At 41.7% G+C, this 72,089-nt stretch overlaps 1 protein-coding gene across 2 annotated transcripts; it reads right to left on the bottom strand.

The window, feature by feature from the left end:
• Window positions 1–31,378: 31,378 nt before the first annotated feature.
• DIO2 (iodothyronine deiodinase 2) lies at window positions 31,379–55,120 on the bottom strand. 2 transcript variants are annotated; one of them, XM_054972038.1, is made up of 2 exons: window positions 54,350–55,120; window positions 31,379–38,570 (listed from the first exon to the last, which is right to left on the bottom strand). In XM_054972038.1, the coding sequence occupies exons 1-2, from the start codon at window positions 54,569–54,571 to the stop codon at window positions 37,953–37,955; spliced, it is 840 nt and encodes a 279-aa protein (XP_054828013.1). In that variant the 5' UTR covers window positions 54,572–55,120; the 3' UTR covers window positions 31,379–37,952. The 2 variants fall into 2 exon arrangements, with proteins under 2 accessions (XP_054828013.1, XP_054828014.1); XM_054972039.1 differs by having other exon boundaries at window positions 38,001–38,570.
• Between the last annotated feature and the right edge of the window lie 16,969 nt (window positions 55,121–72,089).

Below are 72,089 nucleotides of genomic sequence, written 5' to 3'. Positions count from 1 at the left end.
AAAAAAAAGCGTGAGAGTAGTTACAAAACTTAGAAAATTCCCCCCAATTAACAAATATATAAATCTGATGCCCCCTTTGAGCTTGAGGCTCATGCAAAATGCCAACCCCCACCCCCAATTCAGACCGGAGGGGAGTGCAAAGTGCCGTTGTGAGCAAGACTTAGTGTCTCTGCATCCTGTGTCTCCGGGGATTTCATAATATTCATGCTTCCCATCATAATGATGGGCATTTTACTAGTTTAAATAATAAGCCTCAAGGGAAGACTCAGATTAGGAATGTTTACGAGCTCTCCAAAGCTATGAATTGCAGCCCATGCAAAAATTAAGTGGAGATGATAATTACATCAGGGTGGGGGGAAAGAGGGGAAACACCTGACCCAGTCATTAATGAACTCCAGTGCAAGCGACTGTTTGATCTCTGACAGCCCTGGAGCAGGCTTGGACTGCCACACAAATGCTTGACTGTATCTGTCAACAGAAAGCCTTTTGGCACTAGGCTACAGATGTGAAGGCTGATCCAAATGGCCACCCTGTTTTCATATGAGCTACCCATAGTTTATTTTCACTGTGACTAGTTTTGTTTTTTTATCAAAACGTCTAGAAAGAGTTTCTCTCCTTCACCGAGCTACCTACATAAGGAAGCCAGAAGTTGAAACTGAAAATACAGAAGTTTTGCAAGCAGTCAATTGCAACTCGGTTCAGATGACTCGCAAGCAGAACGCAGCAATCCGGCTGTGCAAAGTGTGCTCTTAGCAACCCCTGCAAATTTAGAGGGTTCTGGGGTGTAATTCTCAGTAACAGCAATCAGGGCAGCAGTGGAGAAAGCAACTGCTTCTAGAATTGCCACAGCTACATAAGAGCTCAGAAGTTCATTATCATGATCTTGCCGATTTGCTGCTGGCAAATCTCCAGGATTTTTCCTCTTCCAGGATGACAATCACAAACTAGAAAGCACAACTGATCCCAATATTAGAAGAAATCTGATACATCATCATATATCAAATGCAATGTACATACCAAAAATACACAGCTCATACTACTACAAGTTTTTTGTTTTAAAAAATCCCTCATGTTTTTATATGAAGTATTATTTATAGGATTTCTCAAAATGTCCATGTTTCAAAAAGATGCATACACCATAGAAGTAAGTTAGCAGTATTCTAGTACAATTTATAAAAAAAGTTTCAAAAGACAAATGATGAAATTTGCCAAGAAGAAATTATGCCACAATACTCCACGAACAATTCTACAAGACACTTTAACAATCCATACACTTCCTACAGCTAATAACAGCTCAGCAACGGCATTCAGATTCTCTCTCCCCCCCCCCCCCCGCCCTTCATTTTTGCTGCTCCATTCACCACTTCCTCCTGCAAGCCACAGGAGAGAGAAATATGCTGAGGAAGGTGTTGCAGTTGGCTGAAGAAACACTTCCAAAATTCTTCTTTTCTGAATTTCTCCATGGTTCCTGGAATTCTGAACTACCTGGTCTTGTTTCCAGAGAGGAATTGGTACATATGCCAGTGCTAGTTTTTTATTTCCCCAAACTGAAGACAGTGCTGTGTGTCTGCATCTTGTAGCTTTCTGTTCTATCAGTTCATATGTATGTTTCTCCCTGCTACATGCAAGCATGCACATTCAAAAGGTGCTACAAATATGCCCTTTTCATTTTGTTTGTCATCATTTAACTTTTCATTTGATGTCCCCAGTTCATGCAATTTCTTAACACCTTTTTGATGCAAAAGTGGGCAGCAATTTTGACTCTAATGTTCAACTTTGACAGTAATATTTCTATTGAATTTCATTAATATGTTTAGTAGAGATGGGCACGATCCCAAAAAAATTAACGATCCAGCAGATCGTGGATCGGCGCCGGCGACGATCCCAAATTAACGATCCACACCAATCATCTCCTGTTCCCGAACCGTAGATCATGGATTGTGGATCGTGGATCGTGGATGCCAAAGCGGCGCACGCTGGTATTCCTAGCTATGTGGGAAGGTGGGTTGTGGCAGCCGACTCTCTCAGTCTCTCTCTCTCTCTCCAAAGGCTAGCAAGTAGCAAGCAAGAGCTCTGTCCCACTCCACTGCTCGCAGAAAGTGAAACCCAGCCTGGGAGCCCATGGCATGGGTCCCATTCAGTAACACAGGAGGTCTGTGTTTGGCCATCAGAGCTGCCTATCAGGGTTTACAGGGATGAGATTGGAGTGCTCGTGGCTACAGGACACCCCCTTCCCCCTCCCTCCCCTGGGTGTCTTCTCCCAACTTGTGACTGCTTTGCTGCTCCGTGGTTGGAAGGAAGCCCTGCTGATCAAGGAAAGCTGGGCTTCCATTCGGGTTTCCAGGGCGACAGAAGGAGGGCAAACACAGCTCAGGCATTCCCCTGGCTCCGTTGCCAGGGGAATAGATTGCTGGTGCCTGAGTGTCTGGATCCCCGATCCGAGCCTGATCGCCTCGATCCAGGCCCCTCCCGATCGCTGGATCGTTGGTCGTGGCCAATAATGATCCGCCGGGTCACGATTGTGCGATCGCCCTTATCATGGGTTTTTTCAATCATAATGAAGATCATGCCCATCTCTAATGTTTAGCAACCCCCCTCAAAACCCCAGTCACTGCAGTATCTTCCAAGGGTGCCTGAAACCAGGATTTTTCTACTAAAACAGTATTGTCTGGAAGAGAGATATCATTATTAATTGTACCTTTCTCCCAAGGATCTCATGCATGGGGTTCTCCCATTTTATCCCTGCAATAAACTTATGGACTAGATTAAGCAGAGAGATTAACCCTTTTCATTCATTAGTGTTGGCATTCCCACCTCATGTACTAGGAGGGCACACGACTCATGATCACCTTGATGCACACTGCTGCTATTTTTTGTAAATAAGACAATGTGTGTAATTTTTAGCTTTGGTTCACATGATTAGACTAGAAAGTGAGTTTTTGGACAGTTTCTGCTCGCATGTACTTAAGCTGGAAATACACACAGAATGGTGACCACTAAAGATGGGCATGAACCGGGAAAATGACGGTTTGTGGCGGTTCATAGTTCGTTATGTTTCATGACCCACAGACTTTCACAAACTTGCCCCAGCTCACGAACCAGTTTGTTCAGTTCATGAAAACATCACTTTGGGGTCAGCAGAAGGTCTGCAGAGAGCCCATCCCCCCTGTTGCCTAGGAAACTGATTGATCAGTGCCAGGTTGTCTTCAATGACAAACCAAAATATGAACCAAACAAACCGGGTTAAAATTCATCAGTTTGTGAGAAATGAACTCCCCCAAACCGCTGGTGCACAAACCACGAACCACTGGTTCGCCTACCATGAACCACCAGTTCGCCAACCACAAACCGGCCTGATTCGTGATGAACTTTGGTTTGTAATTTGGTTCGTGACCATCTCTAGTGACCACACATATTGAGAGGGCATGCTACCCCAGTATGTGAGGGGGCAGTTCATAAACAACTGAAAAGGGCTCATCTCTCCATTTAATCTAGCTCATAAGGTTGTTGCAGGGATATAAAGAGAAAGACCTATATATATTGCCCTGAGGTCCTTCAAGGAAAGACAAAATCAATAATGATCAGGGAACTGGCCCATATACCAATTTCTAACAGTTATCAAAGTGATTAGAAGAATCAACCCATGTAGGGAAAAAAGGTGCATACAAAGAATTGTTTCATTTTAATACTCACTGTTTCCTTGAGTGGTGACGAGAAGATCCTGGGGCAATGTTCTAAGTTTAATATCCTTTAGATAAATCAAGATGGTAGCCAAGTTAGTCTGTTTATAGCAGTAGAAAAGAATAGTACACAGATAAGACTAACAAAATTTGTGGTAGAGTATGAGCTTTTGTTAGTCTTATGTATGCTACTGGACTCTTGCTCTTTCCTTCCGTTAGAGAAGAGAGCACTGAAGACTTTGGTGTTACAATATTTGCAAATATACATGCATAGTGTATTGGAAGAATGTAAACACACCTTCAGTAGACAGCAGATCCTGAGTAAGCAACTGGAACAGCCCCCATTTCCCAAACTGGACAACCAGTTCCAATGAACTCCTGCTATAATTCTCCAGTGTTCTTGCCACTAATGGGGCTTTTTCACACAGTCTGCTAACTATGTGCAATTAAGGGGTTGGCTCCTGCAGATCATTTCTATGAATGGAAGGGAGGCAGATTTTACAATTTCTCCCTCCTGCTGCAGGTCTCCAGCTTCACCCTCATGCTATTTTAGGGAGGGTTCCTCTTCCCACAGAATCAACATTTCAATGGATGTTTGGAGCTGCAGGGTGATGGGGAAGGCAAGGGAGTTTCCCTCTGTTGACAGAAATATCTTCTGTCAGTGGAAATTTTCCAAGGATCCAAGCCATAGTGTGGAGGGAAGGAGTCCCCTCCATGAGTTGACCACCTCTATGAACAGACCTTAACTCTCCACACAAGACATCTTACACAGGAATGCTCAAGAGACTTACTTTCTGTGTGGTCATATACTCAAGTGTACTCTGTCTCCCTAACCATGCATGTATATCCACAATGTGAGAACAAGTATAAGATCTTTCACTTGAGCATCCCTGTGTAAGATATCTTGTGTAGAGAGTCTTCTTATGTGCACACAAGTTGTCCACACATCATCTCTCTCGATATGATTAGCCATTTTTATGCAGTGTCCTGTATCACACATATACAGCCTATACAATTACAAATTCTAAAGAATATTTATTTATTTATTTTGCATATATGGAAAGTATATGCACACTAAGCTAAGCTAAACTAAACTAAACTAAACTAAACTAAACTAAACTAAACTAAACTAAACTAAACTAAAAAGAGCATAGTCATGCATGCCTGATCCACAGTCATTAAGATATACATCATTTTGTGATGGCCCTGCATGAGCACTCCTTATTTATTGTTTTATTTATTTAGAGAATATATATGCTGCCTCTCCAGAGACCTGCTCAAGGAGGCTCATTCACCGAGATGAAGTCAGTCAAAGTCAGCATACAATTTTAATCTTTTCTGAACATGTGAGAAAGATAACATATGTATCAAACTGAAGTCCTGTCTAAATTATAGATCTATTTTCCTTACTTAGGTTTGGGCCAGGATTTGCCAGAAAACTTGCTTTGACATCTCCTCTAAATAGACTTGACAATAACTGTCAACACCTTGACAACAATTGCAACATAGGCATTGCGGTTAAAGTTGCACTGGTTCCACAAGATGAGCAGGTGCCCTGTGACCTGCTGGAACTGATCCTTTTTTCGGCAGGAACTGGTTTTTGCTTTTCCCCAAAGAGTTTAGGAAACAAAACAACGGCTCGCTGATGAATTATCAAATTTTGACTTTAAGAAAAAGTAGTTTGAATGTCTTTTGTGACCTTTGAACCCCCCCCCCTTATGTAACATGACCTCATTGTCCCAAGTGGTAAAAGGCATGGATTACTACGGAAACAGTTGTTTTTCTGCACAAATAATACAAGACTTAGTGGTGATGTTTTTAAATCGAGATCACTGGCCACAATGTAAATGTTAAGTATTTGGTTGCAGTGTCCTCTCCACCCTCCCCATTCCCCATCACAGACAGACAAGTGACAAAATGCCACAAGATATAACTCATGAAGCTGGACCAAATTCACACTTGGTTACTGAAGTTGAACAAATTCATTTTAAGCCTTTTAGTCTTTTTAACTCTTGCTCATATGGTTCACAGTAAGGACCATACTGCATATGCAAAGTAACCTTATCTTTTTTTCCAAATTCCACTTTATCCAGGCAGCTGCTTTGATTAACTGGCCTGATGCTTCCTGTACACAGAAAGTAAGACATAGTCAGGGTGGAGGGTACACAGTCTCAATTGTAGCACACTAATATGCTTGACCTAAGAAAAATTTTTTGAAAAGCAAATTTTTAAATTTATAACTTGATTGCTTTCATTTAACAAGATGGGTAGCCATCTTAGTCTGTCTGTAGCAGTGGAAAAGAGCAAGAGTCCAGTACCACTTATAAGACTAAACATTTGTGGAAGGGTAGCTTTCGTGGGCCACAGCTAGCTTTTGACATTAATTTAACAACGTCTTGGTTTTTAGAAAGGGAAATTTTCAAGTTTTAGATAAACCAGTGCCTCCCCCAAAGTGGTACTTTTGCATACTCCATCGGGGATGGTCTATCACCCCTAGGTTCAGGTCAGGTCTATACACAAGTAGAGGTGTGCATCTAGAAAGATTCCATTTCAGTTTTGGCTCCAGAGATTCCAGAACAATCCTGTTTCATTTCCAGTTTTTTTCCAGCTGGGCCAGTCCTGGCTTGGAACTGATCTGTTGTTGTTGTTGCACATGCACAAACCCAAGCTGCTCTTTTCAGGGATGGGTGGGTAAACAAAGCTCTAAGGCAGCTGTTTTCACACTTAACCAAAAACAACATTAAGCATTAGTTCCCCTTCTAGTCTAAATGACTGATCCACTAAGTTTTTTCTCAAGAACAATAACACACTCACAACAACGGACCAGTAGAAAGCGAGTGTCAGCAGGTAGAGCAGCGGTAGCGGGCCATTCCCAAGTAGGAGAGTGCTGCAAAAAGAGCAAAAAACGATCCTGCTTCATGTTCACTTTTTTCTTTTTTATAGTCCCAATAACTTATTACCTTTGCATTCTGTTGGTTTCATGTTTCCTTGTTCTTTGTTCCCATAGTGAGAGGCGAATCCAAATCCTTCCTTTTGATGCTCAGTGTTCCTTTGCAAAACAGAGCATTCTCGCTGCCCAGTGCAGGTTAGTGGGAGGGACTTGTTTCAATTTAGTTTCCAAGTTTTGGTTCAATATTCTGGAAGCTGCTTTAATGAGCTGAACCAGAAAGTTCTGTGTGTAATTTTGACTCGTTTTTTCCATTATGCACACCCCTATCCACAAGTCACACTCAAACAGTCAAACATTTGACAAAATGCTTTCCTCCAGCTCTCCGCCATCACCACCACCACCGCACTTGCTGCTGCCACATCCCTTCCCTATCTGTTATTAGCCACTGTCTTTAGTAACTACAAATTTTACTTCTCACATCTAGTGATCTACATATGTGATGTGCCTCCTCTGCCCTTAATTAATGGCACAGGCAAGCAGAATGTTCAGATCTGGAACAATTTGATGATGCATATTCTCTGATCACCTTAAAGAAATTATAGAGGGTTGGGTTTTTTTACTGCTTTTCTTCTCTTCTCCTCCTCATTGTAAGTCTTTTAAATGATGCATCCGGAGCACCGGAGGGATATAATCTTCTCCAGTGATCCAAAAACGTTCTGTCCTCTGCCTATGCAGGAACAAAAAGCTACCGCAAGCCGCAATACATGCATTACAAATAAAGCTCAAGCCCATGATCTTGTAATATATGTAGCCAATGATACAGGAAAGCCCACAAAAGTAGCTACCACATAAATGCAAATTAGCTCAATATGATATCTGCTTTGAACAAGACATTGAACAAACTAGTGAGGGGCTCAACTCATGGGTAAGTGTGGTGTAGCGGTTTGAATGTCAAAATACAATCTGGGAAACCCAGGTTTATATCTCCACTCTGCCACGGAAGTTTGCTGGGTGACTTTGACCCAGTCACACATACTCAGCCTAACTTACCTCACAGGGTTACCGCGAGGATAAACTGGATGAGAAGAGAATGATGTAAGCAATTTTGGGTTCCCACTGGAAAGAAAGGCAGGATATAAATGAAGTAAATATTCTTTTTTTTAAAGTAAGTGATTCAGCCATGGTCAATTCAAAAGATTATCATGTTTTTGTGAAGTTTACATAATCCATGTACTCTACCCATCTGACATGTTCAACTACAGTTTCTGCTGCCTTGGGGTGCATTTTTCAATAAGGCATCAACCTTATTCTAAAACAAATCTCCCTTAAGCTCCTATGACTGTGAAGGGTGCTTAAAGGGCAAAGAGTAACTTACAGGGCAAATAAGCTTATTACATACGTTTCTGAATTTTAAAAACAATGGTCTTGTTCACCTTGTATCTTTCCGACACTAACTAAGCATTTGATTATAGCTGTTTATAAGAAAACCACTCATTTCCCATTAATTTCACTGATGACACCCCCATGTACCCCCGATTTGGCATCCCTACCTAGCAAGGAAAGCTGGTGACAATCCTGACGGTAGTGAGTGCATAGAGAATAAAAATATGTTTGCTCTGAAAGAGCTATTAAAACGAGACTGGAACAGGAATGCAGACACCATTTTGGCAATAAATATGGTAGAATGCTGTATCATTCAGCTACCTTGTCTAAGCTAAGGACGTCTGAGGTGGTCGATGAATTCTATGATATAAGTAGGATATAAATATCATACATAACTTATAATTGCATAAAATGTGCATTGGGTATTTATGTGAACATTATGAGAGTGGACTCTTTTTGCTCTATATCTAGAGTACCTAGGGTATCTACTGCTTATTTACTTCATTTGTTGTCTGCCTTTCTTGTTGAGATTTAAGGCTGACTACTGACTTATAAAAACAAAGCAGTGAAGATACAATGCAATAAAACTGGGTCAGGTTGCCAGCTTACAGGTGGGGGCCTGGAGATCTCCTGGAATTACAATTGATCTCCAGGCTACAGAGATCAATTCCTCTGGAGAAAAATGACTGCTTTGGAAGGTGGACTCTATGGCATTGTACACAGCTGAGGTCCCTGCACTCTCAAAATCTTGCCCTGTCCAGGCTCCACCCCCAAAATCTTCAGGAGTTTCCCAACCTGGAACTGGCAACCCTAGAGTACAATTAAATAAAACAGTATATACTTGGATCTCACAATTAAAGAACAATGATCCAGTAAACTGGACTTCTCAAATTAGAAATCAATGAAATAAAGATAGTTTAATATATCCTATAAACAATACAGTATAAAGGAGGAGGAAAAGAAAACTAGTACCCAATATTTCTACAGACAATTATAATAAAAACACTATTAGTTTTCTAGAAAGCTAATCTTCCTGCAGAATTTTGTTTTTTCTTCTTCACTATGGTAATTTGCATCATAAGGAACAAACCAATAGTATGGTTTCTGATGAAAAAAACAGTGCAATGTAACTTTGTTATTAAAGTATATGAGAAGTAAGCAAATGGTAAGCTGCAGCCCAGGTTCTGCTCAGGACCTGAGATCGATCCTGGTGGAAGCTGGGTTCAGGTAGCCAACTCAAGGTTGACTCAGCCTTCCATCCTTCCAAGGTCGATAAAATTAGAACCCAGGTTCCTGAGGATAAAGTGTAGACGACTGGGGAAGGCAATGGCAAATAGACATGGGCACGAACTGCATTACAAACTTCAAAAACCCACGAAATTGGCGATCGCGCGATCGTGATCCAGCAGTTCGTGATTGTCCACGGCAAATGAACCAGTGTTCAGAAGAAGCCTGGTTTGGTGCGTTTTGTCACGGTTCAGGAAGCCAGACTGTCAGGCGTCATCAATCAATTCCCCTGGAAATGGAGCCGGGGGAATGCCTGAACTTTGTCTGTGCTCCTTCTGTCGCCCTGGAAACCTGAATCGAAGCCCAGCTTACCTTGATCGGCAGGTCTTCCTTCCAACCATGGAGCTGCAAAGTGGTTACAAGTTGGGAGAAGACACCTGGGTGAGGGAGGGGGGAGGGGCATGGGCACTCCAATCTCATCCCTGCAAACCCTGATAGGCAGCTCTGATGGCCAAACACAGACCTCCTGCATTGCTCTATGGGACCTCAGTTTATAAAAAGCACTGTGCTCCTAGGCTGGCTTTCACTTTCAGTGAGCAGTGGAGTGTGAGAGCTGTTGCTTGCTACTTGCTAGCCTTTGGGGAGAGACAGAGAGAGTATAATTGAGCTTGGATTTTTGTGGGAGTTTCCTGGGGCCTCGGATTGGAGAGGGTATAACTCCAAGATCCCTATTGTAATCTTGACCAACCTTGGTTGCTGGCTGGAGGAGGGCCTGCTACACACTCCCTGTGACTATGGGCTCTCTAAGTGCAACAGGGGCTGTTCTGAGCACCACAAACCGCAAACCAGTTCAGCAATGGGAAATGTCTGTTGTGGTTTGCAACTTCGGGATCGTCATCTGCACCGAACCACGAACCACGGATTTATTAAAAAAAATTGTTTTGTGCCCATGTCTAATGGCAAACCACCCTGTAAAAAGTCTGCCAAGAAAACGTCATGATGTGACATCCTTCCATGGGTCAGTAATGACTCTGTGCTTGCACAGAGGACTACCTTTACCTTTACTTATATAGGAAGTAAGGCACTATGCCACTGCTGATAGAACACTTGTGTGTATGTGTCATAACTTGTAAAGAATTTAAATGAGTTTTTTTTCCAGTTAGGGGCAGTTAGGCTACACTTTTTTCTTACCCATTGTATGGCTAAGACATCGTATGGATATGTTATGTGTAAATGGGTCTAAGATGGCTAGCCAAATTATCTAGCCATGTCTATTTGTGATGAATTAGAGGTAGTAGAGCAGAAATACAATTTGAGTTTGAAAAACAGATATTTCCCAAGCAAAGCATCCAAGCATATCTTGGAAATAAATAGGCTGCCTAAAATCAAGGCTCAGGTTGTATTTCAGCAATATAGTCTGGACCAAGGCAGTTTTGTTTTGTTGGAAATTATGCTTCCTCCTCTCTTTGTCTTTCTTGACCAATCTAATGCGGCCAATTACAAGTGTTCTCAGGCTCAAAGAAAGTCATGCTGCAGGTCAAGATTCAAATCTATATAGTACTCCCATTAAGAAACCTGTTTTTGATATCCTAGGTGTCTATAAATTAAAAAATGGACTGAGATTTGGATGAGAGCAAGTTGATGCGTCACCTCTCAGCAAATAGTCAATGTATCCCAGCAGGCTGTCTCACACTCTTTTCAAACACAGCACACCCATGTGATAAATGTCCTGGCAACTGATATCGATTAAGGAGCATTACAATACAATCCTAAACACAGTTACACCCTTATATATCCATTGACTTCAATGGCCATAAAAGGGTGTAACTCTTTTCTGCTTAGCACTACACTGCCAGGGCCAAACTAGGCATTTCATTATTTAAACAGTCAGGTCCGAGTTCCCTGGACTCAACTCTCTCTTCCCTCAGCTGCATGGACTGTGTTTAAAAAATAAAGGAGAGCCTGTTTGAGCTGGAACCTGCAACTTGGGGGGGAGGGGTTCTTGCCTTCCCCTCCATACCATTTTTCCCAACCTGAAATGGTGCTGTAGGTGGAGTTATTTTCCCATTTTAGGCTGTTCTTTGTGCACATGGAACCCAAACTTGATGCTTTAATGTCTCTGGAACAACCCTGTCACATGTAGTTTGTTCCTTAGTGTTAACAAATACTGGTTTTGGTCCATGGTGCCTTTCCTGTCCCCAAACCTATTATTACACTCCTTTGATGGCTCGGGTATCTTTTCTGTTGACTAGTCCAAAAATTATGTGGTACTAACTCCACAGTCTGACTGGCCAAGAAGCCAAAGAAAAATTCCATCCCTAAAGGGTCCCTTTCCATTAAGGAAAAGGCTGTCCATTGTATTTGATATTGAGAGGCAAGTATGCTAGATTTTATCCTTGTGATGAATAAACATGCTGTTAAGCAGGAAAACATACAGGTTTTGGCAGCTAACATCAATGATAAGCCAAGCCTCGGATTGGTTCATCTTGCCTTCAGTGTTTGTTGTTTCCCAACTTGGACACCATGTCATGCAGCTTTGTGGATGTGCAGTAGCTGTGGTGGTGGAGTTTCAGTTCCTTCTGGCTCAAAGCCACTTTTATACCTAGCGATTAGCTGAAATCCATTTTACCTCAGGGTCATACTGGATTAGGTAATTAAATGATGCTACAAAAGGCCAAAAACTCTGCTGTGTGACAAAACTACATGCACAAACTACCACACATCCAGGCAGACTGGCAGCAATTAATGTTGATGTATATCTGACAGACTCAAAACTCCTCCAAAATCAAGACTTTTAAAAAAATTACATTTTTTTTGGTATATGACTGTTTTCATTCTTCAACTGAGGTAGTGTTGCAGCAGAACAAATATTAGAATTATAGGAAGGCATATATATATACAAACCATATATATATGTATGCAAGTTAGATATAACTTTGCAGCCTCAAGAAACCTCAAGAAACAGAACTCTTTTGAAGAGGAGTGGCTACTAGGGAGACTGTTTACAGTTTAGCATCCTTCTAGTATATTCTCCTAAGCAATCATTCTGATGCTATCCCAGCTGGTGAAAGCTACCTTTCTCTAGGAATAAGCTCAGAGGGAAAAAAGTCAGCACCTGCAAATATCAGTGTAAACAGAAATTGCTGGTAACCTGTCATGGTGAACAAGTTCAGGTCATTTTGCTTATGAAATTATCTAGCCAGTATCAGCTCATACTGATGAAATGTACCCCATCTGGTTGCAGATGCATGCTCAGCTCTCAATAAACTTGTGCTTGATTATTTGGTGTGGCTTGATTCACAGCTGAATCTGTGGACTGACTCCCTGTTTACAGGTGGCTCAGTGGTAAAGCACCTGCAGTTCAGTCCCTGGCATCTCCATTTAAAAGGATCAGGTAGTAGGTAATCGGAACCTTGCAGGCTGTTACCAGTCATCATGGTCTTTAGTGCTGACTTTGATAGATTAATAGTCCAATTTAGTAGAAGCAGCTTCATGTGTTGATGTAAAAAAGCATTATATTTGAGATGAAGTGATATGAAAGTGCTATTTGAACTATGGTGGCACGCGAGTTGTTTATTAAATCTAGATATAGGCCATGGTCATGGTCTCAGCCATGGTCTCAGCCAGAAGGTTCTCCAGTCTCCAGAGAGATGTGATTCTCACCAGTCCCTCCCTGCTTGATGTGGTCTTCAACAAAGGCTGGGTATGCCTGTGTAAGCCACCTTTCATACCTTGCTGCCTTTCCACTTTGTAGACTTCCATGTCTTCTCTGCTTCCAGGATCCTGGATTTCATGTCACGCGCAGTGGGTACCACTGTTGCTGAAGTCAGATCATAAGGCTAAAAATGTAAGAAGAGTGTTAATAAATGATGGAGAACTTTTCAGAGCTTTTTTTAAAACTGCAGCACACCTAGAGGATTTCTTTTCATTATAATGCAAATCTCAATAGGAATAGTGTAAATCCTATCACTTAAAAGTAGACTGTAAAAAAACTCCCAAAGACAGCCTTGCAAGGAGCAATCTTGAACACGCCTTCAGGGGCATGGATTAGGTGAATAAGCAAAGCATTTCCAACTCACACCTCGCTGTTTTTGTTATCTCTGAAATCAAGGACTTGCCATAGACAAGAAATAACCAATGGTCGAATTACTGCGGTTACCTGTTGGGATACATTCCATTTCTTCAGAGGAAGCTGAAACACTCCTAAAAATTGCCAGGTCAAATGTTTGGTTCTAATTATCAGGGCAATACAATGGGCCGCAAGCAAGAGGGCTGCCTAGTCTTTGTGACTGTTACAGTGGCTGATCTACTTGCTGTTGTTGCTCACATGAAAAGAGGGGGCTAAGAACAGCCTCAAGCAGCTGCCCAAGAGGTTAATTAAAAGCAATGGGGAGAAAAAGAACAGAGAGAGAGCAAGCAAAGATTCTCTCAAAATCCAGGGCAGGAATCACATACCATAAATAAGGCCAAAGGAAAGGGGCAGCCAATTATTTGTGGGCTGTTTTGGTACATATTTTGTGGCTCAACACCTCACCAGCTCAGTTCCATCACTGAAAGAATTTTTTACATAAACTCTTCCAAATAGCAACATTCAAGAAGAAGACGATAACTGTTTTGACCTTGCTATGGACTTCAGAGATGAATGTGAAAGATTGATTCTCTCCTCAGATGGTTGCACAGCTGTTTTCATATATAACTCATTTTTCTTTTTTAAAACTCTAGCTGTTTGTATTTGTATTTCATTTGCCACTGTGTGCAATAAAGAGAGGGAACAATCCTGAAAAGCTCTACTCAGAAGGAAGTGCCATTTTTTTCAGTGGAGCTTACTCCCAAGGAAGTATTCTTATGATTGCATCCTACATATACTAGCCACAGATTAATCTCTCATAGAGCCGGTTTGGTGTAGTGGTTAAGAGCAGCAGGACTCTAATCTGGAGAACTGGGGTTGATTCCTCACTCCTCTGCTTGAAGCTGCTGTGTAACCTTGGTTCAGTTGCAGCTCTCTCAGAGCTCTCTCAGCACCACCCACCTCACAGGGTGATTGTTGTGAGGATAATAATAATAATAACAACATTCAATTTATATAGTGCCCTTCAGGATAACTTAAGAGAGACAGTTGTGATAGGCAGCTGACGTAAAGGGCTTCCTTTATCCCTTGTCACTTTCTTTCATGATGCAGAATAGCTGACTGCTTTGGGAGTCTGTAACAGCATGCTTACAATTCCCATTGTTACTGACGGGATTCTTCAGGAAAAGTTCTCTGTAGATCATGCCTGTAATAATTAATTGCAACAGCAAAGTCTATAAATTTATTTCACTGAGGAACTCTGGACCTGAGCCTTTAGAATAATAATAATAACAGCATTTGATTTATATACTACCCTTAACGCCCACTCAGAGCCGTTTCCAAAGTGCGTTATTATTCCCGCCATTGGCCACCCAGAAAAAGAGGGAGAAAGATACAGAGGGCTGCCTTCCATGAGCCTGCTTCCACTAAGATGGGTTTAATAGTTTTTTGTTATCCACCTTTGGTTATTCTTTTGAACAAGGAAGGTGGGATGGCAAATAAATAACACTTCCTGGTTGATTTTCTAGTTCTGGCGGGGCCTGAGCAATATACCCTATACGAGAGACGGGTTCCCCCTGAACCCTCAGGCAAGCAGATGGTGGAGTCTGCCACTGCTGACTGCCACTGTCACTTGTCCAAGACAATGAGCAGCCAAGGCTGCTTAGTGTAGCATCATAAACAGCGTAGGATAGCTGGCCCCCATCCTGCTGCCAGTTCAGCTTGATTCTCCTCCTCCTCCTCCTTCTGTGTTACTGTATTATCATCACTAGCCTCATTGCCACAGGTTTTGGTGTAGCACTGGTAAACAGAGCAGAATGCTAACTTACAACAGTGTCAATGAAGTACACGACTCTGGCACTGCCCTGCATGCAGCTTTGCTAGCAGATGAGATTTGCCCAAATGCTATGGTTAAGTTGCCATTTTAGATGCAGGGATGCAATTGGCTTTTTGTTTTCTGCCACAGTTAATGGAAGACGTATGTTTCCAGACATCTGCAAATAACTTGTTAGTGCTATGGCTCCTTGGCAACTCCCAAGTTTTCTGTCTCTTTTGTTTTTTGTTTTCTAAGAGATTTGTATTTTGAGAATTAAGAGAAAAGTCCTCATTCTCTCTGTCCTCCTCCACACCCTTTGTTGTTTTGAGAACTGCTAATAAATTCAAGCTGTAATAAACAGGAAAGAAGAAAGATTTACAATGTGATCAAGTAGTTCTCAGGATCATGTACTTTGCCTTCAACACACAACATCTATCACAATATTATTCCCCTTGTGACATTGCCTTGTAAAACAAGTTTTTGTGAGCCAGACTACTAGAACAAGCACCTTTCCAAATCAACTACTGGGATTTTGGCTGATTTAGTACTACTGAGATGGGTGAGACTAAATCAGTTGGCAAACCAGTTCTGGAGTGGGCATTTAACACTCGGAGAAAGGGCAAGTGGCTCTTTAAAAACAGGAAGAAGTTCTCTAATAAAACATGACTGCTCTAACCTAATTCTGACACTTTATGAGGTTATTGATTTGAATCCAGGTCACAGGGCCAAATGGGGCGTCTTCTCTTTTTTTGGCAGCTTTATGCTTTTCTTTTTTGATAGTATTTTTACACATTATCGTAACGGGGAATTATCCTGTTTAAATTGCAAATCCCAGCAAGGTGGCGTTGGTTTTGTATCAACTTGTCATGTATGGTTTGGTAAAAAGAAAAAGCCAGTAAAAAACAAAAAGAGCAAAGGAACATCTTCAGAAGACACCCTTTGTCTGCTCCTTTGCAGATAGTACTTTGATTTTTAATTATTTATCATAGTACATATATAAGATAAAAGTAGCTGTTTTCTCATTTTCTTTCTGCAGTTTTTGTAATGCAATCTGCCTGACAACGCTTTGCAATTTAATCTTCTCTGAGTAGGGAGAAACTTGTCTTTTGCATTCAAATTATGAGATGTTTGGATAGTGGAGTTTGAATTAAAAGAGATGCAGCAGTTGAAGACATTTTACAGAAATATGAGCACACATCCTCCATTTCCTTTTTCCATTACCGAAACAGATTGTGTACAAGAAACACACCAGAGAAAAAACAAAGGAATGAAGACAGCAAGCTAATAAAAAGAAAAAGAGGGATAAACAACATCAGAACCCCTGCATGAGGCCCAATAGCAATTTAACTACTTAAACTGTTTGCTCATTTTCATTGGTTAAATCAATAAGTTTCTGTAACGTCTATAAATCAGTAATCTATCCATGGCACAAGAAGAAGGTGGTAACAAATGGATACAACCTATCTGCAAGATCTTCTGCACAAGTCTCATTGGAACAATGTTTTAATGGATTTTCTTTATTTGATTTTCACAAATAAGGCATTGAAAACTTACCTGGCTAGCAGTGATGGTTTCTCATGAACTGAGTACGATATGAGATTGCAAAGATGACCCGGCAATTTAAAGCAAGCCATATTTTGAGAGATATTACATTTGCAGAGAGAGCGCTATTGAGCATGGCTCACTATGCTGGCTATTTTCGGGCTTGCACAGATTCCTTATGGTTCAGGATCATCATAGGCAGAAGATGCAACATATAAATGAACTCCATTTCAAGTGTGCATGGTGCTTTTGCACCTGTGCAGTCAACGGCTTCCATCAGTCAGCAGAAGGGCTTATCTCCCTGGCATTTTATCCTTGATCCTACTCAAGCCAGGTTTGTTGACTGCTCTAAATAGGATCCCAAATACTTCGCACTGCCACTCAAGAAGAATCGTAGTTCTAAATTCTCCCATTTATCTATGTAAATTGTGCTTTTACTTTTCAGAATTGTTGACTGGCTAGTTGATCGCGGATATGTTCAAATTTAATGAGGAGCCGAAAATTATTCACCTGAGAGCATTTCGCTTGTAAGAAATTCCTGATCTGAAGACACTGAAAGAAAGGGAGGACAACATCACCACTTTCCGACTGGAGGTCTGACAAGGACCTGAGTTATGGTCTCCAGTAAATTCTGATCCTGCGCCAACATGATAAAAGTATAATATCTTTGTGATATAGTTTAGAACAATTTTTGAGTGGTTGATGAAAAGTGACATTTTTATCTGGGCGTTTGAAAGGAGCTGCTAACAATTTGCACTCAAACCACAATTTGAGCACAGGAATGTTTACCAATCACTGTCTTTTAACTTATATGAATTTCTATTCTGCCTTATTCTAACAGCTTGAATGCATGTAAAATTATCCTGTATAATTCAGAAAGTGAGCCAAACCCTTCAGAGCTTATCCTTGACTTCCAGAAGCAACCCATTGAAAATGACTCTGTAAATCGAGTTTATGGATACACTGGCAACTCCTCTAAACACCCTCCTCTGCCTGCAGCCTTCTCTGCCCCCAGTTGTGCTCCTGCATGCCTCTGGGCCCAAATGAACAATGTGGGGAGCAAACGGGGAGCCTGCAGCCAGAGAAGGAAATGGCAAAACTCTCCCTTCCCTCCTCCTCAGGCAGAAAAGCCATGGAGTTAGAGAGGCTGCTGCTGCTGCTGCGCCAATGAAATAGCACTTTGGGATCCAAGCCTGACTTTGGTAGGGTCCATATTCTATCTTTTTTAAAAAGAATAATGTTTACTATTAAATGATATACTAAAAAAAGGCTATAGACAGATAGAAGAAAAAAGAGATACACAGCTAAATAAGATCCAGAGGAGTTAGCCGTGTTAGTCTGTAGTAGCAAAATCAAAAAGAGTCCAGTAGCACCTTTAAGACTAACCAATTTTATTATAGCATAAGCTTTCGAGAATCAAGTTCTCTTCATCAGATGCCTGATCAAAACATCAGGCATCTGATGAAGAGAACTTGATTCTCGAAAGCTTATGCTATAATAAAATTGGTTAGTCTTAAAGGTGCTACTGGACAGCTAAATAACAATAGAATAAGAAAAAAGGGAAATAAAAAGCAATATTATTCCACAGATTCTATCTTCATCAGCTCACCAGCATGTAGTTCCTGAACACAGGACCTCGAACAAGTACTGTGATTGCAAAGTGTAGGTGGGATAGAGAAATAGCGTGGGTCTCATTCATCAGAATAATGGGAGTTATTCATCAGAATAATGGTGGCTTGAAATTACCTTTACCAGATTTCATTTTCATGTTGGATAGAAAAAGAAACAGAATCTCATGGATGATGAGGAGCTATCCTCAGGTATGAGACACAAATATGCAGAAGGCTTTTAGAGTAGTACTAGGAGTCTCTGTCACAAATAAGGTACAAGACGTACTGCAGGTTCTCTAGCAGAGATCATGAATCAAAACACGTAGCACATGCAAACTTCTCAGGTCAAATGCTAAAATGGTAGAGGACAAAGCAACCAATAGAGCACTCAACTTTCCCCCTAGGCTATGTATCAGTCACAAGCTCAGATATGGATGGTACAGTGATTGGAGAATCAATGAGAGTATTTGATTTTTTTAAAGGTTGCTTCAAAAACTGCCACGCCTAAGAGAAGCATTGCTTAAACCGCTCAGTCAACAAAGCATCCAGGTTCTGATAGTTTTCATCATCTGTGTTGGGCAAGCAAATGATGAAATTAATTTGGAAAATGGATTCCACTTTGCTGCTGAAATTCCCAAGTATCCAAGAGATCATTATTTTCCGGAATGTGACCATGTTACATGTTTTGCCAGTTTTTTTAACAATCTTTTTTTTATTTCTCACTATTAAAACTAATACCCATTCCTGGTCCTTTCTTTTCTAGGCAAAGTTAAAATATGTTAATAGTGCCTTAAGTCCCCCCCCCCCAGTCTGCAGAGCTATCCAAGATGGCAACATGGAATTTTTTATTAAATGTAATTTTTGAACAGTATGTCTTGCTGGGTATGTATAAGACAATAGAATCAAAAAGAGAGTTGTACAGTCTGGCAGTATTGTGCCCAATATGTTCCCTGTAAATAAATTTTAAAAAATGGTCCACTAATCCTTCTGCAACATTAATCACACAGAAGACTTTTTTTTTTGTTGCAAGTTTATAAGATGCCCTACAGGAGACATTGATAACTACATTCTAAGGTGACTTATGAACAACTCTGGTTCTGATTACAGGAAATAATAAACTGAATAGGGAAATCTTGCATAATTTGAGGAATCAAAAATGATGCCTTGAAGGTACTCAATAGATTTTTAAAAAACCTTTAAATCGGTAAAATGTTTAATTTAAACAACTTTTAATGGTAACGGTTTCACGTCACTAAAATAATTACATCCCTATTCATCAATAATGGTACTGGTGTGTCTACCTGGGATGCTGTCAGGATAGCCCTTTTGCAAACTGAAGCTGTAGAGAAGGAGGAAGTGTGCTCCATGGAAGAGATTAACATGTGTGCACAGAACTCATACATAGTTTCCAAGCCTGCAGATACCTTTAATCGGAGCTGAACGTAACTTGAAGCAGAGGGAGAAAAACCTTTGCATTCCCTTATGCTTGGTTATAGCTAACTCCTTAGGTCTTGTGTGTTAAAAAGCCCTCAGAGTAGTGCACAAGTGCATGGGTAAAGCACTTGACATTTCAGGGGGCAATGCACTGCAATGACTCTTCTGTAGCAGAATGGTGCCAGACATCAGCAGACAGAGGCAGAAGTAACTTCCAAGATTGGACATTCATTCTAGTGCATGTCCACATGAGGGCTGGTGTTTGCACACACAGGATCTTAACTGGCAATGTTCCAGGAGCAGCCCCCAAAACAGTGCTGTGGATTCTAGTCTGTTCTAGGGAATCCTGGAGTTTAGTAAGGGGTTCCTCAATCTGAAGAATAGTAAAGGGAGGGGACAGCCACTGAAAAAGCGTGTCCAACATTATTTGCTGTTGCCTCATTTTCCACTGCAATGAGCAGCCCCAGGAGCACGTTCAAAGGGACCCTATGAGTTCCTGTGGGGCAATAGCAAGGCACAATGTAAGTCACTGAGTGAACATTCTAGGAAATTCCCCAGCGTCCTCTCCTATGCACTGGAGTTTCACAGCAGATGTCTGTTCTCTTTGGTGTAGGCGTCCTTGCAGAAATCTTTCCCTGAAAGTAAATGTTTTGTAAATTGGAACAAAGCATTACATGAGTAGAAGCCCAACATCAAACAGGTCTTCAGACTGAGTCGGTCATAATCTTAACTTTACCACCCTGACTTGGTAGTGATTGCAAGAAGCTAGTTTCCTTCCTGTGACAGTGTATATGAACACATAACTGTCTGACAGTAAAAAAAGAAACCAGCCAGAGGAGAACCTAGACTCCTTGATTGTCACCAAGGCTTCCTCCCTTTCTGGCTGTTGACAAGACAATCTGATTTAGAATTTGTTTAATTAAATTCCTATCGCTGATTAAATAGATCATGACTGACACCTCATGGTAGCAGGAACAATTAAAAAATAGTTACCCAACTTCCTACATATTCATCAAGTGGACTGATTTATCCACTGCCCATAAGTGAGAGAGTCAGAAGCCATTTAACAGCAGTTTAATAGAAGGAGGCTTGATAAACTACCAGCAGATGGTATTCCGGGTAACGATCCAGCCCATAATGATTGTGGTAATGGCTTGTCCTATCTGTTTACCTGGCCCAGAACAAAGCACATTAACAAAGGAAATCTCAAAGAGTTCACTTGGATTAGGTTATCCCAGAGATATAAGTGTTTAAGTCACTGAAGCACCCCATCCACTTCTGCTTTGGAGAAAACAGGAAGTGGATTAAAACAGCCGAAAAAGTCTTTAGACTAACGAGGGACTGAAACTTTCTTTTCTTCCACTGGGGACTCTGGGTTGGATCATACCAACCACGAGCACAAGAAACTTGCCAAAGAGGATCTTTGCTGTCTTCCCCCAACAGCCCTCCCCAAATGCCAAGTGGCATTGGGGGGGGGGCTGCCATGTAGGAATTGCCACCCTTCCTCTTCCACTAGCCAAAGGTTTGTTTCATTTTGTTTTGTTGCTGGTAAGTGAATTCTTCATTGAATAGACACTCACTTTGCTGATAGCATTACTTAAATACTTTCTTACATATATCAGTGGCAGCATCTATCCCATGCAGATACTTATACCCAAGGACTGAGGGCACTAGGGAACAAAACAGAGGCTTCTGCAGCTTGGGAAGACTCCCCAGGGCTGCAGAAAAATGGTAAAAGTGAAAAAAATGCAGGGGGGGGGTCTTAAAACCACCCAAACAGCAGTGCACTCTGGGCACAGGCACCACATCTGGCTGCCCTTAAAGAATGCATGCTGGAGTGACCCAGGCAGCATTGACACACTCTTGCAGCCCAGCTGGAAGAGAACACAGCAGGGCTGGGGGAGCACTCAGATGCTGCTGGAATGGCAGGGACTGCTCCACCACCCCTACCATCCCTGCATAGGGGTATATTGAGGAGGCTGGCCTGCAGGCAGAGAAGGGCTAGGTCGTGCAAAGCCGTGGTTTGCCAGACAGTGGGCGAGGATTTTAAGGATCCCAGGCCTGGTTTCTTCCCATTTAACAGGTTTCCAAGGTAATGAGAAGGTAGCTTGTGGCCAGTATGAGTGTTGCCCAGCCCAGAGACAGTAGCTTGCAGCCAGTGCAAGTATTTCCTGGCCTGGAGAATCTGGCTTCTGGCAAGCGCAAGTCTTGCCTGGCACAGGGACAATGGCTTACGGATGGTGCAAGTCTCTCCCAGCCCAGGGATGGTGGCTCACAGGCAGCATGAGTTTTCCCCAGTCCAGCAGAATCTTCCTATGTCGGGATAAGGCAGAAAGTGAGAGCTGAAAGATATCAGTGTGCATCCTCATCCTACTGCTGTCAATTATCCAGCTCAGGCAGGCTCCATTGCTTGCTCTGGCCATTAACTTGAAAAGGAAGGATGAAGGCAAGAGGGAAGGGGATTGAGTAAATTTGAGTAAGTTCACTGCCACTTTGGGACAGAGAATGTGACTCTAGCTGGGATGACTGGGCAGTCAACTGGCCGCCGGGTGAAAGTGGAGGGTGGATAGAGGCAGGGAAGTGGAGCTTGAGCTCTGCTCTCCTTGGCCAGGGCCTGCACTTTTGTGCCCTCTAGCAGCAGATAGGCTGCTGGGTGGAAGCACAGGGGGAGAAGGAAGGAGGCAGGGAGGCAAAGCCCAAGCCCCACTCTCTTTGGTGAGACCCTGTGCTTGCCCTCTCCTCCTACCAGATGCTGAGACACCAGCCAGACATGTGGCATATCAGCAGTTGTAGCAACCTGTTGGCCCTGCTGGGTGCCCAGCAAAATTCTTGCACACCCAGGCACAGCTGCAGCTGGAGCCACTGCTCATCTTGCTTGCCTTAGCCAATCCTCCTCCCACTGTGTGAAAATCCCAGACATTTAAATATCTGATATTTTCTTTGATGTTTTCGTAGATAGTCCAAGGAAATAGCAGACTGTCCGTGCGAAACCTGGCAACTACAAGGCAAATGTATTTGGTGGCACAAGGAGTGTAAGGCATCTAGGCAGGCAGGCAATGGCAGGAGGACCTTGAGATAGATTTGCTTAGATGGTGGATTAGGTTTAAAGAGCAGCAGAGAAAAAAGGAGCGCAAACTACAAGGAGAAATTTGGCACAGCGGGACAAGTACTGGGAGGAGAGATGAAGACATTGAGTTACTTCAAACATGTATTTAATATTAGGCAATCATGAAAGCCTAGAGTCTCCTAAGGAACACTGGGCTCTCTCTATGCCTTTACTAGGAAAGTGCTGACTGCTTTGTAAAAGTGAAACCAATAGAGGTAGAGAGAGACTGCAATAACAAAAAAAACCCCTAGAACAAAATGAAAGGAAACCATGTAGGATTTTTCATTATAAACTGTTTAGATTGGGAATTTATTTTTGTTTTCATATTAATTATGATCATTACAAAACACCCAATTTTCCTAATTACTGCAAGTAATATCAAAGGAAACATACCAGTCTACAACATACGTACATAATACAAATGAATCTACAAAACTAAAAGTGAAAAGCAGAGATTTGAAACTGTTGACTAAGTCTCCAGTGTAGTGCCCATGGGTGCCATGGTGTCTGCCTACGAGTTTTCTGTAACTTCTTTATTTTCGCCCAAGCATCTCTTTCCCAAAACAATAGAATTGCCAACTCCAAGTTGAGATATTCCTGGAGATTTAGGAGTTGGAGCCTGGAGTGTGAGGTTTGAAGAAATGAGAGGCTTCAGCAGGGTATAATTCCATAGAGTCCACCCTCCAAAGCAGCCATTTTCTCCAGGAGGACTGATCTCTATGGCCTGGAGATCAGCTGTAATTCCAGGCATTTTGTGGTTCCACCCACTCCAGGCACCACTTGGAGGCTGGTAAACCTACCAAACAAACAGGAATTTTGTTTGTCTCCACCCTATTGGAATGGGTGGATGTTCATAAGAGCACAGGAAGTGGTACTTTTGTGTCTTTTGGGAACACCCTTTCAGAAATAGCTTCCTTCATTAGAGGAGGACAACTGGCTTGGAACTAGAGATGGGCGCGAACCGCATTACGAATGTCAAAAACCCACGGAAATGGCAATCGCGCGATTGTGACCCGGCGGATCATGATCATCCATGGCCAATGACCCAGTGGTCGGGAGAGGCCTGGCGTTTGGGCTTGGTTCGGGAATCCAGACACTCAGGCACCAGCAATCTATTCCCCTGGCAACAGAGCCAGGGGAATGCCTGAGCTCTGTTTGCCCTCCTTCTGTCACCCTGGAAACCCCAATGGAAGCCCACCAGGCTGGGCTGCTGCCAGCCTCAACCACGTTCCTGCCCTCGGTGGGAATACCAAGATGCTCCACTTTGGCCTGGCGGGCGGGCACATGCGGGGTGCCGCCAGTGAGTGGTGAGACCCCCCGCCTCCTCCCTGTGCCCACCAGGCCCGGCAGCCGCCGGCATCACCCACCATTCCTGTATCGCTGGGAAGGGAACAGCGGGGAACCCCTCCGCTTTTGCCTCCACGATCCACAATCCACGATCCACGATCCATGGTTCGGTTCAGGTACGGGAGATGTTCGTTGCTGTTCGGGAATTCGGGATCGTGGTCTGCACTGAACCACAATCCTCTGGATCGTTATTTTTTTTTGGTTCATGCCCATGTCTACTTGGAACTTCCCATTGTTTTCATATTGGTTGCAACTCCCATGGCTGTGGCCCCATGGCAGGCATTTTGAGGTTCCGCCCACTAACAGGCTCAAGGCTGGGAAGGGAACCACTGATATAAATGCATATGATGGCCATAGGCAGATGTATGACTAGAAATACATCTGCCACTAGACTAATTTTGGGGGAAGCCCAAAACAGTGGAACGACACGATAGGATTAAAGAGGGGAGGGGAGAGAAAGCAGATTTCTTTAAAGCCTACTCAGCAAGAGCTTCTTTAAATGAAATCAAGTCCTCGGGACTGGATGAATTACATCCTAGGGGACTAAAGGAACTTGCTGATATAATTGCACAGCCTCTGTCTATCATCTTTGAGAACTCTCAGAGAACAGGTAGGTGCCAGAACACTGGAGGCAGGCCAATGTTGTCCCCATCTTTAAGAAAGAGAAAAAGGAAGATCCAGGTAACTACCAACCTGTCCGCTTGATGTTCATACCTGGAAGGGTTTTAGAACAAATCATCAAACAGTCCCTGAGTATTTAGAAAAAGCAGCTATGATTATTAAGAATCAGCATGGGTTCCTCAAGAACAAGTCATGTCAGACTAATTGTATCTCCTTTATTTGGATCAGAGGAATGCTGTAGACATAGTTTATCCTGATTTCAGTAAAGATTTTGATAAGGTTCCACATAATATTCTTGTAGACAAGTAGGTAAAATATGGTTTGGATCCTACTACTGTTAGGTGGATTTGTAACCGGTTGACAGATCACACCCAAATTGTGCTTGTAAATATTTCCTCATCCTCTTGGAAAGGAGAAACAAGTGGAGTGCCTCAGGGATTTGTCCTGAGCCCTGTGCTGTTCCACATCTTTATAAATGACTTGGAAAAAGGAATAGAGGGGATGCTCATTAAATTTGCAGATGATACTAAATTAAGAGGAGTAGCATAGGCAATAGAAAACAATCAAGATTCAGGATGATCTTGACAGGCTGGAAAACTGGACTAAAACTAATAAAATGAATTTCAACAGAGATAAATGTAAATTTCTGCCTTTAGGTAGGAAAAATCAAAGGCATAATTATAGAAAGGCAGAGATTTGTCTTGGCAGTAGTACATGTGAAAAGGATCTAGGAATCTTAGTAGACGATATACTGATTCAGCAGTGTGAGGCAGTAGCTAAAAAGTCAAATGCTCTTATGGCCTGTATAAACAGAAGTATAGTGTCCAGTTCTCATGAAGTGGTGGTATCAATTTATTCTGTTCTGGTTAGACTTCATTTGGAGTACTGTGTACAATTTTGGACTTCACAATTTAAGAAGGATGTTGACAAGCAAGAACATGTCTAAAGGATGGCAACAAAGCTGGTGAGTGGTCTGGAGACCAAGTCCTGTGAGGAAAGGTTGAAAGAACTTGGTAGGTTTAGCTTGGAGATGTAGCGACTAAGAGGTGATGATGTGATAACCCTCTTCAAGTGTTTGAAGGGCTGTCACGTAGGGGATGGGACCAGAGTTGTTTTCTGTTGTCCCAGAGGATTTGATCAGAGTCAAAGGGTTAAAATGAAATCAAAAAAGTTTTTGGGGGATAAGGTAGCTGTGAATTTCCTGCATTGTGCAGGAGGTTGGACTAGATGACCCTTGGGATCCCTTCCAGCTCCATGTTTTTATGTTTCTGTGTTTCTATTTTGCTGAATCCATTGCTTTTTCTTCTTTTGATGAAAACGTTTTTTCCAAGTCCTCCAGTATATAAAAACAATAACTCAGAACATTATAAAATCCTTAGATTTGTACATTATCTGCGCCTATGTTGCAACACATTGATACACAAAGATGGATTATGCAAAAGATTGTTTTTATGGGTCTTAAGATCATTGTAATTAAAGGGTCAAGTTGACACTTGTGGCTCGCATAAGTATCCACCACCATTAACAATATTCCACTAAACTGAAATTGGCTTGGGTTCATTTATATTCCCTGTAAATATTTGAACTATTCTTGAAGAAGCATTTCAAACCACATCTGGCCTGGACACAGCTAGGGAGGACTCCTACAAGTCAGTCTGCAGTGTGCCTTTGTTCAGGACCAGGAGCAGATTCAGGCTTTTATTAATGATGTTAAGAAACGATCTCTTTCCTCTGATGTGGGTTTTGTTTTTCAACGTGTGTATAGTTAATGAGGCATGCAATCCAGAAAACAGCTATTTCTAATCCAAGTGATGGCCTTGCGGAAAGTAACTTTTCAATTAGGACAATCTGGTGGGTGCAGTTACTATTGTTCCTGGCTGTAAGGACGTGCTCTTAGCTTTGTACCTTCTTGGTTCATTGTCTTCACTGTATACAGACATACTTCATGTGGTCCTTGGATGACGAGTTGATACCTCTGTTCTTTTTTTCTTCTTTTTTTTTTGAAATTTTTATTTTAAAAAAAGATAGGAATAACAATTGAAATTGCATATTAAAGCTTATACAGGCAGTAATTGAAATTAGTTTAAGACTTATACTAACTTATACAAATAAGACGTTTGAAATTAATTTATAACTTAAACAAGCACAACATTTAAAATTCAGTTAAACTGAAAAAACTTAGTTGTATAATAAATCTCCTTCCCTCCTTCCTTGTTACTTATACAAAATTTAATATCAACTATTTTACTAACCATTCCCTGTTTTTCATCCTTTTATCTTTATACTGTTATCTTAATTAATATTAGTTCTGGCCTAAATAATCAAAGAAATGTCTCAATTTCCCCCCATATTCAACTATTGGTCTATTATGTACGTAGGTAGTTAATTTGGCTATTAAGGCTTATTCATGAACCTTGTCTGTCCACTCTGACACTTCAGGAGAAGCATCAGCTTTTTTCCCTTCAGGATGTGCTTTGCTGTCCATGATGACCAAAGGGACCCTCCATATCCAGAGACAGCAACTTCTGAACACCAATGCTGGGGACAATACCAAGGGAAGGACTTGGCTTCTCTGCCCAGTTTGTTGGTTCTCCAGGGCAACTGGTTGGTCACTGTGTGAAACAAGACTAGATGGACCACTGGACTGATTCAGCAAGGCTCTTCTTTGACAGAAAATCCATCAGAGTTGTTGCTTTTGAGCCAGTTGAAGTATGTTTTGTTGTAAGGAGGGCTTGATGAATCAGACCAGTGGTCCATTGAGCTTGGTAATGCTAAGACCACATTGTGGTATTGTTTTGGTGCTTCATAAATGCTCCTGCATAAGGTGCTGAAACCTAATTCAGACAGGAAAGTGATCATGGGAGTGAACCTTGGTTCAAGATGCTGTTTGGATGCTAACAAAAACTGTAAGAAAATTATTATAATGTGTCTTTTACTCTCATTCACTCGGTTGCAGGTGAGTGCTAAGTGGGGGAGGTGAGTGGGGAGGGGCATGGCAACAAAAACACATGGACACAGTGCTGGAGGTAAAGAGGCCACAACTTTATTGAGATTACAGCTCAGGGAGCAAAGGCATGCATAGGGCACTGTTACAAGCAGTGGCTGGCCCGCCTGCCAAGCCAATGACCCACATGCCCCCTCAGACCCCTAGTGAGGAGGGTAACCATGGGATGACAGTCAGTGGGATGCCACGTGGGTATACACGCCTGTGTGAATCATCCCCTGCCACCTGGGAGTGAGGCCGACTGACAGCCCCTGACTGGGCATGTACTGGCCATTCCTCACTCCCCAGACCCTTTATGGGGACCCCCATAATAGGGAAACTGAGCCTGAGGACCCTGTTTCCTCCAAAAATGGATCAGTGTCCAATGCCCAATCCGCAGTCTACTCACTCCAAAGTTGTGACGAAAGGGAGGGCTGGGCGGGATGCCGCCATGGGCCAAGTGCTGAGGGGTGGGGCCAGCTTCCCAGACCAGGGGCCTGCACCAGATGTGCCTGGGTGTGCTCCCCTGTCCCCTGGTCATTCCTCATCACTCCACATCATGGCAGTAGCCATGCTACCGCATTGCCCGCAACCCGGGCTTCCAGTTAAGTCTGGGAGCCGTTGTTTATCAGGTTCCAGCCTATGGTTAATTACACAGATGGCAATTGAGTGTCTCTTTGTGTTTATATGTGTGTGTGAGGAATTTCATTACTCAGAGTAAATAATCTATTACAGCCTCAGTGGTGTCTGAGGACCAAGTATTTTAGAAGAACACTAAATAGAATGCCTCCTATTGCATCATTAAAAGGTATGTACACCAGTGGGTTCATTAATGTGACTGGCAATTTAGAGGCAGACAAAATGTAGTGAGTCAATTAATGCGGTGAACCATACAGGAGATACTGACTTTAGCACAAATTGATCACTTGTCTGTAATCAAGGTCTTTAGCCAGCAATTAGGCCTTTTTTTGTTGAAATTTTATACTTGGGAAAGGTTTTATTATGCTTTAAGAATGTTTCTCTTCTTTGTTAAGAGAGACAGTCTGTACATATATATTCACTCCACTGAGCATTGTAAATGTTACCAAGACCTGTTGAATAAAGAATTATTTTCTTTTATCTAATATGATAATGACTGCAGTGCTTTTAAAAAGTCTTCATCTGGGTATCAATTGTAAGCAATAATGTTGCAAACATTATGACAGTAGCAAGAGGTAAACTGCTAACCATTGCCTGCACAGCAAGAACAATTGGTATTTCAGCAGTGGCAAGGATACCCTGAGATGCAGTGCCCTGCTAGAACGAGGAAGGGAGCTGTTCATGCCCGAAACAAAGCACATTGCTAGATTCCTACCACCATATGGATAGATCCGTGCACAGGCCAGTCATATATGAACACAGGAAGCTTCCATCTAGCTCAGTGTTGTGATACTCTGCTTGGCAGTGGCTCTCCAGGGCCAGGAGCAGAAAAAGGTCTTTCCTAACACCTCCTATATGAGATCCTTTAATTGCAGGAGTCAGAGTTTGAACCTGTGACGTTCTGGATGCAAAGCCTGTATTTTACTCCTTGCCCTGTAGGTCACTGGAAACTACATCTTGATTGGAGCAGCTTGCACTGAGAGGTGGGAGAGAAATGCATGTTGTGCATAGGATACAGGTGCAGAAGACCTTCATGTCACACTTCTGGCTGGCCACTGCTAGAACCAGAGTACTGAAGTAGATAGTTTCAACAAGCTGCTCTTTTCTACAATATTCCAAGTTGTAATTGTGAAAGGAGCACTGCGAGATGAAAGATCCACAAGATTCTTCTTTACCCTTCCGCCCTTTCTATCCACTTTGGTTGGCCAAAGAAGTAACAGTGCTCACCCATCTTTTCCTCCTTTAAATGAATGAAACTGAAGAAGCTGTTTGAATTGACTGATAGTGCCAGACTACTGTAACACTGTGTGGGGCTGTAACTCTGTGTAGAACACAATTTGGAAACTTCAGTTGATGCAAAATACAATGGCCCATCTGCTGACTGGGACTAGCTGCTGTATCAATGTGAAACCAATAATAAAACAATTGCATTGGGTAGCAACATGCTTTCATATTCAAGCTGCTGGTCCATAATTTTAAAGCTCTTCACTGCCTGCAACCCACATATCTGAAGGACAGCCTTTTCCTGTACAATCCCACATGCCAGTGGCTCTTCTGCAGTGGGCATGCTCCACTTCGTGCTCTCAAGTTTTCTCCATTGTGGCTCCCATGTTTTGGAATGGGCTTCTGGGAATCATTTGTCCCAGCTTTTCAAAAGACTGGTAAATCCATGATGACAAGACAGCCTTTTCACTGAAGGCTTGGGCTTTTGAAGTGTAATTGATAGATGTATTTTTGCAAATTCAGTGCTGGCTTATATGCTAGATTGTTAGCTCACTATGCAAGCTTTTTCTATCTTTTTTGGTGTGTCAGTTAACTATTTGGAAGAGTGGAATACAAATATTTTAATTAAAAAATTATTACCAGGTCAATCTCTTATTGTCTTATAGAGCTTAGGCAACCTGGGTTGTCCTTCCCATATGGACTTTAAAGGATACTTTGGGTCCCACACATTCCTGGTCAGTCCTTTTCTATGTCTTCTTTTCGACCTCCCACTGTTCAGTGAATAAATGAACAGATGAATGCTGATGCCTAACATCAGCACATTTAAGTATGCTTAGAGGAGCACAAATAGATTTAATTAAGATTTAAGGAAATGTTTTGCAATTCAGTCTTATTGTATGTGCACCTGCTTGGCTGCAAAAAAAGAGAAGCATTTACAATTCTACGATTTCAGAATGTTATGATCCTTTAGTGAGATTTTCTTCCTTATGCTGTGTGAATGTTATGTTGCACTTGAAAAATTGCCCAATTCACTCTTGTCATTTATCCTTTCTGCAATTGGTTCAAACTGTGATACAGTAGAACATGTACAGAAGATGCCAGGTTCAATCCCTATAGAATCAGATGGCAGATGATGTACAAGGTAACAGATGATCTCTACCTAAGATTGTGAAGAGCTGCTGCCAGTTAGAGTAGATAATAATGAGCTTGTTAAACCAATAGTCTCACACAATAGAAGGTAGCTTAATGAATTCACCATAGCCATCGGACACTCTGGGTACATTCAGCCCGGATAAAACAGTTTTACCTCAGAACTGATTCTAATAGGAATGTTGAGCTTGTGCTTGAGGAATATCTCCCAGGCTTTAAAAGTGCCTAACTATGGCAGGACTGAGAGCCAGTTTGGTGTAGTGGTTAAGAGCGTGGGACTCTAACCTGGAGAGCCAGGTTTGATTCCCCACTCCTCCACTTGAAGCCAGCTGGGTGACCTTGGGCTAGTCACAGCTCTCTGGAGCTCTCTCAGGCCCACCCACCTCACACGGTGTTTGTTGTGGAGATAATAATACTTTGTAAACCAGTCTGAGTGGGCATTAAGTTGTGCTGAAGGGCAGTATATAAATCGAATGTTATTGTTGCTGTTATTATTATTACCAATCCAATGACTTTGTTTTTTCTTTCATTTACAGATGAGTACAGTGATCCTCCCAAACCACTGGGGATTAAACTATTCCAAGGAACTGCTCTTCACCATTTCAATGATCTTAAGGTCTATAATGTCCTCTCTCACCCATGGAAGTAAACACAAGGAATGCCAGTTATTTTTCTTCCATTTTTATTAAAATACAAGAAAAAAAAACAGTTCTAAAAAGTACATGGTCCACGCAGCACCAATAGTGTAACTTTTTTGCTGGTCGTTCTACAGAGTGTATTCTGTGACATCTAAACAAAGATACATGCATACACACAAACAAGTGAATCCCCACCATATTTACTCGGGGCTCATATTAATGGATTTCCAATGCATTCCCATTTCTGAAGGCAGAGATAGAAAAGCAAAAAAGAGACATGCCAGTGTAGAAGCATCTGAACACCAACGGAGTGAGTCACTCTTTTGTTAGTGATCTTCATGAAGACACCGGCACCTCTGCTTTGCCCTCTTATCCTTGCAAACCAAGTCTTAGGTCCAGCCAAAGTTTGGTCAATATGAATCCTGAGTTCACAAAGTGGGGAGTCAAATAAAACTGGCCAGTATTCCCTACCTGGTATTGCTTTTATTGCTTTGGTTACATTATCAAATGCAGGTTTTAAATAGCTAACTCCAATATCCAGCAACACAAAAGGCCATGCACAAAATACTGGTTAAGTTTATGAGAAGCTTTAAAGATTACTCAGACGGGATCCCCTCCAAACAAGTGATCTCACCAGAAGCTTTCATACACATCTACAGCATACTTGAAAAAAAAAATATTAAAAGTAGCACTGAGCCCAATTCACTGCCTTGTGCTTTAAATTTGTACTGAGACAAGTTCAAAACAGAAACAAGATACTTTGATTACACAGTAGTGTGTGAAACCTACTTTGCACAGGTCAACAAATCATTCAAGCTGTAAAGCAAAAAAAAAAAAAGTTAAGTCTCCTGTGCTGTAGCTAACTTAGCTCTGATGCTATGTTATCTATAATGAATATTTACTTTTTAGAATACCTAACAATGGTGGCTTGATTAAGTTGCTATAACCCAGTGAATTTTGCAGCTGATTTTGAACACGTACCTTTCCCTATAATGTGTCAGTTCAGTTTCTCATCCTTTCTGTAACATTTAAGTTCAAATTATAGTCAAGACAGTCAAGACAGCTGGTCCTTCTCAAAGGTAGTTTGGGCATTACTTCCTGTTAGTAGAACAAAAATGTAGATGGCATAGAGACCTTTTGGTAGTACTTTTTAACCAAGAAATATAGCAACCAGATCCTAATATGGCAGATCTATCCCATATCCTTCCAACCAAAGCCAGTTCCGTAATACACCTGAGCAATTATAACACTGGAGCATGTACTAGTCTCAGGAACGTTTTCTAGTCTATACTCTAAAGCTGGCAGTCTAATTATTAAGCTCTACTACTCTAACTGTTTTCAAGATATGATCTGACAATATGTCTCTCATCAACCCAAGAAATGTAAAGTATTTTCTTGAAACAAAGAATTACATGCTTTTGCAATAAACAATCCTGAAGGAATTGTAGTCCATCAGTAAGATACAAGAAGTTAAAATTTATCATTCCTACCTAATCCTTTTTTAAAGGAAAAATATAACTTCCTTTGGCTTTTGGTCTGCTGCTTTCTTATAATTTTTCTTTAAAAAATGTATTCCTGTCATGTTTATTCTGCAGATTGATGAACATAATTCAGTTGATGGAAAGGGTCAGAGATCTGTTTTGTTGGGACAGAAAAAAAAAAACGTTGAATTTTCTGTTGACAGAGGCTGGTTTTCTAATCCTCCCACTGTGTGAGGAGCACACAGCTATGAATAACAAGCATTTTGCACATAAAAAGGACAGCATAATAGAAGTCCAAAAATAAGAAAACAGCCATGCAAAATTGCTGTGACTTTAGATATGCAAATTGGTATTAGAGTTTAGTCACTCACAAGCCCTCTTGTGAGTTTACGGTATGTTCCAACAATCATATGAAATGCTTTAGTGGGTTTTCTTTCCAAGACATACAAATGAGAAGGAAAAGGAAAGTTTTGACAAAATTATTTTTGAACAGTCTGAGAAACACACAGAGAAGGAATATAAAGAACAGCATAAAAATGTAAACCAATTTGTGGCTCCATCCACAATAGTCATTCTCTTTGTCTTCTACATTTCCATCCCCACCATGAAAAGAAAGCATTTACGAAAGAAGCAGGTATGGGATGAAAGTGATCAGAAATGTGAAGGGGCTTGCGGGGGGGGGGGGCGGGGGGGGTAGTAAAATGTGATTGCATAAAGTGAGGAAACTAAGAATTGCACTAAACCCATTTTTTCTTAATAAGGCAAGGAAAGGGAACATTCAATCAGCTGATATGACAACAAATTTTAAAGTGATTATTGGCGGTTTGAATGAACCCAGTGAATAAATCACTGATCATATTCAGAGGAATCGGTTGTAGCAAAAGCAACCAACATAGCAATCCTATATGTGTTTACTATATTCAAATGGGTGTATTCCTTGGTAAATGCAAAAAGGATTGTAGCCCAAAAATCTGATGGCCACTATCAGATAAAGACAACATTTCTGTTAAGTCTTTTCATTCATATACAAGAGTTGTGGTTGCTTTTGATCACATCCAGCATCATGTGTGGATTTTTTAAAAAGTATAAAAGCACTCTAGTTACCCCAGACAAGACAAACACAAGAAGCTGTCTTATATGGAGTTACACATTAGTCCATCTAGCTCAATATTGTCTACTCGGACTTTTCTTTCATTTCACCTGCTCTGTGATTCTTTAACTGGGATGTTCTGCATGTAAAACAAATGCTCTACCTCTGAGTTTTTGCTCAGATAAAAAGGTAAAAAAATAAGGGTATGATCCCACCAAGATTAGTGCTATTAAGTTCAGCACCAGAATAAAACACATGGAAATGAATGGGATTTATGACTTTAGTATTATTCCATCATACCTTTAGTTTTTAAGAACTATTGTGGATTGTTTGGGTTAAAAATCCTTCAATTACTAACAAATTGTTTTGGAACTAACCGTCATAGGATTTTCTTTAAAAGAAATCAAAATCAGCTTCCTAAATCCTGAAAGCTATCTGGAATAGGATACTGGGTTCAGTAGAACAGGTTTATCCCAAACACTCTTCACCTAGAAGTAAGCCCCTCTAAAATCAATGGAGCATCTGAGTAGCCATGGTTAGGAGCTTGCTGTTATTTTAATAATCCCTTTGTTTCTGGGTCTTACAAGAATGAAATCAGCATTCAAGAACAAATATGTATGATAATATAGAAAAAAGAAACTGTGCAGACTCCACACATAGGGAGATTAAATTTAAAGAATACATCTGGAGGTATCTGTCAAGCAAAAGGTCTCATGCCAGCTGGATATTTTGGGAGAAAACCTGCATGCCCATATATTTCTTGTAGCAATACCTTCCTCACCCCACGTGAAACGGTTCATGTCCCCTGCCACCGTCCCTCTCTCCTCTCTTCACCCATTCCTTACATCTGTACAATCGCCTAGGCTTTAAGAAAATATGCCTTCTCTTTACCCTCTGGCTACCTGCTTTCTAAACTTCGTTTGCTTCCAGCTTCTCTAGCATCCTTTATCAGTATTTGTGCACCCATGTGCTCTGTGTACATACAAGGAAGGGAAGGAATGCAGGTGAACATCAGCAAAATAGCATTCATACCTTTCTGTCAACTTTGCATACACGCCGTGCAGAGAAGCACGTTCTAAAGCATGCCTTTGTGCCTTAGCTGAAACTATGAGTAAAGCAACAGTGTCAGTTTGTGGGGAGGGGCTTTAAGCATCACTGAATGCTCAGCACTGATGATGTCATTTGCTGTTTTGCATTGGGGATGGGGCAGGAGGGGGGAATCAAGGAAAATAGGCTTGTAGGCCATCTGCCTTCCTTTCTAATCTTCACATTACAGAAAAAGAAAGAATACTTCAAAACCCTAATAGCAATGGCACAATCTATCAGGATGTTTTCTTACTTAGTCTCTTGAGCTCATTTTAATGGAGCTTGTGCAAGAGACCTTCCTGGTGGGATTGGGCTTCAAATGTCATCATATTTTAAAAGAACTTCACATCATCCAACGCTTGTAAAAATCCAGCCCATTAATGGAACTAGTTCTCCTCAACAGCCTCTTAATAGGGAACAAGGGTAGTGGTTCTGAGAGCAATAGGAATGTTTCATAGACAATGGAAGATGGCAAAGGCACTGGTCTGTCACAGCACTGCAGCTTAGTAGCCCTGTGGCTGAAATCTTTTTATGCTGAACTAACTTCAATAAACTAATACGATTAAAAACTAATTGCAGGCTTCTTGGAGCAAAGGCGGGAAACATCAACGCGAACCAAATTTAACTAATGGACAATGTTTCAATACCAATGAGGTAAAGTGGTGTGTAACCCCTCTCCCTTCTTTCCCCCTTACACACAAATACAACTTCTGCATCATTTCCAAATGCAATAAATTATTATTTAAAAAAAAAAAACTAAACACACAGTAACTCCTAATTCTAACTGTACTGGTTTGGTGCTGTTTTCTTTAGAAAAGGAATCAAGCACACTGATAAATAAATTGTTTCAGTTCCATGCATTAACCGAGTTCAACCTCTTAAGTGTTGAAATAGGATCTTCCACAACCGACTCTTTCTTGTGTGCTCCCCTCCCCCCTTTAATTCTGCTCTACCTTTCTTCCTATTGCTTCCTCTAAGGACTGTGACACACACCATGGAGACAATCTTGCAGTACATGCAGTGGCTTCCCATTTAGTTTATACTGGTTATTCCATACGTGAAATGATCTTCCATGTAGAAAAAAATGTTGTGTGGCTTTAAAGGTATGTTCATGCAGGTCTTATTTATCGGTTCAGAAGCACTATTTTAGTGCCTCTCACTCTTGAGCCAACAGCCACATGACTATTTGGCTAGTGTAGGGCCTAGGATTGCCAACCTCCAGGTGGTGGCTGGAGAGCTCCTGGAATTCCAACTGATCTCCAGGCCTCAAAGATCAGTTCCCCTGGAGAAAATGGAAGCTTTGTAGGATGGACTCAAAACCTCTGAGATCCCTCCCCTCTCCAAACCCTCTTCAGGCCCCACCTCTGGAAACTCCAGGAATTTCCCAGACTAGAGCTGGCAATCCAAGGCCCCAGGGAGTGCTGAAGTGGGTGCTGCACTTGAGAGTACAGGAAGTTGTGATTCTAGGGTGTGGAAAGCCAGCTGTGAACATTCTGCAGCCTCTGTTGAGCCCAGCGACTCCTACTGAACTGTGTTAAAGAGGCTGCAATGCAACGTGTCTTAAGGCCTCGTTTAGATCGTACTGGGTATCAAGTCATAAATTCCTCCCTTATGAGCTTGTTTTCAAGTACAAGATCTCTGCAGCCATGATAAAAAGCTCTGTCTTTGGCTAAGGATCTGAGACAAATGCAAGGTATTATTAAAATTTCACATAACTAGGAGTACCATGTGATAGTCTGGTTATGTGAAATGGATAGCACAAATCAGTTAGGGTTGCCAGCTTCCAGGTGGTAGCGGGAGATCTCCTGAAATTACAACTAATCTCCAGGCAACAGAGTTCCCCTGTAGAAAATGGCTGATAGGAAGGGTGAACTCTATGGCATTATACCCACTGAGACCCCTCCCTTTCCCAAACCTCTCCTCTCCAGGCTCCTCCCCCCAAATCTCCAGGAATTTCCCAGCTTGGACCTGGCAACCCTAATTGTCACAGATGTACTCAAGCTCAGACATAGTAAGATTATCACTTGGTCTTTCACACACATACCCAAAATCATTACATGAATGGACTTTGATGAAGCAAAAGTTTCAATTTTGATTCAGACAAATGCACTTTTGAGAGCTGGGAATGCAGTGGAACTGGGTTGTCTGAATCAGTCTAATGCATAATGGACTCCTCTGCCGCAATATCAAAGTATTTTTCAGGGTGTGACTTGAGATCCTAAAATAGCTTCTGTCATTTCCACACTGGGGACTGCTGTAAAATCTTTAGAGCCTGAAACTACACTTAAATGGCTCAAACACAACCATTTAACCTGAAGTCTCAGAACCCTTTATTTCATTATCTGGCATCAATTAGTCTGTTCTAGATTTAAACGGTTTCAGGATTATAGCTAGACTATACTGCAAAAAAAAAATCCAGTTGTGAAAGCAAGTTTCTAGTTGGAACGAGTAAGAGGACAAACAACCGACTAGCCAGTTTGTAGAGGATGCTGGAACTTGAAAAATCTATAATACCGTACCTTTCTATCACACAAAGTTCAATTTTATGACAATTGCATATCTCAAATTCCTTACTTTTTCCTGTTTTGGAATTCAGCAGGATAAACACCAGTGGATAAAGAGATACCCCTTGGTCTTGAGTGATGGTTGGACTTCCAAAATGAACCGGAGAGCTGGTTTTTTGGAAGCAACACTTTCCTGCATCAAACACAATAGTCATCTACTCAAAGCACAGAAATATTTCAACCATCTAGCAGCCTTAATAGTAGAAATGTTCTCAATTCCCATTTGGGCAGGCAAGGGGAATTTGATTCTCTGGTACACATGGAATATTTTTTTGTGTCTGTTGTGTTCATTTGACCTGGTCATTAGACCTCCTCTGCTGTAGGCCGAAAGGAGCCTATTCAAAACAGGGTGCAAATTCTTTCCCTCTGCATTACTCTAGAGGGGTAGTATTATCAACCTATCTTCTTCCGGTAAGTCTGAATTTCATCTTTTCCTAAAGTTCTGCTCCAACCAAAATCGAACTTCTTGGAGATTGTAGAAAAAGGGGCCCTTGCCCCCCAGGTAGGCAATTTTTTGTCTTTGTACAATACACACACGCTCAAAGGAGACTCCATAGGCCACATTGGCATTATTATCCATGCAGTCTGCCACAATCTGACACTGAGGTGGCAAAGAAAAACGCTTCAGGAGCTGGTGAGCAGCTGCACATCGGTCTTCTTGGTTCTTGTGTTTCTTTACGTCGAAGGAGGATGAGATACCAGGAGCAGCCCAGCCATCTGACGGGTGAGCCTCATCAATGTAGACTAACAGAAAGTCAGCCACACTGGAGAACTCTTCCACCAGCTTGCCGAAGGCTGACAGCTGGTTTGTGAAGGGGGGTCAGGTGGCTGAGCCAAAGTTGACCACCAATGGACGCTCTGAAGTGGCAAAATCTAGAAGGTGACACTCGGTTCCATACTTCCCACTAGAGTTTTTCCATCTGCTGCTGCTGTCCTCTGTGCCATTAGCGATGTGAATCACATTGGAGTTGGGAGCTTCTCCACCCAGTTTAACCTAACATTTAAAATGAACAAAGACATGATAAGTTACAGTGATACACTGCCACTTTTCTTTTAGGTACTCTCTTACAAAGCAACTGCTCAAGCAACAACTCTTTGCTTTCTTCATTCTGTGTGAAGATGGTAAAATCTGGCTACGTTCAAATGTAATGCAAAATTATACTTTGTGATTATATGATCTGGGGGGGGGGGCATGTCTCAGGTTCACATGCCTTTTCCTCTAATTGCATGTGACCATATACTCAGACATTCTTGGCTTGCAGCAAATCATAGCTTACTGTTGCATCCAAAATGACAAAAAAACAGCTAGCTTGGAACCCCAGTTTGATGGGAAACCACAGTTTGCCAACTCAAACATAATGTCATACTAATGCCATACTATGCCCATGAACACAGAATATGTTCCTGCTGTGTAAGAGGAAAGGAAGGAGGGAGCATATAAACTGGGCGATCCCTCAGGCTCATTTATATAGCCACAAGCTGTGGTTTGCTGTTACAATTGAACCAAGCTTCTCAGCCTTTTTTATAATTCTCCTTTTGACACACTTGGTGATCTTGGCTAAGCTGTATAATTTATCATTGCCTTAAATTACCTAACTATAAAAGGAAAATATTTAGATAACCTATAATTGTGAGGATTAACTGATTTCTGAAGTCTAATCTGTATGGTGCTATGCAATTTCTAATTTTCAGTTATTCCATAAACTAGTTTTCAGTTATTCCAGTTATATTCACCAGTATGTAGTTTCTCATAACATTAACTTGGCTTGTTTTTATTTCCATCTCATTCTCCTTCTTTTCTTATTGTGAATCATTATATAAACATTTACCTTATAGCTCTGGTGATAATTTAACCATTTCATGGCATGAGAGGCACAAACAATTTTTCCAAACAATATCAGGAGGGGAGCAATGTTAGTCCATTGCAATCAAAACAATGAAGAATTTTATAGTACCAAAAAGACTAATACATTTACTGTGGTGTATGTTTTCATAAGCCACATCTGCAGATGCATAAAGTATTATACTCAGTAAGCAGATGCAGATAGACCCAAGGATTCAAGCAGAAGACGGGGAATGGGGAGAAGATCCAGTATCTTAATTCACATAGCTGTTTTATCATATATTGCAGAGCTCATATGAAAACACTGTCTAGTAAAAAGAGTAAATGATCCCAATGTTTGAGAAGAGTATAAAAATGTGATGAATAATGTATAATGAAAATATTGAAATATATGTACGTTTTTGTAGTTAGCATATCTCAAAAAATTGCTAACAAATGTACGTAGGTTTCTATATTTTCAAGAATTCTAAGATCCAGATCCTCAAAGGTATGGATACTTTCAATAAACCTTTAGGAGAACTCATTCATAGCTATGGAATTGGATGCTACCAATATGCAGATGATAACCATTTCAATTATCCAAATCCCCTGGTGATGCAGTAGAGGTACTGAGTCGCTGCTTAACAGCTGTTGTCAACTGGCGAAAAGCAAACAAATTGAAACTGAACCCAGAGGTGATGCTGGTTGGAAAAACAGAAATCTTGAAGGACATTGTGCTTCTGACCTTTGATGGGGCCCAGTTGACCCTGGCTGACTCAGTTAAGAGCCTAAGGGTTATATTAGACCCAGCACTACTGCAAGAGAAGCAAGTAAATACAGCTGCGAACAAGGCCTTCTCAAAACTCAGACTAGCATGGAAGATGGCCCCTTACCTTGACATGGCCAATCTGGCCACATGGATTCATGGCACAGCTCATGCAGCTCATTTACTCTCAGAAGCTAGACAGAGCATGCATATCACTCCCATTTTGTGCAGTCACTCCATTAGCTACCCATCAGTTACCGGGCACACATTCAAAGCCCTCATATCTGTGTGACCATCTCTCCCCCTATGTTCTGCCACTTCAGCTTTGCTCATCCAAACAAGGCCTTCTGAAGATACCACTCTACATTTAGACAAAATCAACAGCTGTCCACATATATGCTTTCTCTGGAAGCCCCCACCGCATGGAATAGCCTGCCTGAAATCCAAGGTGAATTACCTTGGAAAACCAGGATAGGAAAGCCTCCACTATCCTGGCTTTCTACAAACTATGCAAAACTGAATTATTCTGGAGGGCTTTCTACTCAGATTACAGGACTATGTCATAAGAAATAGCTTAGAGAGCTGCCTGGAGACTAAACTCTATGTTATTGGGTACTGTCTGCTGATGTAGGTACGTGCCTACTAGCAAGTTTCCATGCTGCTAAACATGCCATGGGAATTAGTTATGCTTTGTTTTGGATTTCATCTCTGTGATTGGCTTTATGCTTGTTTAAAAAAAAAATTCTGCTACCATTCCCTAAGGTATCTTTTCCCCTGAATGTCCTAACTGTTCTTCACTGTTATACTTTGCTCAGTGAATGTCCTAGCTGTTGATTATATTGTATTTTCACTTGCACTGTTGTAATTCACCTTGGATCTCAGTGAGAAAGGCAGACTATAAATAAATAAAAATAAAAACATCGGGAGAATATACACAGGTTTTAGAAGTGAAGAGACCGGCAAGTTTAGAAAAGAATGAAAAAGAGTGCTATCTTATTACAGATCGAAATGAGGATATTATTCATTTGGCCCAGATACTGCTGTTGATAACTAAGGGTGTGCTTGCATAAATACCCAACAGAATTCCCGTGCAGGAAGGTCATGCTATTTATCTACAATTCCTGACAACATGAAATGGAGATATTCCCAAACAGTATTTCTGAAGACGGGAAAAAATACATGCATACCACCATCTCCTGGTGTGTAACGGATATGTGTAGGGATGAATTGGTTCAGAAGATGACTGCAACTGGCCAGAAGATATTTGCCTGTCAATGCTTACCATTTTCTCTCTTCAGGGCCTTATCATGAAACCAACCATTGAAGTCAGCTGTGGAGGACTGAAAAACCTAAACAGCTTATCCCCCAGCGCATCCAGGATGTACTTTCTTACAGGCTACAAAATGGCCATGTGGCTAACACCATTATTTGCTTTATCCAGCAGATTAAAAAAGAAAGCAGAATCCATGTAATAGTGCCATCAGTTTGAACCTTCCGCTGCATATTACATAATACTATTTCGAAACTGAATAGAACCTTAAAATCTAGAGGGCAGGGGGAGAAGCTGGTTCTATTGGACATTGTCATCATTTGGCCTTTCAAGTACCAAACTCCTTTTCAGCCCAAAGGCATTTGTTTAATTGTGCTCCAACAACAGAAGGGTGTTCTCTGTGCCTTCCATCCAAATGCAGTATCTTTATCAGCCAGGAGAAGACAATTGACTTTGGGGGGAAAATAATAGCTGGTTTCACGTCATTTCGCCTCTGGAAATTAACCAAACCATCCTCTAGTCTGACTAGCGTCACTGCATTTCCCACAGCAACAAAGGAAATCTCATGGCCACAGGTTACCTATCGTGTTAATTTTTCGCTACAAGCAGTCCAAACAAACACAAGGAGATTTCGTTCTTAATGAGAAAGGCTTGCCAAGCAGACATTCACAAGGCCTCCTCTGCTTTTGCAGTTGGAGTAATTAGGTCGGTGCTTCGTTCAACGCTAGCATTAGCCACTCCAAAAAAACCAACCCTGCCCAGTAGTTAATGCTCCGACACAACCACCAGCATCTCCTGCTAATTGGTCTTGATGAAGCTCTAACATTCCCAAAGAGGCTCTTTATTCCAGCGGGCTCCGGAATAGGCCTGACAGCCTCACTTGATCATCCGCTTTGTGGGGCTTTTTTGTTTCTTTGCTGTTACTCTTAATTATTGAAAGGGGAGTGGAATTAGCTCTTGGAAAGATACCCACAACACACCACAATGAAATGTCATCCAAAAAAATAAAAATTATTGCTCTGCCAAACCTCTTTTGAAATTACAGACAAAGGCAGGCAAGAGAGCTGTTCTGAGAAACAAACCCAGAGAATTTCCCTCACACGCAATAACTCTGGCTCCAGCATAATCATGGACTTCTGTGCTGCTAACCAGGCAGCGACACAGAAACAGGGACAGGATTTTATATTCCTTCTACAAATTCTGGGAGGCGGGGGTCAGGGGGTTGTTAGTTTGTTGCATAAAAAGCAAACAGGAGTCTTGTGGCACTGTAAGACTCCAGTGTGAAACTGCCGGATTAAAACATGTCAGTAAGTTTAATGGTATGACCCGACATTTAAACACAGACATCTCATGTCTCACCCACTATAGGTGTTACATTAGCTTAAGTAACTGGGAAGAATGTATTATTGCTAATGGTTGTGAATGGTCACTGCCCTTACCTTGTATACTTGAGTTCGGCATTAAAATGACACAGACTGACATCTTGTATTTTAGAGCCTTTCAATTTATCTATCAAGTATGTTTTTTATTCTGTCCTTCTTCTAAGGAGCTCAGGAAGGCTACATTATTCTCCTTTCCTTGTTTTATCCTTAAAGCAATCCTTTAATTTCTGTTTTGGCTTAGAGGAGAGTGACTGACCCAAGGACACCCAACAACTGCCATGGTAAAGCAGGGTTTGAACTCGGGTCTCCTAGATGTTATTCCACCACATGGCTCTTTTAAAACTTTAGGACTGGTTACTCCGATATGAACCTACCCATCAACTATGGTCATCTTTGGAGGCCCTGTTTCAGCTGTCTCCACCATGTGAGGAGAGATGGGTGGCAACTAGTGAATGGGTCTTCTTGGCCATGGCACTGAAACTGCAGAATTGGGGATTAGGGAGTTGGAGTACATTTCTTATGAAGAAAGGCTGGAAAGTCCATGACTTTTCAGTCTTAAAAAATGGTTAAGGGAAGACACGATTGAAGTCTATAAAATTATGCATGGGGTGGAAAAAGTGGATAGAGGAAACTTTTTTCCCTTCTCCCATAATACTAGAAATCAGGGCACCCAATGAAATTGTTGGGAAATAGGTTCAGAACCGACAAAAAGAAATACTTCTTTACTTAACAAGTAATTGAACTGTGGAATACACTAACAGGAAAGGTAGTAGAAAAGACCAAGAGTCCAGTAGTACCTATAAGACTAACAAAGTTTGTGGTAGGATATGAGTCTTTGTGAGTCACAGTTCACTTTTTCAGATACAGAGGCTCTTCAGATCTGAAGAAGTGAGTTGTGACTCACTAAAGCTCATACCCTACCACAAATTTTGTTAGTCTTATAGGTGCTACTGGACTCTTGCTCTTTTCTACTGTTACAGACAAACATGGCTATCCATCTTGATCTATCTCCAGGAAAGGTAGTGATTGCCGCAAGCACCAATAGCTTTAAAAAGGTATTAGATTCATGGAGGAGAGGTCCATCAATGGCTACTAGCCATGGTGATGGAAGGGAGCTTCCATATCCAGAGTAGAGATGGGCACGAACAGAAATACGAATCAAAGTTCGTGATGACCAGACAGGTTTGTGGTTCGCGAACTGGCACTTTGTCAGAGCCCAGTTCTGATGAACCGCCACGAACTTTAGGCTGGTTCATTTGGTTCATTTTTTTTTTTTTTTGGTTCATCACTGCAGACAGCCTGGCGCCGATCAATCAGTTTCCTAGGCAACATTTTTATGCTGCCTTTCCACCCAAGATCCCCAAGGTGGCAAAACATCTAAACATTTTAAAATGCTATATGTGAAACAATAAAAAACAATCAACAAAACAGAAACACATAAAGACACACAAAGAGGAAGAAAGTTCAATAAGAGTCACTGAGGGAACACCAAGCAAAAAAGAAGTCTTCACCCACAGGCAGAAGACAGTGATAGAAGGGGATAGTTGAATATCCCTGTGGAATGAATAAGAACATAAGAATGTATGAAGAGTCCTGCTGGATCAGACCAGTGGTCCATCTAGTCTAGCATCAGTGGCCAATCAGCTGACCTGGAAGGCAAAGAGGGAGAATGAGGTTCTCCTTTGCAGCTTCCTCCCAGCAATGGTATTCAGAGGTTTGCTGCCTCTGGATTAGAGATCCTTGGGGATCCTGGGTGGAAAGGCAGCATAAAAATATTTTAAAATAAAATAAAACTTGTTTCCTCTGTTTGTATGTGTATATGCTTACTGAGCATTCGCTTCATGTATCTGATGAAGTGGACTATGGCCCACCAGAGTTTATACTACAGTAAACCTGTTCTTTAAAGTTCCACAAACCTCTTTTTTTGTTTGTATTCCTTCTAGATCTGCACAGAGAAGCTTAGGGCATCTCCATTCTCAGCATCTTTAAGTAATCTAATCTACTGAATTTAAATTGAAATCTCTCTCTGCAATAACACAAGAAATCAGAATTGATCAGTGACACTGACTAACAGTAGATTCAAGATAAACAAAAGGAAGCATCCTTCATGCACTGTATAATTAATTTATGAATTCATTGCTGCTGCATTAGATAATTCTTAGATGGCATAGAACAGATATAGGCCTATAAGGACATATAAGTTAAAATGAAGCCTCCATGTTCAGAGACAATATATCAACAATTCTCTGGTGCTAGGGATACTGGATAGCTTTCAACGCCTTATTCCACTTGTGAGCATCTCAAGTTTTGAGCATCAGGCATTCTGCTATGAAAGGGAGGATAGAGAAAAGGTGAGCAGTAGAGACATTTGCTCTGACCCAGCCTTCCAGTCTCATATTCTTGCATTCTTTTTTGTGTTTTGTGTTTGCATTTAGTTAACTTCCCAAATTCTCCCTTTAAAGAAATGTCCCTTTAAAGCTGCATTCAGTGACAACAACACGATTAGTTTTGTTTTTGCGTGCAGACTGAAAAATGAGGTGGTTGAAGGAGGGAAAAAAGAGACCCATTCATAAGCCACTAACTAGAAATAGAACTTACCACTGTGCTAACATTGCCCATCAAACACCCATGAACAAAGCCTCACAGCATCTACACTTTTTCTTCCTTATTTTCAGGGATAAAATCATAACTCTTTTCAGATCCTGATGTTTTTTAAGCCCCGTCATTAGAGATTTTTGAGCTCTGTGGCAGGTTGTGTCAACTCCCTTCAGAAAACAGACGTTGCCAGATAATTAGCAGGCTGTGGCACTGGTCATTTAAAACACAGGCATGTTGTGTTAGAGCTATGTAAAGAATCCCCTTGAGCTCTTAAATACCTTTGCTTTGATTGTGTGCCACTGACATACAACCCCTCAGAAGCCTTTCTCAGCGCTTCCTCTCAGTTTTCATCAGCCATTGGAAGAAAGATAATTCATCGCTACTATTGCCCCCTCCTGGGGAATCCAGCATTGTGTAAAGCTGCTCAGAGGCTGCATACATTTCATACAGTTCTTGAAAAATCACACCCATTAGGTGCAACTGTCTGGAGACCTTCAGGTCATACCTCCCATTCTTCCTCCACACACTGGGGTGCTACTTGCTTGCCAACCACCACCCTTCCTCCTCACCCTTCTCTTCTTCAGCTGCTGCACTCCACCCTCTGTCCACCTCCTAGAGGCTTGAATCATCTGCTTTTGATAAGAGAAGAGGGAAAACTGTACATGTGTGGTGCAGTGAATCCCTCAGCTCAGTTCATCATTGTCTCAGAATCTTCAAGTTTTCTTAGAGAATCAGGAAAAAAGATAAAGCTTACCATCTAAGAGTTCACTCTTAGCTCACAATGTTGGTTGTCATTATGTCCTTATGAACTGCCCCCTCAAAATTTAATATTTTTCTCCACACCCTATACATTTGACACACTGTTTGCTACCCATAAAGGCAACAAAACTTCTGTATTCTCTCTTAACTGCATTCTGGCTATAAATATATGAAGCTGCCTTGCTTCTTCCAATCACTATTCCATATAGTTTAATGCTTTACTTTGCCTGGCAGCAACTCTCCATAGCCTCAGCTAGGGAAAGGCCTTTTCCTAACACCTGTAACTTGATGCTCTTTAGCTAAAGACTGAGCCTTCCACACAAAAAGCAAATTTGAGCCATGACCTCTTCCTCACCCAACTGCCTATAGTTTCTCCTTCTGTGACAGAAAATGATTAATGTTGGTATTTTGCAGGTATCAGGAGTGGGAAAACATCTCAGAAAGGAAACACAGAGTGGGATCAGGAGATTTTGGAGCAGAAGGAGGAAGATGAGGAAGTAGCTGCATGCACATTAGCAGTGGTGGATGAAATGAGACACTTGCATGAAGGCTGCTCCTGAGGGTGAAAGAAAGGCCAGGTTTAAAATTAGCCAGGTGGTACGACCTATTCCTGTAAGCTATGACTGGCCTTATAATGATATGATTTTGCAGCCACTCTGTTATTTGACCATCCATTATACACTAACCACATGTAGTTTGCCTTCTAAATCTTGTTAGTTTCAGCTGGAAGAACTAAATTTGAGAGGAATGGATTTCAACCAATCCCAGAACACTATTGACTAAGGGCCAAGCTACAAGTGACGAATGACACTTGAATGGCAAGTGGATTGAGTGGAGAGCAAGTGGAGGGCAAGTGAACAGGGAGGAATACACTTGCCATTCAAGTGTCATTCGTCACTTGTAGTTTGGCCCTTAGATATGACAGCTTCTTAACAGAAGTAGGCCTTTTTGACTAGTCCTAGATCAGAAGAAAATAAGATTGGGCATTGCAAGGATCTATTCAGGAACGACTGTGTCAGAGACAACATCAAAGATGTGCAGGAGATTAATGTGGAAGTTCTGGAGTTACTTTCATGCCTTTTCCACAGTAAAGGGATCTCCTTTCACCACATCCAGGATGATATCCTTTCCTTTCAAGCACAGGAACAAGAACATTCCCAGCACAGATTATCAAGTCCAGCCTCCAGAAGCTTCATAGGAAACAATTTGTGGTATGTGTTATAAAAATGGCTTGTAGATGTTTCTGCCTGAACGTTCTACTGAGATTAATTCTCTTTGCTGTAGATTGTACCTAAGTGCAACCCTAGGAACAACTTACTTACTGTTTCTTAATAAAGGAATCAGAAAGGGTTATTTTGGATCTAGAACTATTGGACAATGTGTTTTTTAATGGAGAGTTTTCTTTCAAAAAATACACTCGCTGCTGTGAAATACAAAGAAAGGCACTTCCTTGAACTCCAGGCCAAAACAAACAAAGATGATGAAAGCAGAAGAGCTCAGGCTAAGAGGGCTTGTTCCACTGCCCTAAAAGCCTGCCAAAATAGCGTACTCTCCCACTGGTGTGTCAAACAGACAAAAAGTCAGAAAGAAGCCCATCTATTATTCGCTACTCTGCTCTGCCTGACTTTGTAAATATTGCCTCTGCAGTGACACTATGCAACACTATCTGATATGAGCAGCAGTAGTCATATTGGGATGTCATTCTGGGAAACGGTTAGCGTAAGCAATTCCCTCTAAGACCAAGAGAACCTAAGTAGTTAGGAGAAATAGCTAAGTGTTGTTCTTATGCTCTGCTTACATGATTTTTTAAAAAACAGATCACAGACACAACCTTCCTAGCACCCCTACCTCCAAACCACTTGAGGCTTACTCAAACTAATTTATGTAGTCATTTATATCCCTCTGAAGCACCAGCAGGTTCTGTCTTGGATCCTGAGATGTTGTTCTGTCAATGTAACTCAGAATGGCATCTCTGTATGCAGTGAAGTAGAGGGTAGTTTTTGCCAGTTCCCCCTCCTGTTGCAGATTCCCATTTTCCTGGATGGGAGTCTACGGACCCACAGAAGCACAATTTGGGGTGGCACAGAAGATTGCTGTGGGAAGTGGCACAGGGAAGATGCCTTCTTTGAGTGTGACTGATAGCTCTGCTTACAAATCAAGGTCTTCTGTGCTATTTGCACACACGTACCCTAGTGCACTGATCTCCAAGGTTATATGGACACTGAGAAGAGGAATTGTACATCCAAGGCTAGGGGCAGCTCTGACAGCTGAGAATAGGGTTAGTAACTCCAGGAAAGGGAAATGCTTGGAGATTTGGGGGTGGAGCTTGGGGAGGGGAGGAAGCTCAGTAGGGATGAGATGCCATAAAGTCCACCCTCTGAAGGTTCGCAACCCTGGAACAGACTCTTAAGACTTGCAAAAAATTGACTTGTAAAATGGGTCCCCATCAATAGTCTCACACTAAATTACTGTTATTTGTAGCCTCAATAACAGGTCTCTTTATTGTTTTCAACTGGAAGAGAATACTTAAAAATGAAGGGTTGCCAGATCTAGGGTCTCCCACTATGACAGATCTCCCAATATAGCAGGAGATCTCCTGGCAAATCCTTTCATTGCCTACCAGCGACAGAAGCACTGGCAGGAGGAAACTGAAGAAAAATGGGGATGTGCGATGGCAGCATGGCCACTTCCATCAAAAACCAGAATTGACATCAGAACATGGGGGGGGGGGTGGCATTCTAGGATTTGCAAAAACTCTACGGTTTTGGAGTGCTCCCATGATGTCACTTCTGGTTTTTGACTGAAATAACATCAGTGCACTAACACAATGCTGGTACATCAGTCCTTGCTCCCAAAAGGCTCCTAGGGTTCATGGAAAAGCTGCCAGAGCTGAGATTAACTTGAGAATATATGCCCTAAACTGGTACAGTGAAACAGCCCCCACTGGCTTTCTCTGTAAGGTTGTCAACTCTGGATTGAGAAATTCCTGGAGATTTGGGAGTAGAGCTTGGAGAGAGTGGGTTGTAGGTAAGTGAGGAAGTCCAGCAGGCTATAATTCCAATGAGTCCACCCTCCAAAGCAGCCTTTTTCTCGAAGGGAACTGATCTTTTTCATCTGGAGTTCAGTTGTAATTCCTGGAGATCTCCAGGCCTCACCTGGAGGCTGGCATCCCTATTTCTCAGGCACCTAACTCTATGGGGAAATTGTTTCCCCTCCTGCCAAATATACCTTCAAATATTAAGCTTTTGTCTCAGGATAAACTGCATATGAACTTAAGCTCACGTTTTCATTGGCTTACAGTGCAATTCTAAACTGAGTTATGCCCTTCTGTTGAAGCCAATGGGCATAGATGGGCGTAACTCTGCTTAGGATTGCCCTGTTATGTCCTTTTAAGCTAAGGAGATCAAACTATCATAAATAAAAGCTTTGAGTGACTAAGGAAAAAGAGGAATTTTAAGAACTGTACCTATAAAGATCAGGAATTCATCCACTTGAACTTCCATTAATGACATCCAACAGAGAATCTGAGGTAATATTTCTTGCTCTGAATTGAGGAGACTGTTTTCGTCCCTCACCCAATATTCTGAGTTTAAAGCGAATTAAAAAATCTGTGAGAGATCTTTAAGAACGGAGACAGTAATGCAGAGATAAAGCATCCTCCAAAGTCCCTGCAACCTTTTATATGTGTATGGAAAAGATCACATCTGTCCTCTCCTGGCTCAGTCCCATGAGTTCTTCTGACATTCATCTCATCCTGACTCAAGGGAAAACTCCCAAGGAGCAAGGAGCAACTCCCAAGGAGTTTTCCCTCAAGTTGGGTGCTTATTGATTCAGAGACCTCCACCCCCCACCCCCCCCACCCCCCACCCCTGCCTTTTTGGCTTTATTCATCTCATCCTGGCCTTATGCTAGAAAATCCAGGCAACAGTGATGATACCAATATCTGGGGCTTCAAGCAACTCCCATACTGATATGAAGATCACCATACCCCGGTGGAGAGAAAGGATGTGTACTGTACTCTGCACAAGACTTTAGGGTCCTTATACTAAAGACGCCCATTTCTGAAGGATCTGCATATGAGGAAATTATAGCCAAAAGGCCAGGGAGAACAGGTTTCTGGCATTCCAACAAACAAGCAGCACTTGCTTTGGAAGCGTCACAAACCTAAGATGTTTATAACATTCCACTTCTATTGGAGTGCATCATTTGGCTGCTTGGAAGTGATTTTGTTGTCTGTTATTACCTTTCTGTATTTTATAAAATCAGGTTCAGCATACTGCTGAAGCACAAGCTAAACACTGGAAAATGATTTTTCAAAGAGCCCCAGTAGTTTCCAGCGGGAGACTGTCTGCCTGACTATGAAAATACCGTAAGTGTTTAAAAATGTGTGTACATGTCACTGTATATAGATCATACCTGGGACGACGGCCTACCACAAAGTCTATATTGACACTCATCTGGATGACCTATATAATTTAGAAATATGGTAGACATCCGGCACACATACAATCAGGGGTTTTCATAGTCCTGTTTTTCCAACAGTCACATCACTCTCTAAATATGTGATGGAATACAGCGGCCTTTTTCATCCTAACAGCACCAGCAACACTACAGAACTTTTTTGGAGCAAGAGCACAACGTACCTTCAAAACAGGCCCTCTCTTTGAACTGTTCCCCTACAATATAAAGATGCCTAGTCTTAAATGCTAACACCATTAACCCTCATTATGATAATTAGCCTTCTTATAAAGAACCTCTCTTTGTAACAGAGGGTACTTGCCTCCTGGGCAGGGGAGGGGAGGGTTGTGATAAGGAGGGAACAGCACAGCAAGAATCCACACAGAGAATCTGGCAAGTGTTCAGATCAGAAAGCAAAGTTCAGCATGAATGCAGAAATGTACCAAAGCTGGTTAAAAATATACATAGAGAGAAAAATTAAACAAACACAATGGAGAATCACCAAAAGCCCTCTCTAATGAATCAACATATGCCAGCATTAGCAACATATTAGTCATGAGTTGAATAAGCCCATTAAATAATGCTCTTTTCTCCACCGCAGCTTCAAATTTAGCACTGTTGCTAATGGCCTCTGCCATCAATGCAGGCTGAAGGTGTCTGCAGACAGCTTATACTGAGAGTAAAAAAGACAAATTAAGTTCTACCTCATTTCTGGAAGTGATGCTAGCATGTCATGTGACACTAATTCAAAGCAAGCCTAGTAAAGAAAACGACTCTCCCCACATCCACAGCATTGCCTGGCCTTCCACTGACTCAGTCCCCTCTGCCTGCTCAGCCACGTTATTTCATATGGCCACATTCTGGCTTTGCATAACTACCATCATAAAAGGAGATGTCGTTATCACTGACTTCATTTCACCATGGAGTAGGGCAGTTGGGCATTACTCAAACAAATTAGAAATGTGGTATGTAGAAGCCAGAGACAGTATTCATAGAATTATCTCCTTTTTGGTCAAGGCTACAGAGATGAGATTTTGTCTAATGTGCTATTTGTACAAACCTCCTTTCTGTGAAATTATAACATTGCACATACACTCTCATTCTCTGTGTTAAGAGACTTCTATGTGCAACCCTCCCATAGAAACTTTCATGGCAACATTCATCACCACGTATTTCCAGTTCTTTGGAGATTTGTGCCATTTATCTCTGCTCTAGAACTGCTTGCCCTTTGAAATGATACCCCCAAAAAAAGAAGAAAGAAAGAAACAATGTCGTCCCCACTTTTCATTGGCTTATCAGTGTGCAAACTATCAAGAAACCTCATCAATAACATTTTAGTTTGTGAACTTTTTTGTCAATGCTAGATGCACATGAAAACAAGTATGTTGATAGCTTTTTAAAACTGCTTTTGGACATTCTGGATTAAAAGAAGATGTTCAGAAAATATTTAGCACTTCCATCACCATGATCAACAGCAATTATTATTATAGTATTATTATGGTTGCCAATAAGCTGGAGTTAAAAATGCCCTGCCCCTTTGGTAGAGGCACAATGGGATATATTTACCAGGTGATGCTCCATGCCATGAAAAGCTTCACGTGCCCATTTCTTCACATTAAATCTTGGTTAAAGGAGCAGGGCATTTTTCTTATTATGGTTATTATGCTCCACAAACTCCAAATTACTCACAATTTCAATGTGGAACAAAAAGAATACCCCCTCATTGGGACAGGGAATGGAGAATTCCTGGACCTGTTTCAGTGGCTATCCTACAAATCCACTCTATTGCTTTGATCCACTTGCATTCTGCATAGACATTCACCTTTATGGGATCACTGGCAAACTAGCACTTAAAGCTGTGTTCAGGTGCAACAGTGCATACCTCAGAGCAACATGAAAGAATCTAAATGACCGCAAAACAGTTTTGTGATACATAGTATAAGGTCCAAGATTTTAGTCCAGGGTTTGCAGAATTCAGGGTATCATTGAGCACTGGACCATTTTCAACGCATGAGCTCAACACTAAGCAGATGCTATAGGGTCCAGTGAGACTCCTTCCTGAAGAAACGTGGAATGATATAGCGCATTCGTGAACTTCTATTTTTTTTGTCCAAAGACAGCTCTACATACCAAGTGGGAAACATTTTATATCATTATCCCTGGGTACCAAACCCCTCATCTTACTCCTGATTTAGTCGTGGGAGCTCTCCATGGTGCAAGGAATTCCTAAGAAGTATCCATACGTCCTGAGGATTAACTGGGCAAGATCGAGGAATTAGGCTAACTTCAGAACAGTTTGAAAATTTGTGGCAGTTGTCACAGTGAAAGACTTTCATAGGGAAGACTCTATCATTGCCTTTGAAATGAATGGGAGTCAGACATGGTTTTTCGCACAGTGTCATAAAAAGTAGTTGGCCTGAACTACAGGGAGGCTAGCAGCTTCAGCACCTTTTTTATTAAGCATAGCAGCTATTTCAGTTTTCCACCCAAAATTGTGCACTAGCATTTTTCCATATGAGAAACTTTGCAATTAAAAAAAATACAATGCAAACTGGGCAATTATAACTGTTTTCCAACAGCTTAGCTTAAGGCTTCTGCTTTGTTACTTATACCAATAAAACCACTTAACTTCTCATTTAAAAGGGTGTAGGTGATCCTATCAACATTAGCTAAGGAAACACCTCATAGCTTGGGAGATTAAAAAGAAGCATAATTTCTGTTTCTGCTGTGTCCTGCTCCTAAATTTATTAGTCCAATCCTCATATGCTCTAGAAGAAGATCACTGAAGACAACAGGGGCTCCTGCCTACTGGTGAAACTCATCGGAGACCACCAAATCCATTTCAAACCACAGATAGTGAAGGCCTCCTAATCATATCCCCTCCTTCAACAAGCAATGCAACTCCCAGCCTTCTTATGCAATCTTGTGGACCTCGTGCTTCTAATAACAGCTCTACTGCTAACCTCTGCAATAGCTCAACACAATTTTTTGACATTAACTTGGTTCACCTCACTCTCCTGATCTGCAAAATGGAGACAATAGCAGCCTCTTTAGTGTTGACATCCTGTAGATTGTTCAGTCTAAACATCTGAAATCTACAGGAACTGCCAAGCACTATCTACATGGTATTCCTTTTTCAGGACTGCTAGAATGAGTGATTTTGTTATTTGCGATAGTGGGATATCTTAACAGTAGAGTTGCTTATACATTTTGCAACCCTGCACATATTTATGCCCCCATAAATGAAATTAAAGGGAAACTTGCAGGAATCCAGACATTCTTGCTTGTATGTGCTCCCCATATATATATGGAGAAGTTTCTCTTTTTTCTATAGTGAAAAATTCAAAGGTAAATAAGTTACAATTGACAGTTGTAGCCCTAAAAAAACTATAATAGCACTACAGTGCTACTGAATAGATGGCGAGCAACACAGAAATACATATTATTAAACAGGGCCAGATACAGTAACTAAACCCACACAGCATAATTAGAGCGTAAAAGAACCTATAATGGTCATATATTTTAGTAAACTAAAACTAGAATGGGAGCCAGAATTCAGATCCTGTCTCTGCTGCTTCTATGTTGAATAGTTCAGGTCACGAAACTTAACCTGATTGCAGTCTGAAGTTAAACTTTATAGGCATTTCCCTCCCCACCCCGTCTATCAGCAATCAATTCCAGAATCTTTGTCTCCAACAGTCCAGTTCCATCCACCCACCTGCTTGTAGGCATCTAGGAGGAAGCTGTTCCAGACGCAGCGCAGCCCCTCCGATGTCAGCATCCTTCGCCACTCACCACGTGCAGATTTGGAGCGACTCAGAAGAAGCACCATGTGCTTCAGGAGGACCACCGAGTCGTAGAGTGCAAGGAAGAGGCAATTGGAGAAAAAAACCGGCAGAATCTGGAGGGTGATCAACAGGTCCACACTTAACAGACCCATCTTTTCTTGCCGCTGCTCTTCAAAGGCTTCCCCTGAGTTCCCTTGTCATGCCCTATATCCTCATTAATAAAATAAAATAAAATAAAATACAAGGTGCTTCTTATAAACTCATTGTGTCCCAGTCTCCTCTTATAAAAATGTCTCAACAAGGCAGGTTTTTAAAAAGAAACTTAAAATGCCAGCATGAAAGTCTTTCCACCCTGAACTGCATTTATTTTTTTCTGAAACTCTGTCAGACTGTTTTTTCTCAACTGGTAGCCCTTTTCAGTCCGTAAGAGAGAGAGAGAGAGACAGCTGGGCTGCCAATTGCTTTCAGTTCTAAAACTGAAGCAGAATCGCTGTTAACTTTCCTCTCTAACTCTCAGCTCTTTAAGTACAAAAGTAAGCAGCTCCCTCATTCCTTTATCACCAAAGCTATCAGGTGAAACATTATTAGAGGGGGGGAGTCTTTGTACACAAACTTTCTGCTCTTCACTCACTTCGGCTCGGTCTCTCTCCCCTGCCACTCTCTGCTTTCTCTCCCTCTCCCTATCTGTCTGTGGTACAAAGTGCTTTCCCTCTGGAGTTTTAGCTAGCTTCCCTGAAGCCTTTTATACATTCCCTGGCTAATTGCTGCAATAGAGAAATGAAACCCTAATCTTAGTAAAGATCTTGACGTCAATGTAAAAGAGGGCTTTACTTTGGCCAGGACTGCAGTGAATAGAAAAGTAAAATTCTCAAAACTTTTTTTTTTTTAAGGAAAGAGAAGGGAGCGGGGAGGAAAGAACTTTGCTTTGTAGTTTAAAAAGGAAAGGGGGGGAAATCTCCAGCCACCTCTGATGTTTTTTTTTTCCAGAAATGTTTTCAAACTTTGGAAAAATATTTTTGTATGACGTGGAAAGTGCCACAGAAACATGGTCTTCCATTGTTTAGAAGGAGTTTTTTTATTGATTCATAGTTTTTTAAATTATTATTTTGCTCTCTTGTACTATTTTTCCAGAAGGTGTGTGAGCTGATGCATCCTAGAAAAGGGCACATTTTGGTACATTTCCCTCCCACTACAATCAACTACAAAAGCATGTGCTGTTTTAAATATCTTTTGTCATCTTCTCGGTATTTAAGGAAACACAAGGAACACCCAGGTCTGACTTCATCCTCTTATGTGGAAGGGAATTAAAGAAAAGAAAAAAAGAGGAGCAAGATCTTAACTTAGTTTTTCTTAAAAATTGAAGTTTGTCAATGAAGTCAGAGTGACCCAAACTCAGAGATGATGTAAATCCTCTTGCATGCCAATTATACAGTTTCAAGGGACAGCATTTACTTATAAGGACCCTCCACCCAAGAATAATACATTGCTTCATTCAAACCTTCTCCCTTCAAAGGGAAGCCATGTCTCCACTGGAACAGCCAGATGCTCCAGAGCACATGCTATAGCCTCATTTTAAAAAATAAAATAAAATAAAAGTCCTGCAATGTCTACTCTGTTTTTTTTGGGGGGGGGGGGGTTGACGGGGGGGGGGGGAATAGTAATTTAATTGTATTGCCCATTTTATATCCCAAGACTCATAGTGACATATGTCATATGCATCCTCAATGATAAGTAACTCAATTATTCCCACTTTACAGATTACAGAACTAAGGCTGAGGCCAAGAAGAAGTGAGATGCCTATAGTTATTGTAAGATTTAGATCCACTAGCACTTGAAAAACCAACTAGATTTCAAGGTGCTATTGGACCCAAATCTTACTCTTCTACTACAGACCAACACGGCTACCTGCTTGAAACTATAGTCATTGTGAAATCAAAATCTGAACCTAGAACTCAGAATGAGGTTGAACTGAAGCTGCTGTATTATCATTTATCTATGAGTGATTCTTTTAAAAACAACTCCCATTTGCCTACACACTCCAGCCCACTCAAACACGAAAGATTAAGGATCAAACAACAATCAGATATAGAACAGAGAAAGATGATGTGATCATATGATCGCAGTAGCATGTCTAAGCCTGCCCTACAGTTGCCAGCTGCATGCAGGAAAATTCCTAGAGATTTGGGGGGTAAACCTGGGAAAGTTGGGGTTTGGGGAGAAGAGGGATCTCTGGGGGATATAATGCCACTCTCCAAAGCAGTCCTTTTCTCCAGGGGAATGGCTCTCTGTGCCCTGGATAGCCAATGTAGTGCTGAGGGATCTCCAGCTGCTACCTGGAGATTGGCAACCTTAGCCTGCCCCATCTTAGGGCCAAGCTACACATGACGAAAGACACTTGCCTGGCAAGTGGATTGAGTGGAGGGCAAGTGAACAGGGAGAAATACACTTGCTGTTCAAGTGTCATTCGTCACTTGTAGCTTGGCCCTCAGAATCAGTGGGATAGTGGCTTGAGTGTTGGGGACTGAGTTCAAATCTCTGCTCGGGCCATGATGTTCAATGGCTGTCGACTTCTTGCCGACTTAACCTATCTAGCAAGATGGTTATGAGGAATCCTCATGTAAGCCACTCTGAGCACCTTTGAGGAAATATTTCATTCCAGCCCAAGACCAAAAAGAAATCTGGAATGCATTATTCCTTGTAACAACAAACGGGGCTTTGCCTTGCATGCCTTCTCATGCTGCATTCATCCAGTAATGATGGTTACTATTTGTGTAGGGATATCCAGAGTTCAGAACAGAGTTCTCTAATGTAGGTCACAAATATTAGCATATACTGAGCATGTACTCCACTAAGCAAAGTCTAAAGCTTTCTCCAGCCTTCTTTCCCCTTAAGTGGCTCTTCCTCCCATGGAGGAAGCCAAATGTAGGATACCTGCCATGGATCCCATACTGCAAATGGGAATTGACTTGTCTAAAAGCCACCTACCAAGTTCTTGGAAAAACAGGATCTGAACCAGAGAATTTCTGATCAATAGCTCAACCTCTTAGTCACTTAGCTTTCTCATGCTTCCTACAGCTGAGCTTATTTTCTTTCTCTGGAATCATCTGTAAAATCACAATTCTTTGGGGGGAAGGGATGACCTCACTCTGTTTCAGCTTAAACTGTCTTCACTGTCATCAGCTGAGGATTGTGACTGTGTGGCTTACAGTGGACACGCAGCCACAAACATGCCTGAATCTGCCAGCTCAAGTGAACAAATCCTATTCTTAGCAGGCAAAGAGTCCTGGGAGCTGCTGAGTACCTTTCTCAGCCATAGACTCATCAAGTGAATAGAGTCAGTCTCTCTGCTTTGAGATCAGCTCGCCACCCAAGGGGGCCTTCTTTTCTACACGACCTGCACATGGGCTGCTTCCAGAGACCAGTGATGGAAATTTTCTTAATGAAGGCTAGGGACGCTATAAACCAAGCACAGTTCAGGCTCGACCTTGCCCACTAATCTAAAAGTAGATTCAAATCCACAAGAATGCTTTATCCCCTAGGCTCCATCAGCCATAATTTTGCTGCCATCACCAAAGGAAGTTGACTCCATGATTCTTAAACTGAAAGACACTAGGCCTGTTCACAAGTGACAATGAATGCACATACAATCTATGTATAGTGTACACTTGGTTTTTTTATGTGCATTGAGTAATTCTCACATTGCCCAACACATGTAAAACTGAATATGTGTTTTAAACCCCACACTCATCCAGGCATTGGTCCCCAGTTTCATTTGTAAAGTGATTGTGCACTGGCTCTTCCTAACAAGCAGACTGTACATAAATTCATTGTAACGTATAAACAGGGCTTATGTGAAAAAGGATTATTCTTGCTAACCCTCCTTGTACCTAACCCACCTTCTTAGATTTTCTCCACCTGGCCCACTTCACCTTTCCCTCATGTTAGGAAGCACATTTTATTTTTTAATATTTAAATGAAATAACACATGAACATAGGGCCAAAAGAGGGTTCAAACAGTACAGAAACACAGGAGAGAAAGGCACAGTATACATCTCAGAAGAAGCTGGGCTATTTAGTGACCGGTAAGGAAACAGAGTTTGTCCCCAATATAACAGCATTCCCTCAACTTTATATTGTAGGGACCCTACACTGAGTGAATCTTAATTGAAAAGAGCAAGACTCAAGCACCTATAAAACTTACAAAATTTGTGGTATGGTGTGAGCTTTCATGAGTCACAGCTCGCTTCTTCAGATAAGAAGAAGTGACCTGTGACTCACAAAAGCTCATACCCTACCACAAATCTTGTTAGTCTTACAGGTGCTACTGGACTCTTGCTTTTTTCTACTGCTACAGACAGGCTAATATGACTACCCATCTTGAATGTTAGTCATTCACTTATATGGGACTCAGCAACAACAACAACTGCACTTATATATAGCTCTTCTAGACAGATTAGTGCCCCACTCAGAGCAGTGAACAAAGTCAGTGTTATTATTATTCGCACAACACAGCTGGGGCTAAGAGGAGTGCTTGCCCAAGGCCACCTACTGTGCTCACTATGCTACGTAAAGGAGTGCAATCATAGAAACAACTGGGATAGGCTTCAAGCATTCCTCCTGTCCCGGTTAACACAAGTATTTGAGGAGCAGGTTTGGTCACCTCCCAGTGATAGGCCAAATTATAGCCCGTTTGCATTGGCCCATAGGATTAAATGGAGAATTTAGCCTTCGTTTGCATTGCCCCTCCCTTATTTCTATTTTTTGGAATGTGACAAAAGGCAAGAATCCAGGAACTGCCATTTATCTGTATCTGAGAAAGCAATTCTTTCCTAGCAACACTCCATCCCCTGGATCACTATCATTCTCATTATGATGATAAGGAACTAAGGCTGAAATATAGAAGAATGGGTGCTTTGCATTCCTGCCTCTGCACACAAATTCACATGTTACACATCAGCAAATGATTATATGTGATAAGCACACCAGGCAGTACATCACTGCATGTATGGAGAGGTCCTGGCCAGCTGTAATTTCCCAATGTAAACATGCCCATTATTTGCATTATTTATGTAATACATGTTGCCTATGCACACATGTAAAATGAAAAATATATGGCAATTTATATGCATGTAAGGTCATTGTAATTTATTGCAAATAACAAAGATTTTAGAAAATCTGAAGATGACTACAATTTGCCAATGGCATGGGTGAGATCTGAACTCAACTCAACAAATATTATGTCCACAAAATAAAACACAATGACTCTTTCTTCTTCCTCTGGGAAAGGTGACAAGCATACTGAGACATACAGTACAATCTGTTCCTTCAATGGGGATGTGGTATTCTCTGAAGAGCTGTAATGCAAAACTCTTGTAAGGAGTTGACAAGTATGGGCATTCCTGTGTCCAGTGTAGCGCCCCCACCCCCCACCCCCCAAAAAGATGGGGCTTGCTGAAGGAAAGCACTTTTTTCTGCTGTTAGCAGTTATTCCCTTTCATGACTGAAAGTCAGTGAATGAGATCCTGTTGTACGTCCTTCTCATCAGAGATTTCCCAATGGGTGATGAGACAGGCGATCATAACCATAGTGGGATTCTCTTTTTAGCACTTCTTTCCTAGTTTAGCCTATCTGACCAGCTCAGTTCTCTTTCTTACAAAGCAGGTTAAAACTTTTATGATCAGGAAGGTGTCAGAGTTGCTGGGAATTCTATTTAATTCTCTTCCTGCTTGTTTTGTATTGGGATTTTATTACTTTTTTGCATTAGTGTTTTAAAAAACCCTACAATCTGTTTTGAGAGCCTGTAGGGCTAGTAATCTGTCAAAGTTTTAGAAAGAAATAATTTAAGCAAAAAGAAGAATTCTTTACTTTCAGGAACATGGTGGAACCTAAGTGAAACTAGAGAGTGTCCTTAAACCAATCTTACATTTCCCAATCAATTTCTACACATCTCAGTCTTGGTCACCTCGGACAGGCCTTAGTCTCCTGTTCTCCATGCAGTACTCATCCCTTCCTGCCTCGGCAACTCCTGAGTGCATGGGAAGCTTGCTCCGAAGGGGGTGGGGGACTCAAGTACCAACAGCACACTGAAAGCTCTGAGGCCAATGATGACACGCTCCATCCTCTAGAGGTCGCACAGAGCATTAAAAGAGAGCGAGCATAGTCGCCTACAGACTGGATTATTCATGTGTCTTTGGGAAGGGGACTTGCTTGCCTTGCATAGATTGCAGGAATCAGCAGAGAGAAACATCAGAGTCCTTACTACATCACCTCCATCTTTGGAATCCTGTGTGGGACTGAATGACAATCAGCTGTCCTCCAGATCTTCGAGAAAACCAGAACATTCAACATCTTCTGCTTTATCTGAAGTGCCTCAGGGACCTCCTACATCCATACCACCAAGCCAAGTCTTGGATTCAGCTGTTTTATTTATATGAGCAACAGACATACGCAGCAGATATGCATTCTTAGACGTTTGGATAACTGCAGGCACTTTCCATGTACAGATATATCCGTGTTAAGGGAAGGGCTTTGGCTCAAGGAGAGGGCATGCAGAAGGATCCTGGTTTAATCCTTGGCATCTCCAGCTAAAAGAATCAGATAGTAGGGGATGTGACAAGCTTCCATCTGAGAGCTGTCAGAGTAGACAGGACTGATCTTGAAGGACCAATGAATGGCCTGATTGAATATATGGCAGCTTCGTGGGAGCTACATGGGCAGGGCATATAACGGCTGCCTTTTTAAAATGGGCACTGCTCTTGTTCTTCGACCATCAGCTTTGTGCTCAAAAATTCAACAGGAAGTGTTTTTCATGGCATGAGGGGGAAACGTAGAGAAGTTCTGGGAGGTGGGCTGATAATACACATAGTGGAGCAGGACTAGTAAAAAAAATCACTGAACAAGATGAATATAAGCATCTCATTGCTCAGACAATTACAATGTGAATGATGAGCTTAGTAAAAGCACTATCCCCCCAGCCTCTGCACTGTCTTCATTTTGGAGCACAATGAACGGGTATGGCTTTCCTTTACAGAGCCCTAGAGGTCTGGGTTTTTGTGTTGCCCCATTTCCTCCATGCCTGCATCTCTGTGCCTACACTAGCATTCTATGGTAGGTCAAACTTCAGTGTAGGTTTTCCCAGCGTGGAGCTACTAACCTTAGAGGTCGAACAAGCTTTCATTCAAGAGCACCCCGTTGACAAGACTGTCTTTTTGCCCAGTCTTGAAGGTACTGTAGAGAGGCAGCCTTAGAAGATGACTGTACCACATCTACAGAACTCCTATCACCTCAGAGACATTTTCAAGAAGCATGGCTTTGCCCTCTTGTTTTGATTGTTTTTGGTAGACAGGTTTATGAAGTTGTGGGATAATTTTAGACCAATATATTCTTTTACGTCTTTTTTCATGGGATTTTTATTGTCTAGTTTTATCATCATGTTGTTTTAGCCTTTCTAAATGACTGAAGACTTTAGGCTGGGATAGGTTAAAATTTCAAATAAATAAGTACATATGCAAGAGTCTCAGAAAGAGGCACTGCTAGTTCCAATATAGAGATGTCTATGATAATGCCAGAAAATCATGTAATGGAATTTGTTCATCTTTGTTTTTTTTGATACCTTTGGCTAAGAACAGGGAATTGCAAATAGGTTGGCTAATGCCAGTCATTAGCATAATGTTAATGTTTCTTGGGATAGACCCAGACAATTACTCACCACAAACACTTGGCATAATTTTCCCTTAAGGCAACTTTGGTACCCTTGGTTGCATTTCATATACATGCACCCTAAAACTCTCAGTATCAGTTCATACTGCAGAGTCTGTTATTGTTATTCTGTAGTTAGGCAAACATTCCTCAACGCCCGTGTTAAAAGGCTTGATGTGGTGGGCTGTCAGCTTGCTTTCCCTTCTGATTTTTGCTGACTCGTCGTGACTCAGCCAGTTTTCTATGAATTGCATCCTGCAATATGTCAGCACAACGTGCCGATCAGCAATCTTTCTGGCTTTTCTCTCCCAGCAGCCATTTCTGAACCTGGCCAACTGTACTATCAGGGCCACAGGAATTATTAGTATTGTTATTATTATTAGCCCATCTTTCTCACTGAGATTCAAGGTGGATCACACAGTTATGTAAAAAGAGGAGGCTGAAGAAAGAGGCCAGGGAGTGATTTTACCCCCTGCAGCCTCCAAACCCTTGCTGATATTGCTCTATATGGGTCTTGTGTCCAAGGGAATAGATGTCCTTGGAGTTGGAAATGGCTACCAGGGAAAGAGGAAAGCCAAAAAAAAAAATATATCAGGGCTTCTTACACAAACCTCACATGGGTTGCACTGGCTCCATCCCTATATCTCTATTAAGTCCATGGCTGAGAGAAATCCAGCAGGTGCCTCTTATCATTGCAGCTTCATGATGAATCAAGTTGCACCTCATCCTTCAGTGTTACTTTTCTATCTCCTATTTGGAGAGCACATGCCAACTGTAGCACCTAACATGTCATGTCAAGGAATACTTTACTGTGAACAGTGGGCATGGAGCACTGGGTAACAGTGATGGTCAGTTCAGTTACTTCATAGCTTAGGTTGATTAAGGTGCCATTGCTGCAGTGACTTTCCTTGCCTCTCTTTCATCAGCTGCCAATAACCAAGCCCACAAAGCATCTCTTTATGATTCCTCTGGAGAAGGCCCTATCACTACAAATGTTCATGCCCCAAGGACAGTGTTCTTCAACCTTTCCAGTGGTGGTGCCCACCTTTATATCCCAGCAGGGACCCCCTGAGGTGGAAGCAAGTGACAACAAAGGTGGCATCAGAGTTACATGACAAAAAGGATGGGCCAGAGCTACCCATGCTGAGTTACCTGTCACCTCACCATCCTGCTGTGCCTTTCAGTGTGTGTGCAAAGAGAGATGAGAGGGAAAGACAGCCTTGCTGTCTTCCGCTGTGCTTTAGCAACAGGTCCTTTCTAAAAGCAACAAAAACTGGAAGTTTTACAGGGGCTCTCATTCAAGTGGATGGGGCTATATGGTTCACCCAGGTGTCTCACCACATGGGTTGGAGACCATAGTTGCATATAAGATTTATTCTTCCATCCATGGGCAGATGTGATGGGGCTGAATTGACATCCTTCAGCATTCACTTTATAGCATTTGTAATACCTTGGCCTTGGCCATGTCCCTCAGACACTACTAAACTGGAGTTTTTAATAAAGGCAGAATGTAGCCCATGTAAACATGCATCAGAAGTACTGTGTTTCTGATGGAGAAATAGTAAAGATCATATCAGTCACCTGAACATGTGTTTTAAAAAAAGAATCGGAGTCCATCTTAAGGCAATACAAATAGACAACAGGGATAGTAGTCAAGAGGCAGGCTGAGAAGCAAGATGGGCCAGGCTTTCTGAGGGTAACTCAGTGACTGAGCAGCTTTACTCAGACTGAGGACTTAGAGTTAGCAGCCAAATAAAGTCAGGTGAGATCCAGACAACAATTTTAGTGTTGCCAGCCAGTAGCTGGAAACCAGTGGGAATTCAGGGAGGCAGGAACAGAAGGGGGTGCTACTTGTTAGTGTAATGTCACTTCCAGAGGAAAACCTGGAAGTGATGTCATGCTTCTCTTGGAACCACCAGAAACTCTATGGTAAAACTACAAATTTTCTGGCTATTCCTAGAGCTAACTGATGTCACTTTCATCATACCATTACCCACAGCAATATATTTCTCTCCCACTGGCTGCTGAAGCAGCAGCAGGATCCCTCACTCCTGGCAGGAACGTGGTAACCCATAGCTCCTACCCACTATCTACTACTATAGCTCCTTCTGCTAAGCTTATAACAGCAATACCATTTCTTGGCCATCAGCAGTGGTGTCACTGCAATGTGAGAACAGGCCAACAGCTCCCTTTTCAGCTCTGGCAAGTGCTGCAGAGAGAAAGACACTCCAGCTGTGTGTGTGTATGTAGTGTTTCCATGGCGGGAAGATTTCTGCTTGTGCAGTATAACTTTCTTGCCTCCCTCCTCCCACTACATTCCACAATGCCCTCCTGAAATGCTGCTTCTAGCCCAGTTGCAGAAAGCCTTCCAACCACAGAAACATTCCACTGGATCCAAGCCCAAGTCACCAGGATCATGGGTCCATACCCTTAAGACTGCACAACAGTTCTGTTGGGAAAAGAGGTAAAAAATGCTGCCTCCAGCTATAGGACTCAGCCTAAAGTGGTCTGTTTGAATGATGTGGAAAATCAGTGTCAAGAGCCAAACACTAAGAGAAGATGGAAAAAACCCTCAGAAACTAAACAACTGGGGGGCGGGGAGTGGGAGAAAAGAAAAAAAATTAAAAATTAAGATTGACATTTTATTCCTAGACAATCCTAGCTGTAAGGCTGGACCAGCCACTTTAATACATAAATCTGTGAAAAAGGAAGCAGTACATGAACATATCTGGTATTTAGCACTGTCCCTGTTCAGGGGGCCTTAGAGAACCCTTTTCATGACTGCTACATTCATGGTATCAAAAGAAAACCAGGTAACTAACCTGCAGGTGAGAAAGTGGTGGACAAGAGGTTAGAAAGAGCTCCTGCATCTCTTACTGATGATCTCTAGAAGTACGTGTAAAAGAATCAAATCTTTCCCTGTAAATACTGTTGAGTGAACAAACCTGGCAATAAAACACACCTGGGTGAGTCAGCCCTGATTTTGGAACAAAAACTAACTAACCACCCTGCCCAACCCGATATGAAAGGCAGTCTCTCTACAGCAAAACAGGAAGGTTTGTTTATAATTATTGATGGCAGCAGGAAAAGCTTCTCAGATAAACATCAGGAATGCAACAAAAATCTATTGCCTATGTTGAAAGAGGTGGATAAAAATTCATCAGGCAACACCTAGTGCTTGGATGTTCTATTGCTGCTTCCCTCAAATGCTGAGGGTGGGGGGGGGGAGGAGACAGCTGGATATTTTATCCATCAAACATATGACTCGACCGCAGATCTCACTGGACCTTTTCAGACTTCTTTAGAGACAAGCAAATTTATATCAGACTAGGAGCTGAAAGTATTGTACTGAGGTATTAGTGACAACTCTTGTCACAGTGCCTGAATATGGTAGTTCTGAGGTTCCAAGTTGCCAAGGACACAGCATCCATCCCAATGGAGGGCCACATCCAGGAGCAGGCTTGTCTACTATATAACATCCAAATAGTTCACATAGACTTTGTCAATCCTCAGCCTGATGCTTTTTATAGAAACCATTTCCCGAGATGGTAGAGTTTTATTTCTACATAGGGAGAAAGGCATTTATTTATTTATTTATTTATTTGCATCATTTATAGTCCGCCTTTCTCACTGAGACTCAAGGCGGATTACACAGTGAGGTTAATACAATCAGTATCAAGTAGAGATGGGCACCAACAGCAATACGAACAAAAAAAAGCCATGAACAGCCCAATCTGCTGTTCGCGAACAAGCTGTTCATGAGGCCCCATTTTAAATGAACAGGTAGTCGTTGCAAGCCTCATTCGTTGCTGTTCGTTGCTGTTCGTCAAACCAGACAGTCTGGCACCTGCAATCAATTCCCTTGGCAACTTAAGCAGGGATTGTCTGAACTCAGTCTGAACTCCTGCTGTTGCCCTGGAAACACCAATCTAAACCCAATTTAGCTTGATAGGCAGGTCTTCCTTCCAAGTGTGGAGCCCCAAATTTGTTACAACAAGGGAGCAAAGAGCAGGGGGGAGGGGGCTCCCAGCTCTGACTTTGCATACAGTGGAGAGACAGTTGCTGTTGGCATTTTGATAGAGTGCATTGGAGCTTGATTTTTCTTTGTGTGTAGTGGGATAGGGATCTACCCCTAGAGTAAGGTAAGGTTTCTGTGAGTGGTGCGGTAGGGATCTACCTCTTCAAGTTCCAGGGCTGCTGCCAGGCCCTGGGGCCAAGCTATTATTTATTGTTGGTACCTTTCCTGATGCCTGCTCAGGTCAGGTTTCTGAGAGTGGTGCAGTAGGGATCTTGACCTGGATGATGGCTGGAGGAGAGCCTGCTGGCCCCCACAAACAGCCAACCACGAACATGTTCGTGAACAGGGCCATGTTCATGGTTGTTCATGAGTCCCTGTTCGTGGATGGCAATGAACAATGAACATCATGTTCGTGGGTTTTTTTTCTCTTTGTGCCCATCTCTAGTATCAAGTACATTTCAATACAACACCATAAGGTAAACAGTTACAAGTTTAAAGACATAGCATTAGCAAGGATCCAAGGCAGAGTAGAAAAATACTGGAGCAAAACAAAATCAATTCTAGGACTAACATTAGACAACATGGAGTGCTGGTTGTACATAGGAGTACATATTTAAAGCAGCAGATAAGGCAAAAATAGTGATGAAGTCTATGATCCCCAACTTGTTAGTGAAGCATCTGAGGCCCCATCCCTACAATACAGCCCTCCCATTTGAGTAAAAAGCCACTCTTAGTTCACTCTTATACAGATTTTGATGTGCCGAAACAAAAATGATTTTACTGTGACATTTAATAAGCTTGGGCTATTAGTAAGGACCAAATGTATGGTTCCCAGGTGCCCATCAGTGGTGGGCAAAGTCCCAGAGATTCCTGCCCCTGCCCACCAATTGCTAGTGATCATCAGGAGGAGGTAAGTCCCTGGAGATTGCTCACCATCAACAAGCAGGATGGGGAAACTGCTGTGTGCATGCTCCCACACTTGTGCTGATGACTTCACTTCCAGTATGACTGGAAACATAGCCAAAAAAAGACCTCAGCCATGAGTATGCACTGCCCACCACCCACCCACCCTCTTACCACTTATCTGTACGGACCTGGCAACTCTAGCCAAATTAGCTGTGGCAGCCATGTTTGTTGTTCATGTCTTCATTCCATTCATGTATAAAATCGAGCTGTGGATTATTTTTGTATTAAGTGTCTGACTCCTTCACATATAAAACACTGGCCTTGGAGAGGAGCTGCAGCTCAGTGATATAGTCTCTGCTTGATATACAGAAAGTCACAGGTTCAATCCCTGGCATTGCCTGTTAAAAGTATCAGATAGTCAATAATGGGAAATACCTCTGCCCAAGATGCTGGAGCATCTCAGTAGACAATACTAACCTTCATGGACCAATGGTCTGATTCAGTATAAGACAGCTTCATGTATTCATATGGCTTTCTCATCACATCTAATCTGCCTGTAAACATGAGCAAATAAAAGAAAGATGGAAACAAAATGAACATATAATGGTAGCAATCATCATATTAAAATAATAATTTCCGTTTTAATAGAAAAAATGCAACTTACCTTATCTTACATGTATATCATCAAAATATCTAATCTTCAATGTGGCCCCATTTGTGGAGACTTAAATATGAAGACTGGAGCCATGAACAGCCAAGTTAGTGGTTAGAGTTTCGGATTAGACTCTGAGAGACCCAGGTTCAACTCCCCTCTACAAAGGAAGATCACTGATTGACTTTGGGCCAGTCACATCACATATTCTCATCTTAACCTACCTCTCAGGGTTGTTGTTAGGCTAATCTGGGATGAATTGGCCCCTTGTAAAGCACGGAGGCATGCCCGCTGCTGGCGCTTGAAGTGACATCATCGTGTTGGACACAGGAGCATGTGCATGCTTTGCACATGTGCAAAGGTTGTCCTCCCAGTGTGTACCGGGTCCCCCCTCCCACCAGCAATCCCAGCAGGAGTGCATGATAACCCACTGCCCCCACCCACCTTGTCCCCTGGGGGTCAAGCCCAGGCACCTCTGGTTTGATAGGACCTATCAGTTTTCACAATGAGCAAAGAGGCAGGAACATTCATTTTCTGTTAGTAACATGTTTTAAACCTCACTGCCTGTCTCAGTTGACATATTCCCTCAAAGGAAATTAATTTGCCCTTCAGTAGAATAATTACTACTTCATTCTGGTAAAAAAAGTTCCCAAGCAGTCCAAGAGTTTGAACTCCAGGCTTCTCTGTTCTTTAGGAGTTACTAATGCAGATATATTTTAACTCTCACTTGCTACCAGTCAAAGTAACCATTACAATTACTTCTATGTAGCTGCAGCTAATTCACCAGAAAATAGGGTCATTTACCCATAATTGTTCTTCAAGTGCTTCTCTGTGCCATCACACACAGAGAACACCGAGTCCTCCTTAAGGCTAGCAGTACATAAACTTCTATAGAGTTCTGGGTGGAGAAAATATCATAACAAGCAACTCAGCTTTATGTCTTAACTAGCTTGATACCCGTACTTTCCTACAGTATTTAACTACTTTAAATCCAGTTAAAATACTTATGGGTATGTAACATTTTTCGGGGGGTTTTTTCCTTTGACAACCCTAGTGAATGTTTAGGGGAGGACTGGAGGTGCATTTTATCTCAGGACACATTCAATTAATCCCAACAGCAACTGCATACTGTTTAGAATGCGGGGCCGGGGGGGGGGAGGACCAATCAGGCCACATACGCAAATGAACTCTATGTTCCAACTGTCTCTGGGGGGAGGGGGATGAGGTGGGAAATGTTGTGAGGCCCAATCAGCCCGCATATACAGTACAAATGACCTTGAAAGGCTGGCCCAATCAGGGAAGAGAGGCAGAGCTGGCAGTGGGTGGGGGCGCAAGCAGGCAGCAGCCTGTCAGCCACACAGGGAAGCTGTATCCCTTTGTGAAAACACTTTTTACCCCTTTTTACCCCCCTTAGGGGGAGAATTTCTTAAAATTCCTTCTTAGTGGGTGTTTACATCATGAATGTTCTCCCCAAATTTCATGTTTCTAGGTCCAGGGATTTGGGCTAGGGGTTGATGAATCAGTCAGGACACTTGCCTTTGTGTGTGTGTGTGTGTGTGTGTGTGTTTGTGAACTGTTCCTGAACTGTACCTCTTCAGTCTACAGGTGAGGGAGTCACATGACTTAATGCTCCCACATAAAAACAGTAACTCTTCCTGAATGTAGAAAACTAGATAACAGAGGAAAGATTCTGATCAAACCCTCTTCCTGATCAGCTAGTTTTTTTCCGAGTAGGAACCTGCTGCATGTGAGAACAGTAAGACATGCATGCTCTGTTCTGCCCCTTGAAACGAACAGTTTTACTATGTGAGAAGTTGCTGCATCTGATGGGTCTCACCAAAGCACCACTATTTACGCTTTTTAAGAGAGAGAGCTGGAAAGCCAGAAACAGAAAAATGGAACAGAATTAAAATAAAAACAGAGAACAGGAGAAGAAATGGAGAGTGAGAGAAAAGGGGGAGGGGGAATATAAATTTTAAGAGTAAAAAATTAAAAGTGGGCCCCATGATGCAGGTTGGAGGTGATTCTTGGGCATTTTTATTAGTTTTATTCGGAAAGCTACATTATTTAGCATGATTTCTGTAATTTTGTGATGGCCTATGGCCAAAAACAATAAATTGATTAGAATCATAGAATCATAGGGTTGGAAGACTGCTAGGGTCATCTAGTCCAACCCCCTGCACAATGCAGGAAATTCACAACTACCCCCTAACTGCCCCAGTGACCCCCAGCTCCATGCCCAGAAGATGCTTTGCCATCTCTGCCTCTTTGAAGCAATTCATTCATTGCTTCAGAGAACAGTTCAAACCATCATAATGTCTCAAGCAAGTATTGTTCCCATCAACTGTGGAATTTATAAAGGAATGGGTCATGGAACAGTTAGGGTTGCACTACAAGTGACAAATGACACTTGCCTGGCAAGTGAACAGTCTCACGTGTATTCCTCCCTGTTCACTTGTCATTCACTTGCTGTCCACTTGATCAAATGGAGCACAAGTGAATGGCAAGTGAACAGGGAGGAATACACGTGAGTCTGTTCACTTGCCAGGCAAGTGTCATTTGTCACTTGTAGTGCGACCCATAGATGGTTTACTTAATATGGGCTAGAAACATGGGGTTCTGAAATCCTAAGGAAGCTGAATCTGATCTTGAGAAATAGCCTCATTTCTAAAAGTATTTACTTGCGTGCCAAATAATAACACATGGTTTCCACTATCTTGGTAGATTATCCACTTCTCAGGAAGAAACTATAGATTCATTGTGATCTAAACAGGCAGCAAGTTTGAGAATATGATTAGCTGATGGATGCAAAAAGCATCCATTTAATTGGGCATGGCAACCCCATTAAAACTAAAATCAGAAGCAGCCCCGAGAGCGTCAAGGATCAGAAAGTTATGGTAACAACTGTAAAATAACTTTATTATGATATTGGCTGCACTAATTAATATCATTCAAGTTATGCAGTTTAATGATGAGACTATTTACTGCGAGTTGTATAGACAAACTACCACAAGCCTTACTAAGGTTGTCTGAGATCTGCTATGTGTAGTTTCATGATGGGCAAAAAGAGAAAGGTCGCTTGTTACCACCACCGTAAGAATAAACACTGCCTTCATTTTAAGCAATAAAACAGGCTATATCCATTGGAAGGAGTGCATCTTTAATTAGGGGAAGGGAGACCACAAGCAATACAGTATTATGCTAGAGTGGCAACTCTATTCCTATGTGACCTGTAACCCAGGCCAGCTGAAATTCCTTTTGCAATTAGCAAGACAGGTAATAATGTGAGTTAAAGCAGATGTTTTCTATCCAGACAGAGTTCTCTCTGTCTATACTCAACTCCTCTTCCTAAAGTTTGCTTTAAAATATTCAAAATACACAGCATGTCAGTAATTTTTGAGGTTGACAGTCCTCTTGAGACCCAAAATATTTATTTTCTGGTTATGATTCAAAATTATCTTTTTTTCCTCAAATGAAATATCAGAGATTACATTTTTTTTATTATATAGTTCTAAATAGGTTCTGTTTTCGTACCCCACCCCACCTCCACCCGCCCCCCTGGCAAAAGAAGTTACAATTGACCCAGAATTTTCCATCAATTTGGATCCGTTTAGTAAAATCAACACCAATAGTCCTAATTCAGCAAGCAACTTAACCACACACCTAATTTTAAGTCTGGGAATCATCTCAATGGTAGCAGCAGAGTTTGTTTAGCAGTGAATTCTCTTGTGGCACCCAATAAGTAATAAAATATCAGCAAAATCATTATTAATGTTTTGCTGTGGCTTATTTTATAAAAAACCAAAAATGAGCTTCTCTCATTGTCTAAGCACTAAAGTGCTGAATGTTTAACCATGTTAAATTTTAGGAAAATAAATAAACATATTTTAAAAGGACTAATGAACAATAATTATGTAGTATCATGTCTTTCCGATATGACATACCAACCTTATTTATTACATGCCACAATAAGAGGAATGATGTTTTTAAAGGCTTGTTGAATTTAGTGGGAACTTTGCATCTTTGGTTTATTGAAGACTTTTAGAAGACCCATGGTTAAGAATGCTTAAAAGCTAATTTTCCAACACATAGGTAAATAAGATATAATAATAAAGGAAGAAGTATAAACCAAAATCCTGAAAATGACTGTTTGGGGAGCAATTTTAGTATAAAGCTCTGTAAGACTATTACTTCAAATCTTCTTGAACGTTGATGAGTGTTAAGAGGACTATAATATTGAAATTCGACATCAAAGTTTTTTCGTTAGTGAATATCTTCACAATAGCACCACAGGTATGCAAGATTCAGCTTACTTAATAGAACATATTACTCCTGGAACTCAATCTAATGTTCCTTTGAAGCATACCATCAGCGGGGCCATTTCCTTTCAGGCTAG

The sequence above is a fragment of the Eublepharis macularius genome, chromosome 2, assembly GCF_028583425.1.
Source record: "Eublepharis macularius isolate TG4126 chromosome 2, MPM_Emac_v1.0, whole genome shotgun sequence".
In the NCBI taxonomy this organism is placed as follows: Eukaryota; Metazoa; Chordata; class Lepidosauria; order Squamata; family Eublepharidae; genus Eublepharis; species Eublepharis macularius.
Note: the sequence above shows the minus strand (reverse complement) of the source record. Positions and strands in the feature narration are given on the sequence as shown.